The sequence below is a fragment of the Theobroma cacao genome, chromosome 9 (assembly GCF_053813885.1).
Source record: "Theobroma cacao isolate CCN51 chromosome 9, ASM5381388v1, whole genome shotgun sequence".
Classification (NCBI taxonomy): Eukaryota; Viridiplantae; Streptophyta; class Magnoliopsida; order Malvales; family Malvaceae; genus Theobroma; species Theobroma cacao.
The window spans coordinates 35667200-35739288 of record NC_142647.1 but is presented as its reverse complement, the minus strand read 5'-3'; the positions used below and the strand labels follow the sequence as shown (position 1 = coordinate 35739288).

At 34.0% G+C, this 72089-nt stretch overlaps 1 protein-coding gene across 3 annotated transcripts; it reads left to right on the top strand.

Annotated features, from left to right (window-relative positions):
* Positions 1–50573: 50573 nt before the first annotated feature.
* Positions 50574–67910, top strand: LOC18589613 (DUF538 family protein, putative (Protein of unknown function, DUF538)). 3 transcript variants are annotated; one of them, XM_007014660.3, is made up of 2 exons: positions 50574–51167; positions 67893–67910. In XM_007014660.3, the coding sequence occupies exon 1, from the start codon at positions 50661–50663 to the stop codon at positions 51159–51161; it is 501 nt and encodes a 166-aa protein (XP_007014722.3). In that variant the 5' UTR covers positions 50574–50660; the 3' UTR covers positions 51162–51167; positions 67893–67910. The 3 variants fall into 3 exon arrangements, with proteins under 3 accessions (XP_007014722.3, XP_017983617.2, XP_007014721.3); XM_018128128.2 differs by lacking the exon at positions 67893–67910 and adding an exon at positions 55571–55875; XM_007014659.3 differs by lacking the exon at positions 67893–67910 and adding an exon at positions 55916–56307 and having other exon boundaries at positions 50576–51167.
* The last annotated feature ends 4179 nt before the right edge of the window (positions 67911–72089 follow it).

The window sequence follows — 72089 nt, the reverse complement described above, 5'->3', positions numbered from 1 at the left end:
GGTAAAAATATATGAAAGTGCATGTAAAATATGTTTATACATTAGATTGTAAGAATATGTTTAGTGAATGAGCATAAACAAGGAAGAAACATTTTATGTTAAATAAAAGATAATAATAAGTTGAGTTAGTCAAATAATCATAATAGGATAGGTATTAGAATCGACTTTAGAAAATCGAATTTTAAGATGCCACGATATTAATTATAGGAGTAATATATAAATATCGATGATGGGATGATTGGTCGGGATGCGAGGAGTCGCAATCCCGGGCTAATTTTCCCTAGGTTCGGAATCCGAATCAAGGCCCCACCAGTATGATGGGAGGGCTTCGATTTTGAGATTCCGAGATTTTTATTTTAAATAAATAAAAATTTTACTACATAAAAATTAATTAAAAATAATAAATTAAAAAGTAAAAAAAATTAAAATATATCAAAATAAATGCTATATTTAATTTGTTCAAAAAAATATAATAACAAATAATAATAAAATAAGAATAAATTTCAAAAAGCATATCATATGTTTCCATCGCATCATGCACATCATGGTATTATGATATTTTTGTTCACAAGTATAAGTCCCGATGATGGGATCTTCCGAGGATCTTGCGAAGGTGGGTATTTCTCGAAAAGTTTCCTAAGTGAAAAGATATCCTCGGGTCCCACCAGTATGATGGGAGGGCTCTAGAAACATCTTTAATAAAAGGCTTTCGCTCGTATTAGGTTCATATTCACGAAAACATTATTTTTAAAGAAAAACGTACGATAACTCCGATGATGGGAATTATTCGTTGAATTTGCGAAGGCGAGTTTCTCGGATAATTCCCTAGGTGAGAGAATACCCCGAGTCCCACCAGTATGATGGACGGATTCGGTAAAATATCCTCGATAAAAAGGTTATTCGTCCGATATTTTTATCTCACGCCATACATTTCATCTTACCTCACATTTACATTTCATTTTAGAACCAAATAAAATAATTTTATAAATAGGAGATAAAATAAGTGAATAATAGCTAAGGAAATGTAATGAACTTAAAGATTAAAGCCCCATAGGATAATCTAAAAATGGTACCGTTCATGGAACGGGTGTCTCGGGGGTATTAATCCTTCCCCGGGTGTAACGGTACTCCTGAACCTAGATCTAAAAAAAATGTAGGCCAATTTAAGGTTCTTTCAACGGGTTTAAAATTAATTTAAGACTTCGTCAATTAGAATCGAGTCAATAGGTGGCCAATCACACCTAGTAAAAAAGATTGGTGGCGACTCCTAATTTGAGAGTTTTCATCGCGTCTGGCTGTCTGGTTCTCGAACCCGCACGTTACGACAATGCTCTCTAGGGGAGCGCAGTCGATCGATGCAAGTGACGTTGTCGACCAGCTTGAAAGAAAAAAATAATGTAAAAAAGAAAAAGGTATTTTAAACATTTCATATTTAACATTGACGTCATTTAGGTGTTTGAGACAAAGTGTCCATTTTGAAAACTAATGGACCTCCATGTAATTTCGATCAAAATTTGGAGAGTTAGGGGTATTTTACCCTAATATTATTGTCCACAATATGATATGAAGTGAGTTAGACTCCAATATTATAAATGAATTTAAATATTATTAACTTACGTACAAAATCTTAAATCTTATGATGAGTGGAGTTAAGGATTCTGTCACGACCCGGAACTCCCCATCGAGCCCGTGACAACCGCCACGAGGCCTCGACAAACATTCTTCACCCCGAATGTCGATCGAAACCTCGCAAGGCTCTCGTATCAGCTTTCGTACTTCCCCGGTGAGCAATAGTTATTAAATATCAAAATTCGAAGGATTACAAATTATTTCCAAATCAGAACATAATATATTGTTTTCTGGCTCACAAGGGCATTTTCGCCATTTTTGTCGAAAATCTCGAAACTTGCTAAAAATGTAGTAGGTAAGCAGAAAATATATACTTAATGATTTAAAAACAGATTAAGTATCTAAAACGTTCATTTGAAGTGAAATTTGACCATTTGAATATAATAAAAATATTAAATAAAATAAACTATTTTCTTGTAAAATAATTTTCATAAAATTATCGGTACATAATTCTTATAGCGTAAAAGTTAATTATATTCCTATATACTATAAAGCAAATAACCAAAGCATAAAATTTCTTTTACAGTGACACGTGGGCCCACATCTAACCAAGATACATCAGAAGCTGGAAACCTACAGCTTTTACCGATTCGAATCCAAATGAAGGTCCTTGTCAAAGTCAGCTAACTATGGAATTCCCCAAGCCTGAAATGTGAGGAAATGAGGGTGGTGAGATTATAAAATCTCAGTGAGTAAACGGATACCATCTAAACTATCTAAAGTCGAGTAAATGGAGACAATTAAAATAAGCCATCATACTATAATTTCATTACTTTTCAACTCATTTCAACCAAATAAAATCAATCCATATAAATCGAAAAATCAACTTGGCTTATGAATTCCTTAAAACTTTGGCTCGTGCCAAAACTCATACTCAGTGATACCTTACGCAGGGCATCCAACCGAGTCCGCCAAGCCTGTTAAAATTTCTGTAGACACTTAAAATATATTTTTAGTTTGAGAAAAATACAGTCGTTCCTTGGCATTGGCTGAGTTCCCCTTTACGTGGTGGTTTGGCGTGAAGTGAACCCTAAGCATTATCCCAAGAGATACCCTACGTGCCTCTCCATTTGAGATAAGAATATAATGGAGTTTACCGTGCCACTCTAATAGGCTGGTCCACGAAACCCCCTCTACAGTGAATAATTAATATATACTCCACCAATCAATAAAATTCATTCTAGCATGACATGACAATTTATTGCAACCTAGCCTCTCAAGGCTGAATACTCAGTACAAATAATTCTAACACCAAAATCAGTTTAGCCAGTCATGCTCATACATTGTCATAAACCATTCAATTTAAAACCATAAATTTACAACACAAGCAGGCAGTCTCCAATTACTCTATTTTCAAAACCAGTATTCAATTTTCCATAAAATTTATAAAATCATTTTATAAAATCGCAATTTCTCCTAAAACATAGCAATTTACCATTTAAACCCATTTTCCATAAAATCACACAATTGTATAAAACTACTCTAGATAATTAAGGCGATAATAAGTTCACTCACAGTTCTAAGAGTCGATATACTCCTAACCCCAGTCTTCAAGCATAATCTTCGTACTTTTACCAGTGTAATTTACTCACCACCTATCCACAATGTACAATACATAATTCAACACATCAATGCTTGACCATTATAAAATCAATTCAGGCTCGGTATATATGCATGATATGATATACAACTTATCCGACTACCGCTTAAATGTGGTGCTGACCTAATTCGGCCTATTATCTCCAATTTAACTCCAAATCAATTCTTCTCACTTTCTACACTCCAACTATACTTAAATTACCTTAGTGACTGTGAATGAGATTCAATTTATCAGTTTTGGTAGCAAATAATGAAAATACCCCTAGTGGGAAAATGTCCTGGTGATGAAAAATTACTGTTTTGCCCCTAGGATGGTAAAATTACCATTTTACCCCTATACTCCAAATTATACCGGAATTAAAATTTTTTTCACTTCTAAACCTTAAATCATACTCCAATAAGTCAAATGGGGCCAAAAAATAGTTTCTAAAAATTCCTATTTTATCCCCAGGTGGTAAATGACCATTTTGCCCCTAGATAGCGAAAATTTCGGTTTGACTCTAAATTGATCATCGAACTCCGAATCACCATATTAAACCATTCTGGGACTTTAAAATTCTTAATTTCATCGTAAATTTTCTATTTGATCTAGTTTGAGGCTTAAATCATCTTTATTGTACCTCTAGGTACAATACCGACTTTTGTAAATTTTTCAGGACTCTCTTAGCATGCAAACATGCTATCCATCACATGTATGTCATGACAAATATTTTTATAGAGTCGGGCTTGTCATCTTCTCCCCCACTTGGATCAACCATATGATCTTTATTCATGACTGATTTCGATATCCGGCTAAATATTAATATTTTAATATTATTTTATTAATAAAATATTATTTTATTCTAAAAATTTTATCTTGTCTCCTTGGTACCCAAAATACCTTATTATGCCTCACTTGACTTCCGAATAGCCTTTTATCTCATAAATTCTCCTCCGATAAAATTATTATTATTTTATTATTATTTTTTCACTTGCGGAATAGTTTATCTTAAACTACTCCTTTCGTCTTTTATCATTTTTAAACATTTTAATTGACCTCAATTTGCATTCGATCAACTTTATTTATCACCATATCAAAATATAAGGTATTTCAATCTCCCCCACTTAAATAGAATTCGTCCTTAAAATCCCGTCGATGTTGTGTGATCAATCTCCTTGTATGATCCTACTCCTTGTTCCTTCTATGGGGACATTCAATTTATTTACATCGTTTACCTTCAGTTCAATTAAATGCTTTATTTATGGCAATTATCATCCTTTGGAACCGGATCAGTAATACTTTTTACAACCATGATCTCTTATATCGAGACACTAAGCATGCCTTTATCACCCTTATTAAATTTGAACCATAACTTCATCTCAATTATACCGATTTCGATCACATATCATACTTACTTATGTATACCTATTCATCATTTTATTAATTTGCTCCATACCAAATTTCTCAACCTTAATTCATTCATCTTATACTGGTCCATACCCTTCCTTTAATAGAGTTCCATTAAGAACTTAAACAATCCAAGGTTTACCTTCAAAGTCACTCATAACTTTAATCGTTCATTGCATGTCCGTTAACACTTTAGCCCACTGACCTCCTCTAGCATTATTTCAAAATCTCCCAATTACTGAGAACAATTTTTCACCTTAGTTAGTCAAATTATCAATTTCATATATATATATGTGTACATGTATTTTCAAATGTCAACCTCTCTCTTTATGTATAGGAATCCATGTGTTCACATGCCTTGGTCTACATTCCCCCTTTATTCATCCGTATTCCAATCCTAGTTTCAATATAATAATTCTTATAGTGCATGTCAACCTTTTTATTATACTTGCATATAACTTCATATCATTCATATCATTTCCAACCATATGTTTGAGTTTCCTTGTACTATATATCATTGCATCACAATGTCATCTCCATTGAATTATAATCTATTATGCGTGTATGCTTTATAATCCTATTGATGCCTCAAAGATTTATCTTAACTTGATCATTGCATCTCATGCAATACCACAATTCCTAAGAGTCATCCTTTTGTCCTTAATCATTTTTCATGCCTCTATATTACCTTGTATCTTTCTTACATTACGATATTGATTTGTCACTTAAGACTCAAACTCATTTGAATCATGTATGCCTCAAGCATTTTCGAATTCCAATTTCCATAATATATTAGGAAAGTTTCATTATTTGACGTCATTTTCAGGGTCAACTTCTATCATCCTTTGTTCCACTCCTTCATATAAACATAACATCATTCTTCCTTAACCAATTTATAAATTGTACTTGAAATTGTAAAACTTAAAACTAAATTCTCCTCAAGTATTTTTCAATATTAATACTAATATCACTCTCAGCTTACAACTTCCTTTTTATAATCAGATAACTTAGTGCTTGCTTTAACGAGATCCAGAGTAAAACTTCTCTTGAGTATTTCCTTGGAAATATCTATCTTAAACTTATGTCTCACAACATGTGATCCTTTAACTTGTGATTTAGCCGTTAGGCTTCTCAACAAGTTTTAAAAATTTTACGTTTCATACTTGCTGTGTATGATTAGAATCTCTTCTCAAAGATGTTTATGTATTCCTAAAACACTTAATCTTAAAGATATATAAATACTTACTCATCTATTCAATCCCTAACTCATCTTCATAGGTTTCTAGGGTGTCACACAATTAGCCTCATGTTGTTACTAACCCTTGTCATTTTACTGTATTAAAATAGATATTACAAATTCTCGTAATGATATTCTATATAAACTGATTTTCTATACCAGTCTCGTAATTCTTCCTTTACACTTTCATTACTTGGTATCTCATCTCTATATAGTCATCTCAAGAATCTTTCAATTTTTCTTTTAATTATATGCCCATATACAAGGCAATAAAGAAGTTTTTTATTCATTTGGGTAAACATTCTCTAGAATATTTAAAACTCCCAGATAACAAAACACAATGACTAATAGCCAGAATTCAATTTGTAAGCTAATTATCGTGTCACTCCCATCTTACTCATGTATCATAGGTGTGAGGTATTCGGAGCAGTATAGTGTTGAACAATCAATGCTGAAGTACTGTAGCTATTAGAAATTTTCTTCATCAAAACTATTTGTCTGCATTCATAGTCACCACATCAATTATTCTCAACCAGTGGTTTCCCTTCTAGATATATATCATGAGTTCCATAAGTATAGGTACCTTTTATTTTCTTGTCATACACACTAAGCAAGATTAATACTTTCATCTCATGTCATCTTTTGACTTTTATCAACATTCATAAAATTTCACCTCAAAACATCATTTCCATACAGTGTAATAAATTCATGATACATATACCACTCCACACATAAGTTGCTTACTATCTACAATTTTCCTCAAATTTATCGTCATCTCTATCTAATTATCTTCTTTGTCTTATACTCCAATAATCTTATTGACTTTCGGTATAATTAACTACGAAAATAGCCCAACTTCCTCCTCACTTTATTCTCGTAATCCTTACTGAATCAAAATTTTATATTCCCCATATTCCATAATTTAACTTTATTGGGTTATATTTGTGCCCAACTATTACCTCATAGTGTCATGACATCACTGAATAATCCCCTTCATGCTTAAATTACAATCATTAACGTAATCACATTATCCATTCCGAATGTCATTTATAACCTTACTGCTTCCTTCTATAACCTTCCTCAATAATTATATTACCAATTTATCCCTATCATACTAAAGATTCCCATATACCTTCAGTTACTTAAACAACCATTTTATAATACATTCTAGTCATATACTTTTAAAAGCCAAACTATTTACTTCTTTGTACAGATAACTATTATCTCTTTTACACTACATCTACTTAGAGTTAAAGTAGCATAAAAATTCTACAAAAATATTACATGTCATTAGGATCCTCATCCTAATCTGATCTTATCGAAAAATTCTACTCAGAGTCCTTCTTAAGATCCTCTTTCGGGTTCTCCTCCTTTTATGATTTTCTCCTTTGCTCCTCAATCCAGGCTTGTTGTATTCTCCTACATTCTTTATCACTCACCGGTGCAACATTTTTTTCACAACTGGGAGGAAAATGTCGTACACTTGACACTTTTCTAAGGGGTTTACTTGCCACTGTTACTTTCTCCTTATTCTTTTCTGGTTGTCTCCTTACATTTCTCCCACAGCCTGGTGGAAAGTGTCGAATTACTATCATGCTCTTCCTAGAACGAATATATCCCCTTGCAATTTCTTCCCTCGTCCATTCTCTAGGGTGCTCTCCAGGTTGTTCCAAAAGGAAATCTTGTTCAATTTTCGATGTATTGGAGCTACTCTCACTTTCAAAATTCTCGCTACTCTCGAAGCTCCCCTTATTATGAACCCATTCTGATAAGTTCTTAGGAATTCTATTATCAGGAATTTGAGATGAACCACCTTCCGAATCACCTAGATCAAGGTGCCATTTGCTTCTAGCCGTAGAATCTAGAGATCCCTCGCTAGCACTATGAGAGGTATCGGGACTACCACCTCTTTTAGACATAGTGTGTATATCACTAGTGCACCTCAAAACCTATATGCAATCAAATAGTAATTGTTTAATTATTTATGCATCTCAAAAGTAGGTAGATTTCTATATGTAGATGCATACATTCTATTCAATCCAACCTAACTTAACTTATCTTAACTGAACTGGACTTGGGGCCACGCAATGTCAGTGTGGATTTCTTAAAACAACCTTAAAATCAAAAACTTTAAAATCCAAAGCTTTAAAACCAAAATCTTTGATCTTTAAATCATGATCTAATACCAATCTAAATTGTCACGACCCGAAACTCCCCATCGAGCCAGTGACAACCGCCGCGAGGCCTTGACAAACATTCTTCACCCCGAATGTCGATCGAAACCTCGCAAGACTCTCGTATCAGCTTTCGAACTTCCCCGGTGAGCAATAGTTATCAAATATCAAAATTCGAAAGATTACAAATCATTTCCAAATTAGAACATAACATATTGTTTTTTGGCTCACAGGGGCATTTTCGTCATTTTTGTCAAAAATCTTGAAACTTGCTAAAAATATAATAGGTAAGCAGAAAATATATACTTAATGATTTAAAAACAAATTAAGTATCTAAAACGTTCATTTGAAGTGAAAATATGACCATTTTAATATAACAAAAATATTTAATAAAATAAACTATTTTCTTGTAAAATAATTTTCATAAAACTATCGGTACATAATTCTTATAGCGTAAAAGTTAATTATATTCATATATACTATAAAGCAAATTACCAAAGCATAAAATTTTTTTTACAGTGACACGTGGGCCCACATCTAACCAAGATGCATCGGAAGCTGGAAACCTACAGCTTTTACCGATTCGAGTCCAAATGAAGGTCCTTGTCAAAGTCAGCTAACTATGGAATTCCTCGAGCCTGAAATGTGAAGAAATGAGGATGGTGAGTGTCAAGCCCGACCTTATAAAATACTTTCCATGTCATTCATATGATTGACAATATGCTTGCATACTTGGAAAGCCTTGAAAGAAAAATCGTTAAAAGACGACAATGTACCAAATGGTACAATTAAGTTAATTTAAGTCTCGAACTAGATCAAATAGAGAATTTAAAATGAAATTAAGAATATTAAAGTCCCAGAATGGTTTAATATGGTGATTTGGAGTTCGAGGATCAATTTGGAGTCAAACCGAAATTTTTACTATCTAGGGGCAAAATGGTCATTTGCCACCCAAGGACACAATGGGAATTTTTAGAAAAGAAATTTTTTAGCCCCATTTGACTTATTGGAGTATGATTTGAGTATTGGAGTATAATTTGAGGGTTTGGCAGTGAAAAAGTTTAATTCCAGTGATTTCTAGAGTGTAGGGGCAAAATCGTAATTTTGCCACTCGCGAACAAAATTTGAGATTTTGAGAGAATTTAGATCAAATTTGACAAATTGGAGAATGGTATGAGTATAAGGGATGAAAAATATGTCTATGGGCAATTTTTCAATTTTTGGGGCAAAAATGTAATTTTTGACTTTTACGGGGGTAAAAGTGTAAATTTCAAAAATTACTCCACCAAGACTTTGGATAAGTCTGAGAATTTTACCTAAGCTATGGATATGTGGGACAAGTGTATGGTGAAAATTTGGAAACAAATGGATGGCTAGAATTTAAGGAATTAATAAAACATTAAAAAAATGAATAAAATAATATTATATTATTTTAGCCTTGAAAAAGGTAAAAATTCCGGAATTCTCATCTTCTTCAGCTGTCCAAACCAGGGGAGAAAAGGGAAAAAAAAAAACAAGAATCCTACCTGAAAAATTTGGGGAAAATCAAGAGAAATCAAGAAATCAAGCATTAAAAAGGTAAATTTCATTGATTTTCCTTGTGATTTTCAATACCCATGCATTTTTTTCTCATTTCTATGCAAAATTAGAAAGTGGGTATGGACACCCATGCTGGCCAAACCTCCATGGATGAGTTTGAGCTTGATTTTTGGTTGATTTTAATTGAATTAAGTGATTTTAGTTAAGTTATATTGAAATATAGCAAAAATAAGCTAGAAATATAATTTTCTCCCATTGAAACCCATTATGCTGAATTTTCTAGGGGAATATTGGCTGCTGATCTTGATGGTTATTTGAGGAATTATGATGAATAATGATGAATTATGAGCCTAGAAAAATAATGGATATTTTCGGAGCAAAAATACAAATTTTTACCCACTAGGGGTATTTTCGTAATTTATTATCGGGACTGATAATTTGCACCACACTGAGGGACATTAAGTCAATTTGGGTGCAATTGAGGTATAGAAACTAAAAAAAATTAATTTGGAGTTTAAACGGACGCGTATATCAATTTATCGAGTAAAAGACCGAAATAGGCTAACACCGCATTTAGGCAAAAATTTAGACATTTTTGCATTCCATATCAAGCATTAGTAGTCTAAATTAGTTTAATTTCAATTTAGTACCAATGTGGTGAATTTCTCGATTTTGTACTGTGTCAAGGTGGTGAGTCCTCTAATAAAGGCAAGGGAATTGCACCCGAGGACCAATAGTCTGAGTATTTCGAAAATCCTCACTCTAGACACGGTGAGTAACCTTACCATCATTTTAATTATCTAAAGTATGTTTTTATTCGGTTTTGGTGAATTTTATGAAAATGAGTTCAAATGGTAAATTTTTATGTTTTGTAAACAAAATGAGTTTAAATGAAAATATTTTATAAATTGTCTTGAAACGAAATAACGATTTTGAAAATAGAGTAATTGGAGACCACTGATATGTTGTAAATTTAAAATTGAATTAATGGCTTATGTTATTGTATTGGCATGACTGGCTGGGCTGTGTTTTTATGAATTATATGAATCGCTTTATTTTACCCTTGCAGGCTGGGTAGTAATATATTAGCCCTGTCATGCTGTCAAAATTTTATTGTATGGTGGGTTTGACCTGCTGCAGTGGGCTGGATTCTGTGGACTAGCCTATTAGAGGGGCACGGAATCCTGTTATATTTTTACCTCGGTTGGAGAGGCGAGTAGGGTAACTCCTGAGGTATAACTTTTAGAGTTCACTTCACGCCAAACCACCTCGTGAAGGGGAACTCGGCCAACGTCAAGGAATGGCTATGTTTTCAAAATAAAAACATGACTTTCTAATAGCCTTGGCGGACTCAGTTGGGATAGCCCTCGGCCAAGGTATCCCAAATAACTGAGTATGATAATAATTTTTGGCATGAGCCAAGCTTTTTAAGAAATTCATAAGCCATACTGATTACTTGCTTTAAATAAATTGATTTCATTTGGTTGAAATAAGTTGAAAGATGATAAATTACAGTTTGATGAAATGTTTTAATAGTCTCCTTTTACTCGACTTTAGATATTTTGAGTGATGTTTGTTTACTCACTGGGATTTTATAATCTCACCACCCTCATTTCCACCCATTTCAGGTTCAGAATAGATTGTAGATAACTGATATCGGCAAGGATTACAGTTGAACTTGCCACATCCAAAGACTGTAGGTTCATTTCTTTTTATACTTTTGGTCATTCGTGGGCCCACGTGTCACTGTAAATTAAATTCTATACTTTGGTTATCTGTATTACGGTATGTAAGAATTTATTTTGCTTTTACGCTATAAAAATTATTTATGCAGTGTTCTTAAAATATCGTTTTATGTGAAAATTGAATATTTTATTGAATATTTTTATTTTATTATAACAGTCATAATTCCATTTTAAACGAATGTTTTAGACATCCAAAATTATTTTTGATTAAGAAATATGTGTTTTCCACTTACATACTATATTTTTAGATGATTTTTGAGATTTTTGGGATAAATGACAAAAATACCCCTGTGAGACGGAAATTATTATTTCATTTGTTTAAGTTGGAAACAGTTTAAAATCTTTTAAAATGTGGTATTTGGAAACAGTTACCCACAGGGGAAATGAGAAGCTGATATTAAAGCCTTGCGGGGTCTCGGTTGACATTCCGGGTAATGAATGTAAATTGAGACGTCGCGGCGGTTGTCACGGGCTCGATGGGAGTTCCGGGTCGTGATAGTGAGATTATAAAATCCCAATGAGTAAACAGATACCATCTAAACTATCTAAAGTCGAGTAAATGGAGACAATTAAAATAAGTCATCATACTGTAATTTCATTACCTTTCAACTCATTTCAACCAAATAAAATCAATCCATATAAATCGAAAAATCAACTTGGCTTATGAATTCCTTAAAACTTTGCCTCGTGCCAAAACTCATACTCGGTGATACCTTGCGTAAGGCATTCAACCGAGTCCGCCAAGGCTGTTAAAATTTTTGTATACACTTAAAATATATTTTTAGTTTGAGAAAAATATAGCTATTCCTTAGCGTTGGCTGAGTTCCCTTTCATGTGGTAGTTTGGCGTGAAGTGAACCCTAAACTTTACCCCAGGAGATACCCTACGCGCCTCTCCGTTCGAGGTAAGAATATAATGGAGTTTACCATGCCCCTCTAATAGGCTAGTTTACGGAACCCCTTCTGTAGTGAATAATTAATATATACTCCACCAATCAATAAAATTCATTCTAGCATGAAATGGCAATTTATTGCAACCTAACCTCTCAAGGCTGAATACTCAGTACAAATAATTCTAACACCAAAATCAGTTTAGCCAGTCATGCTCATACATTGTCATAAGCCATTCAATTTAAAACCATAAATTTACAACACAAGCAGGCAGTCTCTAATTACTCTATTTTCAAAACCAGTATTCGATTTTCCAGAAAATTTATAAAATCATTTTATAAAATCGCAATTTCTCCTAAAACATAGCAATTTACCATTTAAACCCATTTTCCATAAAATCACACAATTGTATAAAACTACTCTAGATAATTAAGACGATAATAAGTTCACTCACAGTTCTAGGAGTCGATATACTCCTAACCCCAGTCTTCAAGCACAATCTCCGTACTTTTACCAGTGTAATTTACTCACCACCTATCCACAATGTACAATACATAATTCACCACATCAATGCTTGACCATTATAAAATCAATTCAAACTCGGTATATATGCATGATATGATATACAACTTATCCAACTACCGCTTAAATGCGATGCTGACCTAATTCGGCCTATTATCTCCAATTTAACTCCAAATCAATTCTTCTCACTTTCTACACTCCAATTATACTTAAATTACCTTAGTGACTGTGAATGAGATTCAATTTATCAATCTCGATAGTAAATTACGAAAATACCCCAGTAGGTAAAAATTCGTATTTTTGCTCCGAAAATTTTCATTATTTTTCTAGGCTCATAATTCATCATTATTCATCATAATTCTTCAAATAAACATCAAGATCAGTAGCCAATATTTTCCTAGAAAATTCGGCCAATAATGGTAATGGAGGAAAATGAATTCTTTTTTTATTGTTTTGTTCCTAAATATGCTAAACTAACTAAAAACACTAACATAACTTAAAATCAAATTAATCTAACAAATTTCTCTCTCCTAACCCATTTTGATCAGCCATCAATTCATCATGAAAACATGTAATTTAAGCATGGAAACTAAGGAGAAATGCTTAAGGAAAATAGATTTCAAGCTTAAGTTGAAAAATCTTACCTTTTTCACTTGTTTTCCTTGATTTTCCACACTTTTTCTCTTGAAATTCCTCACCTAGGGTTTGTTCTTCCTCTCTTTCTCTCTCTTCCTTTCTTGGCTGAATATTTGGAGAGTAATGGGCTGATTTATGCTATTTGTTTAGTTAAATAATAAAATATCCTAAGCTTGACACATGGCATTTTCTTATTGGTCCATTTTTAAAACTTTTAAAATTTTAATCCTTTTTATCTCCACCACACAATTAGTCAATGGTCAAAATGAGGATAAGGGATGACCATGTGCTGGGAAAATGTCCTAGTGATGAAAAATTACTATTTTGCCCCTAAGATGGTAAAATTATCATTTTACCCCTATACTCCAAATTATACCAGAATTAAAATTTTTTTCACTTCTAAACCTCAAATCATACTCCAATAAGTCAAATGGGGCCAAAACATCTTTTCTAAAAATTCTCATTTTGTCCCCAGGTGGCAAATGACCATTTTGCCCCTAGATAGCGAAAATTTCGGTTTAACTCCAAATTGATCCTCAAACTCCGAATCACTATATTAAACCATTTTGGTACTTCAAAATTCTTAATTTTATTGTAAATTTTCTATTTGATCTAGTTCGAGGCTTAAATCAAATTTGTTGTACCTCTAGGTACAATACCAACTTTTGTAAATTTTTCGAGACTCTCCTAGCATGCAAACATGCTATCCATCACATGTATGTCATGACAAATATTTTTATAAAGTAGGGCTTGTCATCTTCTCCCCCACTTGGATCAACCATATGATCTTTCTTCATGACTGATTTCGACAAACTGCTAAATATTAATATTTTAATATTATTTTATTCTAAAATATTTATCTTGTCTCCTTGGTACCCAAAATATCTTATTATGCCTCACTTGACTTCCGAATCGCCTTTTATCTCACAAATTCTCTTCCGATAAAATTATTATTATTTTATTGTTATTTTCTCACTTGCGGAATATTTTATCCTAAACTACTCCTTTCATCTTTTATCACTTTTAAATATTTTAATTGACCTCAATTTGCATTCGATCAACTTTATTTATCACCATATCAAAGTATAAGGTATTTCAGATTCAATGCTTAAAGGTAAAATTAGATTTCATTTCTTGTTTAGAATATATTAAAATCCTATCCGTAAGAGAGTTGTAGATTAAAGAGAAAAAAGAATTTGGGCACCTTTGGTTGGGAGGAATAATTAAGCTATTTTTCCCTTATTCCTAGGTCTCATTATTACCTTGTTTGGTTTATTTTTGAATCAAGAAATAACCATTTTTACGAATGGTCATTCATTAAAAATACGGACCATTATTACCTTGTTTGGTATTAGTTATTTCAAGCTTCATGGAATAAAATTTAAATAATTATCGATAAGAATAACCATGCTTATCATGTGAAATTACTAATCCTACCATATAAATATTACATTAATATTTTAATAGTAAATTATTAAATTATTAATATTTTAATAAAAATAAATTAAAAGAGACAAAAGGCAAAATGAAAATAGAGAAAAAAAAGAAATTAAAGTAAAAATATATTATTAATTTAATAATATATTGTTAAATTAAATATAGTTTTAATATTTTTAAAAAATTGAAAGATAAAAAAGTAATAATAAATTATTAATATTTATCAATAAATTGTTAAATTAAATATACTTGCAATACTTTAAAAAAGAAATTGAAAGAGAAAAAAAGTAAAAATATGTTATAAATATTTATTATTAAATTATTAAAATTTTAAAATTATTTTAATAAAAAGGAAATTAAAGGAGAATATTTGAAACAAATGAAAATAGAGAAAAAATAAAAAATAAAATCAAAATCATAGTAATATACTTTAAGGCTAAACCTTAATATTTTAATATTAAATTATTAATATTTAATAGTAAATTATTAATCTTTTCAAAATAAAATATTAAATTATTAATATTTTAATAATAAATTACTAAATTAAATAAATTTTCAACATTTAAAAAAATTGAAAGAGAAAAGAAGGAAAACAAAGTGTTAATATTTTAATAATAAATTATTAATATTTTAATGATAGCATATTAAATTATTATTTACTAATAAGATTACCAAAAATAATGAGTTTCAAGAATGTAAAAAATCAATTATAATAAAGGACATTTTTGTATTTTATCACTTATTTCTTTATTATTCTAAAACTATTTTTACTAACCAAACATTGGACTAATGTTAGAATTAAAATGCCATTCTACGAACTAAGTTACATAATATCTTAAGTGTAAACAAAGTCCATTTTATAGTGGCAGAAACACTGATGTCTTGCACTCGAGCACTCAGTTTATTGGTTGATGTATTATCCTCCTGCCTAAATAGCAAGGTTCAAATCCCCCTTCCCCCTACTATAAAACCAAAAAGAAAAAACACTAATGTCTAAACTTTCTTTCTGCAAAAACCCTTCCCTGGCAATGTTAGACTATTAATCAAGGAAAAAGGTCCGAAAATGCGATTTGACCTAGGTCTAAATTCAAATGAGATCACGGTCCATACAAGCCTTTCCTTTAATGAACCGTTACTCAACTTTAAAGGCAAAGATTTGTTTTCTAAGATAGGATAACAATGACGTAGATATGGGACGTGAATTTGATGAATCTGATATAGATGACTATCAATTTGGTTCACTTGATGGTATTCCTTCAATATTCATTTCGAAAAAGAAGTAGGGTGAATTGGCTTCGTGATGGCTGAGGTTGGTCATTGTGCGACTTCTTGGACGTCCAATTTCCTATAAGTTTCTCTGTGACAGAATAACTGTATTATGGAAACCACGTTAGAGGTATAACATTGTTGACTTAGAGGAAAATAGTCATTGTGCGGCTTGAAGATGAAGATGATTTTCTTAGGGCACTGTTAGATGGGTCGTGGGTCATGCAAGGGCACTACTTGATTGTATGTCCATGGACTCCATCATATTCAAAAGAAACTTAGGATCTCACCGCAATTGCTACTTGGATACGATTCCCGATATGCCACTACATTTGTATCACAAATCAGTGCTACGAAAAATCTCTTCTCTTGTTAATCTGTTGTTGAAAATTAAATATAATACTGATTCAGAAAACAGAGGTAAATTTGCAAGAGTTACGGTAGAACTAGATTTGTCTAAACCCCTTCTGCCAAGTTCTTCTTGAATGAAAAATTACAAAAAGTGGAATATGAAGGTTTCCTTAGGGTAAGCTTTGCATGTGGGAGATATGGACATACAAAAGAAATTTGCCCTAGTTAGAATGCTAACTCAAAGCTAGTGGAACAAGTTAGTACACCAGTTACAATAGATGAATCGGACAAACCTCCCTACGATCTATGGATGTTGGTGTCCCGCAATATGTCAAGAGGAAAAGATACATAATAAAACTCTTGCAGGAAGCGGGTGGGTGAAAACAGATCTCAATTAGGATCTCGTTTTTCAATATTAGAAATGAATGAGGACGAAGAACATACCCTTTCAGAAGCTGTAGTGATTGAAAACAACACTATAAAAGGAGAATCCACCCATACAAAACAAACAATGAAAGGCATGGAGAAGAAGGTGATGAGCATTGAGGGCAAAACTATGACACGGGAACCTCCCAAGAATCCTTTTGACAAAACCCATACAGATGGCAATGTTATATCATTGCAAGAGGATGTAATTTCAAGAAGAAACGTTGCAGATGGAGAAACAGGAAATAATGGAATAACAAAAATTCACTGAATTCTATAGATCAAACCTGAGATGCTATAAAATCTGTGGAGAAGAATGAAGTGAGATGTGGGAAAGAGGAAATTAATCTCCAGAGGATTGATAAGGAAGGTAAATCTTTACTGAGTATGGATAATAGTGAGACCATGGTGTCACATGTAAACACACAGAGTATCCTTCAGGAAGGAATCATACCACAAACGGTCTTTTTAAATCTGGCAAAACATGCAGCTGTGCCAATACTAAAGAATTTTGAATTGAATGGAAATGGTTCTAGCTCCCTTATACAAAATAAATTCGCTAGAGTGAATATTGAATGGGTGGGTGGTATTATTTTGCATGGAAAAGATGGCAGACCCCTTGATAAAAAAGATTCAATTAAAGTAAACAAAACCTTCCTTAAGAAGAAAGCTTGCAATCGACTAATGGGATGTAGTTTCAAGTCCAAAACGAATAATTCTGGACTTGAGTTAATTTTGGAGAATTCGAGTATTGGAAATTTTGCTCATGATACCTCTATGCTGGTGGATGTTCCACATTTAGATGAGTAAGTTAATCCTTTATTCTTTGGGAAAAATTTTTTTTTAGCCCTTAAAAATAAAGTGTTTTTGGAAATAACCCTCCAAAATAATTTTAACTGTTTTTAGCAAAGGGAAGAGATTTTGGGACAAAAATGCCTTTAATGAGACATCATCGTTGATGCGCACTCTCAAACACGTGGAAAATGGGAAAATAATTATACGAAGAATTTACGAACATCTAATTTTGTGCAAAACATCCATTTTTTTTTAAGAAGCTTGTACAAAACAAAATAATGTTGCATGAGAGGGTTTTTTAGATATTTCGGACATGGCATTCAGAAAACACGAGAAGGTTAATATTAAACCAAATGAGAAACCAATCATGATGAATCGAAAGATTCAAGAATGATATGAAACCAGAAATCCCTGATACGATCGTGAATCGAAAGGAGAAAGATGTGAATCCAAAGTAGGAAATGGTCGTGCTATAGTAGGCCATATGTGACACGGCTATGTCACGGTAGGGTTTAGAGTTTGTGACACGGCATGGTGGGAATGTGTGACACGGCATGGTGGGAATGTGTGACACGGCAGGGTTTAGAGTTTGTAACACGCTATGGAAGGAATATGTGACACGGTAGGGTGAGAATATGTGACACGACTCAGAGGGAATATGTGACACATCATGGTGAGAATATATGACACACCAGTGTGAGAATGTGGCACGCCATGGTGAGAATATGTGAGACGATATGGTGAGCATATGTAACATGACATTGTTCAGAATTTGTGACATGCCATGAAGGGAATCTGTGGCACGGCAAGGTTGAGAGTTTGTGACACGCTATGGAGGGAATTTGTGACACGACAAGGTGATAATGTGTGAAACGGCACGGTGAGAATATGTGACATGGTTGTGACAGGACAGGGTTTAGAGTATGTGACACGCCATGGAGGGAATCTGTGACACGCCATGGAGGGAATTTGTGACACTGCAGGGTTCAGAGTTTATGACATGCCATGAAGGAAATCTTTGACATGGCAGGGTGATAATGTGTGAAATGGCACGTTGAGAATATGTGACACGGGTGTGACACGATAGAGTTTAGAGTGTGTGACACGCCATAGTGAAAACGTGTGACATGGCATGGCTTGAACATGTGACATGCCATGGGTTGAGCATGCAACACTCCATGTTCTGAATAGGAAAAAAAAAGCAAGCAAATAACGAGAAAATTGTTTGGACTTCCACTGAATGAATAAAATGAATATTATAAGGCCATTTCATTTTAATTAAATATTTTTCAGAATTTGCAAACGTCTATGTGAAGAAACTAAGAGAGTTTGATTCATTCCTCATTCCCAAAGGTCCCAAAGTGTTCGACTTTGTTTTTTGCAAGCTTAACGACATCACAGCAATAATGTCGATTATCAGTGAAGATTTCAGTCAGTCTTAAATTAAAACTTTCTTCTGTTTGTTCATTTTTTGTTGGGTTGGTTTGATATGTTTGTGTTCTTTGTAATTGTTATGTTTAAACTGTTTTCTTCCTGGTTTTATGGTCGTACCAAAGTGTTGAAGGGGGTTTGTGTCTGCATATCGTGTAACATGAGCTATAACATTTGATATGGCGTGTAGTGGGTTAACTGGTTTTTGGGGTTTTTAGCAACATGACATTGATTATTTTAGGGCAGTTCGTGTAACGAGTTAGTAATTACAGTGATTGGCGTGTCACCATGACGTGTCCCCACATTACGTATTTTAGGCCAGTTCATGTAAGGAGATGGTAATTATAATGATTGGTATGGCGTGTCATGACACTATTCAGCGTTGGCATGTAACAACATTTGACTTGATATGCATGGCGTGTAACAACATTTGACTTGTGACTTGATGTGCATGGCGTGTAACAATATTTTACTTGATATGCATGGCGTGTAAAAACATTTTATTTGATATGCATAGCATGTAACAACATTTATTTCTTTCTTCAGTATACCTTGTTGCACATTATGGGTTAACTCACTCGTGCATGTGTGCCATGTTTTGCAGATGCAGTCTAGACAGTATGAGAATCTTGTTAGTTTGCTTTTTGTGCTGAGGGAGAAGTGGGCATTCAATGTCTCTATTAACACCCATTGTAAGTGGTCACAACTGCATTACATCAACAAAACTCTCCAAGAGAAAATGGAGTATGATGCAGTCAAGCGTACGTGCTTCGAAATGTTGTTGGACATATATCCACAAGGCTACTTTGGCACTGGTCTCCTGCATAACATCATGATTCGTCGAATCACTGAGATGGAGTCAATGGACCATGAGCTATGGTTTACCATTGGCAAGAGCAAGACGTGTATATCAAAGCAGGAGTTCTGCCTTATCATTGGACTGAAGTTTGGTTGAATGCCCGATGTGTTCACAAGACCGTACGAGGTTGTTCCCAATGGAATTCATACGAGATATTGGAACGAACAGTAGAGCGTTAAGCTGCAAGTGTTGCTTGATACTTTCCGTAGAGGCAACTTTCAGCGACCAGGAGACGCAACCAATATGGCACTCATCTTGATCGCGAATAACATTTTTTTTATCAAGACTACTTTAAACGGGTGACGCTTTGACTCTTGTCATTGATGGAGGACATCGACGCTTGGAATGTTTTCCCCTGGGGTCACTACGTTTGGAGGCTGGCCGAGGACTACCTATTGAAGGGGTTCGAAGTGCCTACCCCAAACTTGCAGAAGGACAATCGTTTACGCTACAACATTTACGAATTCACATGGGTGATACAGGTACTGTCACATAACATTTTTTAGTTTCCTTTTGACATGATAATTTAAGGTTGCACTCGTTTATCATTTATGGTCTGATAATGGTTACATTTGACTTGCAATTCTGGGCAATGGAGGCAATTCCAGTATTCTAAAAATAGTTGCCCCCTCTGCTCCGAAGGACAACGTTTACCCACATATGTGCAAATGGCAATGTAATTAAAAGCTGAAAGACTTCTACAAGGCGGTTGAAAAGTTGGAGTCATATGAGCAAGTGAGTGAACAGCTATTAATTTGTGTTGTGAATTTGCATAATAATTTTTCCTAAAATTTAATCATAATACCTATTTTACAATTGTGGGCACTCGAGACCTTAAAGCCCACTCCAGATGAGGCTAGATAGGAGTATTTTGTAGACATTGATGTCTCCTTATCTAAGAGCCACCAGTACGTGCCAATAGGGCATATGGAGGATCGAGTGAATTGGGGTTTAGGTTTGAGGGGAAATAGGAGAAACTTGAAGGACAAAAAAGCTGTTGGTTCCATGAAATGGAGGCGCACCGCTGCTACTGGAGACAATGAGCTGTCGGGCATTGAGTTGATGGAGAAAAGGGACAACCATGGCAATGGCAGTGAACAACTGGTAAGGAAGGCTTTAACGGTTTATGTTCAACAATTCCATATGTGATTATCAAATAACATATCTATGTTTGCAGTTGGACCATGAGACGATAGCTCCTCAACCACCGAGAGGTCCTCCTCAGACGCACAATGCTAACCAGCCATTGGTAAAATCGATTCTAACGATTTGTGTTCAACATTTCCACATATGTTTATCGAGTAACACAGTAATTTCTGTTATTACAATTGAGGGACGTGACGATAGCTCCTCAATCGTCAATCGGTCCTACTCAACCGCACAGTGATAACGAGTCATTGGTTAGGATATTAAAGTTCTAACAGTTAATGTTCAACAATTCCATATATGATTATTGAATAACATAGTAATATACGTTATTGCAATTGACCCATTTGACAAAAGTCAATGACGGAGTAGTCACGAAGCGTTAGCTGGGACAGATCATGCGCCGGCATAAAAAAGACATGTTGGAGCTGAAGGCTTCAATTCAATGATGGACTCTCACAATGCAGACGTTTAAGGATCGTATCGTTGGTCGGATTCTAGATGGCCTAAAATCACAAGTACGTTATTCTATCTTTGTTTATATATTGGTCGTTTACGTTTAGCAGGTGTAGTCCTATTTTTTGTTCTTGGTTTATGGTTTGTGGTATTGTATGAGCTAATGGATTTTCCTATTTTGTCTTGTTTTGTAGGGCAGTCCTTCATCTCACGATGATGGTGGGGACCACAATGATGCTAATGATGGGTAGCATGATGATCTTGGTGTTCACATTCACCATGACGTTGTTGGTGCTGACAAAAAGAATGTAATTCATGTTGATAACGTTCTCGATGATGCTGTGGCAGGGGATGTGACCCTTCAATCAGATGATGCTGTGGCAGGGGATGTGACCCTTCAACCAGAGTGTCGTCACCAGAGTCGTCTGATGTCCATCATCATGCAGTACTCATTTCAGACCCAACTAAGTGAGCACGAGTCAAAATGGCCAACAAATACATGGCAAGCCCAAACGTCAACCAGTCATTAAGCCACCAGGATCCGAAGAACTCAATGGTAGAAGCGTATGAAGCTTTCAAGAAAGATAAGTGTGTGAGGTAAGCTCATAAATAACATTGCAAATATTTTTTTTAATGAAACATTAATCCACCAAGGCTTTTGAAATTCATTCTGTTACATATGCAGGCGTAACACCAGGATCTTAGGGGATCAAAGGGTTGACTTTTTCACAACATTAGAGGATCCCAAAGAAGAAATGACAAGTGAACAAATAGATGCATACCTCAACGTACTATGTAAGCGGATGACAGGGCTGAAGTTGAAGTTGTACAACACCCATGCATGCGTAGTTGATACGATATTCTTCGTAAGTTTATTTGCGAATTTTTCAATTTTGAAAATACTAAAGTTTTTTATTGCATTAAATGTAAGCTAATGTATACATGTTTCACAGGACACCATCCATATGCTATACACCATATTCCCAACTGAAGATGGCTATCCACTATGGAAATTCCAGATGAGTTGCAAGGGTACGTGGAGGGTGAGAGGCCGACATACGACAAAAAATGGAAAGATGTCGATTTTATCGTCGTGCCTTGCAATGTGGGTGGGCATTGGGTGGTTGCGAAGATCGAAATGGTGAGGTGGACGACCAAGGTGGTGGACTCTGCAAGAACTTCAGATGCTAAGGACAACGGAGTGCGTGCGGCTCAAATGACACCTCTTACGACAATAATGCCAATCATCTGCCACCAAGCCGATTATTTCAACAAAACACGTCGAAAGACATGGGATTTGACGTCGATGCCATTGAAAATTCATCTGCCAAAAGCTAAAGTGCATCGTCAGAATGATAGTGTCAGTTGTTGGCTCCATTAGTTTTTGATGATAATAAAACATTCCTATTTATTTGTGTCTAATATTTCTACTTGAGTGTGCAGGACAAAAATTGCATGTAAATAATTAATCAATCATTCAAATGCACATATCAAAGAGCATAAGAATAAGGAAGTCACAATTGAGCAACAAGATAGAAGCCCCTTAGTCGATTAATGAAAAGTTAGTCAGTTAAGATTTAAACCAGAAGTTGGCGAGCTGAAGAGATTGAGAGACAAAAAAGACTTAGTCGACCAAAGAATAAGTTAGTCAATCAAGAAATTACTGCTAGAAATATGGACTTCAAGACAAAACCAACTTAGTTGACCAAGAAATAAGTTAGTCGACTAAGTGCTTACTGTCAGAAACTGGAAACAAAAAACAAAGACAACTTAGTCGACTAAGACATAAGTTAGTCGACTAAGAGCATTCTGCTAGAAAATTTGAATTGTGCACTAGAAGACAGATTAACGGCCAGAACTGCAACAAAATTGTTTTTAACGGTCAAAAACTATCTAACTCACATCAGAGCTGATCTTTCAAGTATAAAAGGGACTTCCAACGGCTAGAAAAATAGAATGAAGGCTTCCAAGAACACAAAAAAGCTTCAAAACCAAAAAATACTTGTTGCTCATTGACTGCACTCAACTCCTATCTTTGTAATTGTGATCTGCACTTCATTTGTACCACTTAGATCAACATTATGATCATAGGTACACTCTTATCACTTCTCTCCTTGTATTCTTAGAGTGAGCGAGTTACTCTAAGGGATTTATTCAAGCTTGGATTGCTTAATTGAGTGTATAGGTTCTAACTTAACCTTGAAAAGTTTGTTGTTGGGTTTTGGTTGATCCCGTGAAAAACCATTGTTGTAGGTTGTAGTTGAGCCTTTGAAAAATGACTTTGGGTTTTGGTTTAGCCCTTGAAAAATCATTGTCAAAGGTTTTGGCTAAGCCTAGTAAAAGCTATTGTAAAGCTTGATGAAAGCTTGTAAATTTCACTAGTTCATAATAGATTAATTTGGAAAATCCTTGGTTGAATAATCAAGGTAGTGGATGTAGGTCTTGAACGGAACCACTCTAAATTCCTGCACATTGTCTACTTTATTTTTATTTTCATTACTTTTCAAATTGGTTCCTCATCTTGCCAAAAGCCAAAAAGTGCTATTCACCCCCCCTCTAGCACATTTACCTAAGACCAACAAGTGGTATTAGAGCCTAACCCCTGTTATTAAGGTCTAACACCCTTGGGAAGATCCAAATGGCTCTTCAGAAATCAATAGTTGCTAAGGGCAGTCCAAAAACAAACCACCTCTGTTTGATGGTTCAAATTACCCATATTGGAGTATAAAGATGTCAATATACATTAGAGCTATAGATTATGAGATGTGGGATGTCATAACCAATGGTCCATCCATTCCTTCAACATTAAATGTTGTAACCAATGTGCTAATTTCAAAGCCAAGGTCCGAGTGGACAGAAGCTGAAATAAGGAGAGTACAAATCAACTCTAAGGCCATGCATTCTCTCATTTGTGCAATTGATTATAGAGAATATGATAAAGTGTTCATGTGCAAAAGTGCTAAGGAAATTTGGTAAAAATTAGAAGAGTTATATGGAGAAACAAATATGGAAAAGGAATTGGAAGACAACTCTTGCGAGAATCAATGCTCAACAAGCAACATGGCAAATAGAGACAAGGAATCAAGTGAAGATGAATCCTTAAATCGAATTGAATTATGCTTCATGGCTCTTGAAAAGTTAAAGATAAAATTTGAAGACATTTTAAATGAGAAAGACGAAGAAAGAGCAAACTTGTGTTTGATGGCCAGAAATGATAAATCTAAGGTATCTTCTGCCCTTTGTGATATTTCATTTGATGAATTGCAAGAAGAGTATGAATATCTCTATGATGAGTTTGAAAAACTTGTATCAAAATACAAAACTTTGAAAAGAAAAACTGCATCTCTTGAGATTGAGTTGCAAAAGATAAGACATGATTTCAACTCTGTTTTTGAGCAAAGAAATTTTCTGTAAATTGAACTGGAACTATCAAGAACAAATTTTGAAGTTATGAAATTGGAGTTGGACAATAGAACTGAAGCTTTACAAAAGGCAATAGATGAAAATGTTGCTCTTAAGAATTTAAGTAAAGAATCATAAAAAAAGAGCACAAATTTTAGAAGAAATGCAAATGACTTTTCCTCTAGATGCTATGTTTGTGATAAACTTGGTCATTTATCTTACAATTGATATAGAAGAAGAAACACACAGAAAACAAAAATGATTTGGGTTCCAAAAGGATCTTACATTGCTACTAACCTTCAAGGACCCATCAAAGTATGGGTACCTATTAAGAAAACTGAAAATTTGTTTTGTAGGTTGAGCCGAATCTAAAAGACACATATTCAAGAGCTCAATTAAAGGAAAAACAGCCTTGCTATATGGACAGTGGATGCTCAAGGCACATGACAGGAGATGAAATGTTATTTGCTCAGCTGGACAAAAGAAAGGGAGGTACCATATCCTTTGGTGATGATTCAAAAGGTAGAATTCATGGCATAGCTACGATTGGTAAAAACTCCCAAACTTAAATTAGTCATGTGTTGTTAGTTAAAGGCTTGAAATATAATTTATTAAGTATTAGTCAATTGTGTGATAAAGGATTTAAGGTATGTTTTGACTCAATCAAATGTGAAGTGCTAGACATAAGCACTAATAAAGTCTCATTTATAGGAAGAAGATTAAAAAATATGTATGCTGTATTTCTTGAGGATCTTGAAATGGATTCTGAAATATGTCTTGTAGCAAATGCTGAAAATGATAGTTGGTTATGGCATAGGAGATTAGGACATGTAAGCATGCATACCATGTCAAAGTTGATTAGAAAAAATTTAATTGTTGGACTGTCGGATCTTAAGTTTGAAAATGATAAGATATGTGATGCTTGCCAACTAGGAAAACAAGTTAGAACATCCTTTAAGACCAAGAAGATTGTGTCAACATCTAAACCTCTCGAATTATTGCACATTGATCTATTTGGTTTAATAAGTACAACTAGTCTAGGAGGAAAATCTTATGGCTTTGTAATAGTTGACGACTACTCTAGGAACACTTGGGTATATTTCCTTGCTCATAAAAATGATACTCTACCAGCATTCATAAGTCATTGTAGGAAGGTTAAAAATGAAAAAGGACTAGTTATAGTTAGTATTAGGAGTGATCATGGAGGTAAGTTTGAAGGAGATGAATTTGAGAATTTTTGTAATGAAAAGGGATTGGATCATAATTTTTTTGCACCTAGAACACCCTAGCAAAATGGAGTTGTAGAGAGAAAAAATTGAACCTTAAAAGAAATGGCTCAAACTATGCTATGTGAGAATAATCTATCTAAATACTTTTGGGCAGAAGCTGTTAATACAGTAGCTTATATCCTTAATAGAGTGTCTATAAGAGCCATGATATCAAAGACTCCATGTAAACTTTACAAGGGTAGGAAACCAAATATCTCTCACCTTAGGAGCTTTGGCTCTAAGTGTTTTGTATTGAACAATGGTAAACAACCTTGAGGAAAGTTTGATGCAAAGAGTGATGAAGCTATATTTTTAGGATATGCATTAAACTCAAAAGCCTATAGAGTCTTCAACAAAAGATCCTTAATGGTTGAAGAATCCATCCATGTAGGTTTTGATGAATCCAATACCTTGCAAAAGGAAATCTCAGATGATGAACATGATATGGATGATCTTGAAAAACAAATGGAAGAAATGAGTTTAGATGATAAGAAAAACAGTGAAGAAAATTCCCTAAGAAGAGAAATAGGACCTCCACCCATAGAAACCCTACAAAGAACTGAAAATCAACATAATGACCTTCCAAGGAGTTGGAGATATGCAAAAGATCACCCACAAGAACTAATCATAGGTGATATTTCACAAGGTGTTAAAACTAGGAGAGCAACAAGAGAGAGTTGTGAGTTTTTAGTTTTCATATCTCAAATTGAGCCTAAAACATTTAAGGAAACAGAAAAAGAAGAAAGCTGGATATTAGCCATGCAAGAGGAACTTGATCAATTCAAAAGAAACCATGTATGGTCATTAGTCTCTAGGCCTATAAACCACCCTATTGTTGGAACAAAATGGGTGTTTAGAAATAAGGTAGATGAGCAAGGGAATGTAGTTAGAAATACAGCTAGGTTGGTAGCCCAAGGATATAACCAAGAGCAAGGAATAGACTATGATAAAACCTTTGCACCAGTTGCTAGGATAGAAGCTAAAAGAATACTACTTGCATTTGCTTGCTTTATGAACTTTAAGTTATTTCAAATGGATGTGAAGAGGCATTCTTAAATGGTTTCATCCAAGAAGAAGTTTATGTTGAGTAACCCCCTGATTTTAAGGACTTTGAAAAACCAGATCATGTTTTTAAACTTCACAAAGCCTTGTATGGATTGAAACAAGCTCCTAAAGCTTGGTATGAGAGGTTTTCAAAATTTTTGGTTGAAAAAGGCTATGTTAAAGGTAGTATTGATACGACATTATATATCAAAAGATGTTTAAATGATTTAATTATTGTTCAAATTTATGTGGATGACATTGTGTTTGGTGCAACTAATGAGGCTTTATGCAAGAATTTTGCTAAAGAGATGCAGGGGGAATTTGAGATGAGCATGATGGGTGGGTTGAAGTACTTTCTTGGCCTTTAAACCAAACAAAGTGAAAAAGGAATCTTCATCAACTAAGAAAGATAAATTCAAGACATGCTCAAAAGATTTGATATGTTGAAGCTGAAATCAATTTGCACACCAATGAGTCCATCCACCAGACTTAATGTAGATGAAAAAGAAAAAGATGTTGATTAAAAGCTTTATAGAGGTATGATCAGATCACTACTCTATTTAATAGCCAGTAGGCCTGATATCCAATTCAGTGTGTGTTTGTGTGCTCGTTTTCAATCTCAACCCAAAGAATCACACATGACTGCTGTTAAAAGAGTTTTTAGATACCTCTTAGATACATAAACTTTAGGAATATGGTATCCTAGGGAATCATCCTTTAGTTAAGTTAGATATTCTGATGCAAATTTTGTTGGCAGCAAAATAGATAGAAATAGCACTAGTGAAACCTGCCAGTTTCTAGGTAGTATTCTTGTGTTATGGTCAAGCAAAAAGCAACATTCAATTGCTCTCTCTACAGTTGAAGCTGAATATGTATCTCTAGGCAGCTATTGTGCTCAAATATTGTGGATTAAACAACAACTAAAAGATTATGGAATTTCAATGCATAACATACCAATATATTGTGACAATACAAGTGCAATCAACATTTCAAAAAATCCTATGCAGCATTCTAGGACTAAGCATATTGAGATTAGGCACCATTTTGTTAGAGATCACATAGTGAAAGGTGACATTAAAATTAAGTTTGTAAATACTTTACATCAATTAGCTGACATCTTCACAAAACCCTTAAATGAGGATAGATTCTATGAGATTAGAAGAAATTTAGGAATGGTTAGTATGCAAGGGCTTTAGGAAAAATTTTGAAATTTTCTCAAAAGACAGTAGGCACTTAGTCAACTAAGAGAGGCGCTTTGTCAACTAAGAGCATTCTGTCTCTTTAAATAATAAGACTCAGTTAGTTAGAGGAGAATGAATAAAATAGTAAAAAAGAAATAGTATATCGGGTGAAGGAAATGGGCACAAAATACTGCCTAGCTGAAAAATAAAAATGAAAGGCAATTTTCAAATTTTGAACAGAAGAAAAACTGACAATATTTAAGGGGAGACAGACGATTTTTGGAGAGATTAAACTGCCATTAACTCATTTCCTCTACATTTTCTCTCTTCTAAAATTAACCAACCTAAAACTGAAGCCCTCTCCTCTCAAATTCTCGAAACCCTCAATTAGAAAATCCCTCAAATCAAATGGCAAAATCAGGGCAATCTAAAGAAACCCTGAAAAAGAAAAAGAAGAAAAGGCCATTGGAGGAAAGCTCACAAATTGAAATGCATAAGAAGAAGAAAAAGATTTTACATGCATCTGGAATCGAAAAATCTGGAAAAACGCTGATCATGAAGGGTCACAAAATAGAGAAGAAGAAAGAGAGGGGAAAATCATCTAAAAAAGGTAACTCCTCATCCTTCAAGTTTAAGAATAAGGCCCATGAGGATAGATACAAGAAATAGAAAATGCCCCAATTTCTTGTGGTAAATTCATAGATTGGGATAGTTTCAATGAAACCCTAGAAATTCAAACAAGTTTATCTAATTATTTTGAGGAATTAAAACTGAAGAAGTATAGTACCTTTAAGAATCGATCTTACAGTGCTTGTTTGGGTAAAGAGTTTTATGCAAGTATTGCATTAGGAAATGAGGAACTTGAAGATTATGATGATTATATTGATCATGGTCTGAATGTGTTTTTGAATGGTAAGGAATTTGTTGTAACGGCTGTTGATCTAAGAAGTTTACTTAAAATCGAATGTGAGGAAGGTGAGTTTGAATTCCCTAAAAATTATGACCCATCCTCCCTGTGGGAAATAATTACAGGGAAGAAAGAAAAATACTCTTCCAAAAGTAATGCCGATCTAATTACAAGTCCTTAAATCAGAATTTTGCATTACTTTATAGCAGCGAACATTCATGGCAGAAGTGGCAGTTTTAGATACATTAGCCTTCAAGACTTATGGCTAATAGAGCATGCATTCAATGGTACACCCCTCAACCTAGGTTGATTTATGGTTGAAAGGATGAGAATAGCCTATATAGGGGACAAGATAAATCTGCCATATAGAAATATCATTACTTCACTGGTACAGAAGAAAGGTATTTGGTGCTTCAAGTATGAAACAAACAAGGTGAAGAGTAGAGACCAAGCCATTTACCTTGGAAGTTTTCCTAAAATGGGGTATAAACTATATGGAGAAACCTATGTTAAAACCCCCAAGGTCACTTCTGGAAAAGAGTCTTCACTCTTAGCACAATCTGAACCAACCTCTTCTCAATTCTCAAATGAGATGTTCCTAAATTTGCTTATGATGATAGATGGGAAGCTGACTAACTAGGTTGTGAGGATAGAGAAAATTGAAGGAAGATTAGCAGAGCTGGAAAAAGAGTTAAAGGTAAAAGAAAAAATGCCTTCTGAACCTGCTACTACAGACACATCTGCAACTCCAAGTCTTGCAGAAAGGCAAAGTGCTGAAGGTTTTGCTTTCCAGAGGGAGGGTTATGAACCTGAAGTGGATCAGCCAAGAAAAACTCCCTCACTTGAGCCTCAAAAGGAAGCTGAGTCAGAACAAGGGACTGAACTTATTGGTTCACTTGATGAAAATCCCTCATCTCATACAGAGCTTGAGAAAGAGCAGCCTTCTCCTCCAAATTCAGAGGAAGTATCGATTATGGATGTCTTCCATCAGATGGTCAGGGAAAAGCAAGCAGAAAAGAAAGCAGCCAAAGCACAAGTTCAGAAATTAGCATCTATTGAACCAGCACACACAACAGAGAAGCAGTTTGGGAAAGGAAAAGAGAAAGATACTGCAACTCCATAGGCCAAATCAAAACCACTTGGTAAACGCATTAAGAGAATGGCAACCAAATTTCTCAAAAGAAGAAAATCCTCCAGAATTGCTGAAAAAAGCTAGACCAGTAACTATTTCCTCTCTTCAAGACCCCTTGGAAATTTCTGACAAATCATCCCCTGAACAATCACCATAAAAATCACCACTAGAACCCTCTCCCAAACCTCTAAATGTTTTTTATGGCACTGATGAATCTACTCATTCTGCCTCTTCAGAGGATTGAAACCCTTTCATATTTGATGATGACAAAAAGGGGGGAGAATTAGGAGATAGGAAATTGGGGAGATAAAAAAAGGTTAGAAAAGAACTAGGGGTAATTTAGGAATATTGACTGCTATTTTTATTTTCCTGCTATTTTTTACTTTGACAGTTGAACAATTAAATTTAACTTTGATGTTAGATGTTTTTGAATGCTGAAAAACATTGTGGTTTATTGTTGTTTATGTTTACAAGTTGATAGTTGAATATTTAAATCTATTATTGGAGTATTTGCCATTGAGTTTATGCTGCTGCTTTGGTGCTGATATTGAGCTGTTGTGCTGATCATTAATAGTTGATATGATATTGTGAGTGAAATTTGAATGAAAATAAATATGAATGCTGATATTTTTGACTAGATGGTTTATGGCATTTATCTTTGGAATGAATTAAGTCTGGTAACAATATGACAAGCAGCAAGCTGAAATAGTAAGAATTTTCTATCACCCTATCACTTACTGCTTATTACTCCATAAGCCTGTATAAATATATTTTGTCATCAATTTGAACCTTACATGTCATTTTTTATATGACAAGAATAAAAACATGTTGAAATGAATAATAAAACTATGCACACACTAAGGGGGAGTACACATTTAAGGGGAGGAAAACCTCCATTTCGTGAAGAATTGAAAAAGAATAAAAGAACAATGTGCTGTTAATCAAGGAAAGTTTTATCATCATCAAGGGGGAGATTGTTGGCTCCATTAGTTTTTAATGATAATCTGTTACCACTTAACATGTCACGCCATCAATTTGCTACCACTCAACATGTCACCCCATAAATTTGCTACCACTAAGCGTGTCACGCCATCAATTTCTACCACTCAACGTGTCACGCCATAAATTTGCTTCCACTCAGCGTGTCACCCCATGAATCTGCTACCACTCAACATGTGACGCCATAAATCTGTAACAAATTTGCATGTCACGTCATAAATTTGCTTCCACTCAGAATGTCACGTGAAATACCCCATACTTTGATATGGTGATAAATAAAGTTGATCGAATGCAAATTGAGGTCAATTAAAATGTTTAGAAGTGATAAAAGATGAAAGGAGTAGTTTAGGATAAAATATTTCGCAAGTGAGAAAATAATAATAAAATAATAATAATTTTATCGGAGGAGAATTTGTGAGATAAAAGGCGATTTGGAAGTCAAGTGAGGCATAATAAGGTATTTTAGGCACCAAGGAGACAAGATAAAATTTTTAGAATAAAATAATATTTTGTTAATAAAATAATATTAAAATATTAATATTTAGCCGGATGTCGAAGTCAATCAAGAAGAAGGATCATATGGTTGATCCAAGTGGGGGAGAAGATGACAAGCTCGACTCTATAAAAATATTTATCATGACATACATGTGATGGATAGCATGTTTGCATGCTAGGAGAGTCCCGAAAAATTTACAAAAGTCGGTATTGTACCTAGAGGTACAATAAAGTTGATTTAAGCCTCGAACTAGATCAAATAGAGAATTTACGATGAAATTAAGAATTTTAAAGTCCCAGAATGGTTTAATATAGTGATTCGGAGTTCGAGAATCAATTTGGAGTCAAATCAGAATTTTCACTATCCAAGGGCAAAATGGTCATTTGCTACCTAGGGACAAAATGAGAATTTTAGAAAAGATATTTTTGGCCCCATTTGACTTATTGGAGTATAATTTGACTTATTGGAGTAAGATTTGAGGTTTAGAAGTGAAAAATTTTAATTTCGGTATAATTTGGAGTAAAAGGGTAAAATGATAATTTTACCGCTCCAGGGGCAAAATTGTAATTTTCCACCACCAGGACATTTTTCCAGCACATGGTCTTCCTTTATCCTCATTTTGACCATTGACTAATTGTGTGGTGGAGATAAAAAGGATTAAAATTTTTAAAGTTTTAAAAATGGGCCAATGACATGATGCCACGTGTCATGCCTTTATTAATTTATTATTTTCCTTTTTAAAAGGAACAAAAATCAGCTCATCTTCCACCCCATGGCCGGCCAAACCAGCAAGAAGAGAGAGAAAACAAAAACAAAACCCTAGAGAGAGAAAATCAAAGAAAAAGTGTGAATTTTCAGGGAAATTAAGTGAAAAAGGTGAGATTTTTCTATTAAGCTTGAGTTTTCTTATTCCCAAGCATTTCTCTTTATTTTCCATGATTAAATTACATGTTTTCATGATGAATTCAATTCTGAAAAAAAAGGGTTAGGAGAGAGAAACTTGTTAGATTAATTTGATTTTAAGTTATGTTAGTGTTTTAAGTTAGTTTAGCATATTTAGAAACAAAACAACAAGAAAAGAACTTATTTTCTCCCACAATCATTAATGGCCGAATTTATCATGTGTTGAGTGAGGATAAATTTGATTTTCATTTTAGGAGAATTGGTTAAGAAATGATGAATTATGAGCCTAGAAAAATAATGGAAATTTTCGGAGCAAAAATACGATTTTTACCCACTAGGGGTATTTTCGTAATTTACTATCGAGACTGATAAATTGAATCTCATTCACAGTCATGGAGGTAATTTAGTTATAATTGGAGCGTAGAAAGTGAGAAGAATTGATTTGGAGTTAAATTGGAGATAATAGGCCGAATTAGGTCAACGCTGCATTTAAGCGGTAGTCGGATAAGTTGTATATCATATCACGCATATATACCGAGCCTGAATTGATTTTATAATGGTCAAGCATTGATGTGGTGAATTATGTATTGTACATTGTGGATAGGTGGTGAGCAAAGTACACTAGTAAAAGAACAGAAATTGTGCTTGGAGATTAGGATTATGAGTACATCGACTCCTAGAACTGTGAGTAAACTTATTATCGTCTTAATTATCTAGAGTAGTTTTATACAACTGTGTGATTTTATGGAAAATGGGTTTAAATGGTAAATTGCTATGTTTTAAGAGAAATTGTAATTTTATAAAATGATTTTATAAATTTTTTGGAAAATCGAATATTGGTTTTGAAAATAGAGTAATTGGAGACTGCTAGTTTGTGTTGCAAATTTATGGTTTTGAATTGAATGGCTTATGATAATAAATGAGCATGAATGGCTAAACTGATTTTGGTGTTAGAATTATTTATACTTTGTATTCAGCCTTGATAGGCTAGGTTGCAATAAATTACCATGTCATGCTAGAATGAATTTTATTGATTGGTGGATTATATATTAATTATTTGCTGCAGAGGGGGTTCCGTGGACCAGCCTATTAGAGGGACACGGTAAACTCCATTATATTATTACCTCGATCGGAGAGGCGCGTAGGGTATCTCCTAGGGTAAAGCTTAGGGTTCACTTCACACCAAACCACCACGTGAAGGGAAACTCAGCCAACGCCAAGGAACGGCTGTATTTTTCTCAAACAAAAATATATTTTAAGTGTATACAAAATTTTAACAGCCTTGACGGACTCGGTTAGATGCCCTGCGCAAGGTATCACCGAGTATGAGTTTTGGCATGAGCCAAAGTTTTAAGAAATTCATAAGCCAAATTGATTACTCGATTTATATGGATTGATTTTATTTGGTTGAAATGAACTGAAAGGTAATGAAATTACAATATGATGACTTATTTTAATTGTCTCCATTTACTCAACTTTAGATAGTTTAGATGGTATCTGTTTACTCACTAGGATTTTATAATCTCACCACCCTCATTTCCTCACATTTCAGGCTCAGGAAATTCCATAGTTAGCTGACTTTGACAAGGACCTTCATTTGGACTCGAATCGGTAAAAGCTGTAGGTTTCCAGCTTCCGATGCATTTTGGATAGATGTGGGCCCACGTGTCACTATAAAAGAAATTTTATACTTTGGTTATTTGCTTTATAGTATATATAAATATAATTAACTTTTACGTTATAAGAATTATGTACCGATAGTTTTATGAAAATTATTTTATAAGAAAATAGTTTATTTTATTGAATATTTTTATTATATTCAAATGGTCAAATTTTCACTTCAAATGAATGTTTTAGATATTTAATTTGTTTTTAAATCATTAAATATATATTTTCTGCTTACCTACTATATTTTTAGCAAGTTTCGAGATTTTCGACAAAAATGACGAAAATGCCCTTGTGAGCCAGAAAATAATATGTTATGTTCTGATTTGAAAATGATTTGTAATCCCTTGAATTTTGATATTTGATAACTATTGCTCATTGGGGAAGTGCGAAAGTTGATACAAGAGCCTTGCGAGGTTTTGATCGACATTTGGGGTGAGAATGTTTGTCGAGGCCTCGCGGCGGTTGTCACGGGCCCGATGGGGAGTTCCGGGTTGTGACATCATGTCATCACCTTAGGTCATGTGGCACTGCCACATCATCATATGCGATGACGTGGCACCATCGCATCATTCAACCAGTTACACATACATTGCCATGTCACTTGATTTGCCACGTCACCACCACGTCCAAGTCCGCTGTTTGGGGGAGGGACTAAATTAGAGAAATTCTCAAAATCAAGAAACTAAATTGCTTCAATTTTGAGTCGGAGGACTAGATTGAATGAAATGGGCGAGTACAGGGACTTCTCAAGTCTTTTGACCGTTTAGTTACAGCCTTCACAATTTACAAATACACATTCGTTTAAAATTATTCAACTTTTACCGAATTTACCTTTTATTTTAATTTATTCAAAATTTCTTATAAAATGATTTTATTTAAACCCTACTACCACAATCAAATTTTGCTAAATTTAAATTTAAATTATTAATTCAAAACCCTTAAAAGTTAGAGGAAATTAATACAATAAGATGGAACAAATATTTAAAGTTATATTTAACTTTAACATGAGAAAGAGAATTTAAACTTAATTTTTGTCAAAATGATGCATTAATTTATATATTCTAGAATCAAATAATCAAGTAAAAAATATTTATATATATTTTCAATACCTTATATCTTTTACAGTTAAATATTTAGCTTATTAATAAGCATATAATAATACTCTACTCGAACAGTACCGTGACTTCGCAAGTCTATTCACTGCTCAAAACTACGAACAAAATGAAATGAATAATTAAAAAATATATCTACAAAATCAATAAAAAATAAAGACTCATCTACAAAAAGAAACTAACAAGCACAAAATATGAATGAATGTAAGAAGCTACAAGAGGAAATTGTGAGAATGGTATTGAACATGGGTCACACATTTAGTTAGGCCAACAAGTTGTCTTCATCCACAACATACCCTACATTTTCAGACATTGTCCTTCGTAATGGACAATTGTTGCGTGTGTGACTGGTTTATCTGCAACTTGAACATGTTTTCGGTTGTCACACTCATGGAGGTGCCGATTGACTTGAAGATGGTGTCGGATTTATGGACAAAATTGCAAATGGGGATCGACAATTCTGCTTGTTATGCCCGTACCTCTTGCATTGCGAACATCTCCATACTCGACTACTTTCACCAGTCGATGGAATCCTTCTCTTCCTAGGTCTTCTTGCTTAGCCGAGCCAAGGTGGTGGCAAGATGACAATTTGTTTCACATGAAGGGGGATGTCCCACTCACTAGAATGCCCTACCAGGCGAATCGACCCCGCATAACCCTCCACCAAAATGGTTGTCTTGTAGTAGTCAATGCATAATTCAATGATTTCACATTTGTATTTACTGAAAAATACAATGAACTCAATGTTCAAGCACAATGTAAATGTTATGTCAATTTGGGTTCAAATAAGAAATAAAGATATTATGACTTTATTGCTGCAATGGCATGGCTACATGACAGTAAATCTATTTGGAACTCACAACATGAATACGTCTTCCTGGATAGGTTTACAAGTTCATCCATCTTCTCCCCTTTAACTTCGAACTCCACTCGTTTGATAGGTATAACTACAAAGCGGTGTGTATCATTAAACAGTTTGCTCAATTGTCTAGTAACCCAAGGGCTGAGGGGCATGGTCATCTTGACGACCTCCTCGTACTAGTCATGGAACCAATGCTGGAACATGTCTCTGATGAACTCGATCAAAATAGTGATTGGCATTTGTCTTGCATGCTTCAAGCATGAGTTAACAGATTCCGCAATGTTGGATGTCATGAGTTGGTATCACCTTGTCGGTGAACATGCACGTGCCCAATCTCTCAGGACCTATTCTCATAAGGTCAACGTGGGCTCTGACGTGAATTTGCTTGAGCTAGTTCATATGTTTGTTAAAATCGAAAACCTTATAGCAATATCAAGCAAGGGTGAAAGTCGTCGAAACATCGTGGTGCGCATAAACCGTGGTGTGCTTCTGGGTATGCATTTTGGATTGCTTTCTTAATGCCAATATGCTGATTAGAAATGAACATAGTGTTTCAAGACAACCAACCGCAGCACATAGCTTGCTAAGAAACCACATCCACGAGTCTTTGTCCTTAACATGGCTGATGCCAAACGTAACTGGATATACGCACTCGTTCGTATCTTTGCATACAGCGACAAACAGAACACCCTTGAACTTGCCTTTTAGATATGTCGCATCAATTGCAACTGTAGGACGTATTACATCCCTAAACCCCCCGAATACAAGCCCCGTATGACCAAAAACAATATTTCAATCTTTGTGCCTCATCAGTAGCCACTGTAACGACTGTGCCGGGGTTTTCTTGTTCCAACATATAAAAATATGAGGGTAGTAGTTGAAATGACTTTTCAAGGGGGATAAAAAATAAGCCTCTCTATATACTCCTTCGCTTGCCAGGCCTTACCATACAAGCATTCCAATCCCCATTGAACCTTCATCTCACCAATTATGTCCTTAGGTCTCAATGCTACTCTATTAGCCTGAAGCTTGTGTGACATAAGTTCACTAATTATCTTCGCACTAGCGGTTGGAAATCGCCCTTGCAAACCATAGACAGTACACGTGTGTACTTTGTGCAACGTTCAAACTTGCCAATATTCTCCTTCAGGTAACTTCGTTGCATGCACACTGAACTCGCATGCCTTGTCCTTGAAACCAACCTCATAGTGACATTTACATGACCTTTTTACTCTTATCCCAAACTGCTCTTTTAGAGCCAACATGTTCAAAGCTCATTTCAACTCGACCTTCAAGGAAAACATTCTTCATCTGTATAAATGATCATCGGCACATGTCAACTCCTCAGTAGTAATTGTTTGGAAGGAGAACCTTTCTGCACTTGAAATTAGCCACGTATGAGATATCCCTGCATTTCCCCTTTCCTGATAACTGTCATCAAGCAATGTATTAGGGGAATGAATCTTGTTCTCACCAGCGATGGGGTTATTGTATATGGGTTCATCACACTGAACATTTCCTACATCAACACCTCTAACAGGTTCGATTTCGCCTTCAACATTATTGCAAATTGAAATGTCACTATCATAAAGCTAGTCATCGTTTGAACTGTCAGCATGCCATTCTCAAGCCCATCATTTGAATTGTCATCAAATTTATCCTCCACCAGCAGGGAACAAATCCTCATTTCCCTCATCAGATGCAGTATTATCCTCGAGCGTCGCAGTGCTGTCCTCAAGTGTCGTATTCTCATTCAAAAATGGCATTACACCCTCTACAGTTTTACTCGATCATTGCATTTGTTGGACAGAAGCAAGTAATTGGTTTTGATGCACATCCTGATCAAATTGTGCAGCAAATTATTCTATGAATGTCATGTGTCTACCGGGCTGCACAAACTCTTGTGCATACGTCAATTGCCACTATTGTGGGTTACAGACCGAATGTTGTGGTATATGTGAAGCATTGTAAATCTCATTTTGGTTTAGCTTATTACCATGTTCAGCTTCTTCATGTGACATGACATTTGTTTGGTGTCCCTTAATGCTGACATACATAGCCAAAACATTCTTCTGTTCTAGCATAATTAATGCAACATCCTCATCATCCTTGATAATTAGACGTGATAGCTCTCCGGGTGTACTGATCAATGCATGTAACTCAATCTCGTCGATCTTCTGAGTTTACCCCAACAACATCTTCAACCAGTTTTATCAAGCCCGTAAATGACAAATCACTCCTAACCCCCCGCATTTGTGACTCACCACCCTTGTAAATGCCATCCACCCATTGACCACCATGTCTTATCACAAGTTGCACAATTGGAACCCCACTGAAATTTTGAAAACAAAAAATTTGTCAATCTTTTTACACATTACATGTCGTGTTCTAAAATTTGTTACTCATGTTATTACACGCCATGTTTAAAAAATGTTACACACCATGTTCAAAAATATTACACGCAAGTTCAAAAAATGTTACACGCCATGTTCAAAAATGTTACATGCCATGTTCCCAACGTGTTACACGCCATGTTAAATAAAAATGTTACACGCCATGTGCTAACACATGTAATTTTAGTATATTTTTTACAGGCCATGTGCATTATAGATCATGGCGTGTAACAACTCTGGGCAATGTTTCTAATCCATGTTCTAATTTACACAAAAAGTTTCAAAAATTTATGTGTTGCAGCAATAAACCCAAAAACATACCTTGATGTCATCTTCGTTATAGGGTCTATTTATCGATTACAATATGGCCAGATGCTGAGAGATAGACCACAGCACGATGACGATCGTGCTCAACGGAGAGTTGACTGAGCTCATATAGTTCAGAGAGCTGAGAGTGCTGAAGACGATGGTGCTTAACAGAGAGTTGACAGAGTTGATACAATTCAGAGAGCTTAGAGATAACGAGCTCAAATAGCTGAGCATTTATTTCTATCTTCTCTATGGCAAGAGGGAGATATCGGGAGCTTAACTTGCCATGATGTCTTTAAGGGCATTTTGGTCTATTCATGCTTATTTTTTGTTAGAAATAGATAATTTTATATAGATGCTTATTTCTGAAATCACCTTATGATGAGGGCTATTTATCACAATATCCTCTTATTCTTTTTTAAGTTTTTAATGGATTATCGACTTCTTATGTGGAATTATCATGGTACAAGCTATAGTAGTTTTGTCAGAATAATTTTTGACTATGTGAAGCAATACCATTTGAAAATGGTTGCATTATTAGAACCTCGTATAAATGGCATTTCTGCAGATAGAGTTATTGGAAAATTAAGTTTTGACAGGTCCCATCGTATAGAAGCAGAAGGTTTTTCAAGTGGAATATGGGTTTTATGGAAAGCGAAACTATGGGTTTCAATTGTGCGGCAACATTCATAATGCCTTTTTCTATCTATTCAGCATTCGGTTGATACTTATTAGTTGTTATCTATAATTTAAGGGCATTCTGCAGCTTTTCGAAGACAACTTTTATGGGAAGAATTAGCTTTTTTCGCTTCTTCAATTACACAACCATGGTAATTGGTGGGGGACTTCAATGCGTTTTTATTTTCACATGAGAAAGTTGAGGGCTTTATGAGATATGAGAAATAGTTGGCCATGCAATCTTTTTCAAAGATTAGTAAATAATGTTGAGTTATTGGATTTAAGGTTCTTTGGGCCTAAATTCACTTGGTCATGGAGATTAGTCTCTGAACGTCTAGATAGAGCTCTATGCAACATGAGCTGGTGTTTCTTATTTAATTCAGCTTCAGTTAACCACTTCCCTTGAATTGGCTTGGATCATAGGCCAGTTTTTATTAATTTGGGTGACAGTCATACAATTCATAATAATAAAAGGTTCTTTTTTCAGGTTGTTTGGTTAATACATGCAAATTTTGGAAAGCTAGTATAGAATTCTTATGATGGCTCTAAAGGAATACAAGAAGTTCTTTCGATTTTTGTAGAACAGGCTAAACATTGGAACAAAAATTTGTTCCGTAACATTTTTTATAGAAAGAAACATTTGCTAGCAATAAGTAGTGGTGTAGAGAAAGCATTGGAAAGAAGGATTCCGGACAGTTAAGGGACCTTGAATATGCTCTTCAGCTTAAATACGAGATAGTACTTCGACAAGAAGAGATCTTTTGGATGTAGAAGGTAAAAGTAGATTGGTTAAAATTTAGTGATCACAATACGAAGTACTTCCATCTTAGAGTGGCTCGTAGAAGAAATAAAAATAAAATTATACGACTTCAAACACTAGACGGACAGTGGTGTGCTAATCAAACTACTTTCAAATCACAAGCAGTTGATTTCTTTAGGAAATTTTATTCTAAGGAAGGGAGTTCTATTCCACCAAACCCAATAAGAGGTTGGTTCCCTAAACTTAGTCATTCGACATTGAAGTGTATCCAAAAACCAACAAAAGACAATGAAGTTTATAAGGTGCTTAATGAGATGAAACCACTAACAGTTCTAGGGATTGATGGTTTTCTAGGTTCTTTTTATTAGTCACTTTGGAATATAGTATGGCAAGATGTCATCAGATATGTTAGGGAAGTCTTTGCTGCTGGAGAGTTTGGAACTAAATTTGGTTAGTCCATGATTAGACTAATTCTTAAGAATAACTTTCTTGAAGCTTTTTCACAATTCAGACTAATTTGTTTACTGCTCGTAATTTTTAAAATGGTGATGAAGTGTTAACAAATAGATTGAAACTGGTTATGAGTGATTTAATCTGGGAGAATCAGTCTAGCTTCATTCTTGGAAAGCACATCGTGGATAATATCATTGTTGCACAAAAGGTCATGCATTTCTTTAGAAGAAAACAAGGACGAACGGGGTGGATGGTGATTAAGATTGACCTTGAAAAAGCATATGATCGTCTTAGTTGGGAGTTATCAATGACATTTTGCTTAATGCAAAAATACCACAAAGTGCTATTGACATAATTGTTCGCAATTGCAGATATTGTAGCTCTCAAGTAATTTGGAATGACACTTTATCAGATAGTTTTATTCCATTTTGAGGTCTTCATCAAGGAGCTCTGTTATTACCTGACCTTTTTGTATTATGCATGGAGAGATTAGCAGTTAATCAAAGATTGTGGAAGCTCATAAAGCTTAGCAAAAATGGTCCTCTACTTACTCACCTTTTCTTTTTTTGGTAGATGATCATATTTCATTTGCTAAAGCCACAACTGACCAACTAGAAGTTATTAAAGGGGTTCTAAATGATTTTTGTAGTTGTCCAAAAAAAAAGTTAACATATAGAAGTCTTCTTTCTTTTGTTCTAGAAATGTGAATTGAAGTATTATTAATGCATTAACTGAATTTTCTTGTTTTACCTATACAAAAAATATTGGAAAATACTTGGGTATTTGTTGAGAATCCAATGATTCCAAATGGTGCTGCAAAAGAAGATGAAATTGAGCACTAAATCAACTACTTGTTGAAAGAAGGAAGAAAATGGAAAATGATATCACTTTAGCTGTTGAGTTAGTGTTTAGTGAAACTCAATAAGTATTGTCATTTTATTCTTAGTTATTTGTTTGCTTAAAACATTTTTACTGGTGTCATTTTATTTAGCTACTACTAAGGCTGAAAAGCCACATTTTATTTTGCATGTTTGTTCACTTTCCTCTTTACCGTTGAAGGCTGTTGTAATGCACAGAAATCCAAGTTTGGATTCCTGTGCTTAGCTGGTTTTACTCTTTTCATTTTATTCCCCGATTTCCTTGGCTTGGTTTGTTGCTACTCATATATATTTTAGAGAATGAAAATGGCTATGGAGTTTTTTTCTCTAATTATTGGTTTTTTCAATTTTCTTCTCTATTCCTAAAATCATTTTTAACTCCTTTGCTCTGTAGCTTAAGTTTCATTAGAAATTTTACATGGTATCAGAGCTCATAAGGGTCTTAAGCGGTCATTTTTCTTTGGCTTTTCTCTTTTATTTGATTTCTAGCTTTGTTATTTAGTTTGTGATTCATGGCTACCTCTGGTTTTAGCACTACTGCTCCTCTAGTGTTTACTAGAGAAAACTATATTTTCTGGTCCGTGAAGATGCAATCTTACCTCATAGCTTTTTCTCTTTGGGTGGTGGTGTAGACCGAAGCAGAACCTGTTCAAAGGCATGCCAACCCAACACTAGCACAGATAAGGCAGTTTGAAAAAGATAAGGTAAAAAGGTATAAAGCCTTGTACTGTTTACAATTCGCTATTTCTGATGATATTTTTAGTAGAATCATGCATTTAGATAGTCCAAAAAAGGTCTAGGATCATTTAAAAGAGGAATTTCGTGGTAGTGATAGAACTATAAAGATTCAGGCTCTCAATTTATCTAGGTAGCTTGAAATGTTGACTATGGATGATAACGAGACTATCAGGGAGTTTTCTAGAAAAATGATGGGTATTGTAAATCAACTTAGGCTACTTGGTAAAGAGATGGATGAGGAAAGACTTGTTAGTAAAATGCTGGGTAGTTTACCTGAAAAGTATGAGTCAAAAATCTCCTCACTAGAGGACTTTAGAGATCTCAATCAGATGACTTTGAAAGAGCTGGTGAATACTTTGGAGGGTTTAGAGCAGAAGAGATCTTTTAAGCAAAAGGGCATTCCTAAAAGTGCCTTGGCTGCTAAAACTAAGAATTTGAAGCCTAGCAATGGTAGTTCTATGAGAAATGAAGTAAGAAAAAAGGATAAGAGTAAGAAGATTGATGAAAAGGGACATGGGGAACAAAAGAAAAAGTTTCCACCATGCTCTCATTGTAAAAATGCAAATCATACAGAAAAGTTTTGCTGGTTCAAACCAAATGTCAAGTGCAGGAGGTGTCAACAACAAGGACATATGGAGAAGGTTTGCAAAAGCAAAGATAAAACTACTGATGAGAAAGTTGCTGTAGTTGAAGAACTTCAAGCTAATGAAAAGATTCTTTTCATGGTATAACATGTGGATAATAAAGAAAGAAAGGATGTGTGGCTGCTTGATAGTGGTTGCTCCAATCATTTCACTATATGCAAGGATAATTTTGTTGATTAGGACTCTAGCTTTAGGACAAGAATGGAGGTTGGAAATGTAGAATTTCTACTGATTTTTGGAGTGGGAATTGTTGGTGTCTAGACTCCTACAAGTAGAAAATTGATATATCATGTTTACTTCGCTCCTAATGTTAGCCAAAATTTGTTAATTGTAGGGCAATTAGTTGATGATAACTATATGCTTGTTTTCAAAGATAAGACCTGTATTGTTAGTGATTCTGCTGGTAAATAGTTATTTACAGTAGGCATGAGAAATATATGCTTTCTTGTGAATTGGATAAAGCTTAAACAGACTGCTTATAAAGCTATTATTGTGGACGCTGACCTCTGGCATTGAAAGTATGGTCATATCAATCATACTTACTTGAAGCAAATGGCAGTGCATAACCTTGTTGAAGGACTTCCTAGAATTGGTGAACCAGACAGAGTTTACAGAATCTATCAATTTGGAAAACAAAAGAGAGTTGTATTTCCTAAAACCAGAACCTGAAAAATAACTTGGAAATTGGAGTTGGTGCATATTGATATAGGAGGTCCAATGAAGACTGAGTCTTTAAATGGGAGCATATTTTATTTGTTGTTCATTGATGATGTGACAAAGTTCAACTGGATTTACTTCCTAAAAAGAAAATTTGAAGCTTCTAATGTTTTTGCTAAGTTAAAAGCTCTAGTGGAGAATCAGCCAAGCCAAACCATTAAAAAGGTTAGAAGTCAAAATGGCACTGAATTCACTATAACAAAATTTGAGCAGTATCTCTGTTAGTTTGGCATAGTGCATCAGCTCACAATAACATATAGTCCTCAACAGAATAGAACTTCTGAGAGGAAAAACAGAACAATTATGGAGATGGCTAGATGTTTGTTATTTGAAATGAGCCTACTAAAGTACATGTGGGCAGAAGCAGCTAATACTGCAAACTGTCTTCTTAGCATTGCTCAAACCATAGCTCTCCCAAACAAGACTCCATATGAAGCTTGGTTTAATGTCAAGCCTTCGGTTAACCATCTCAAAGTGTTTGGTTGCATTTGTTACTCTAAAATTCCTGATGCTAAAAGAGGCAAACTAGATGAAAAGTCTCTTGTAGTAGTCCATCTTGGTTATAACCAAGTATCCAAAGGTTATAGGGTGTTTGATGTTAAGACAAGAAGGGTATTTGTTAATAGGGATATGAGATTTGATGAGGCAACAAAGTGAAACTAGGAGACACAAAAGATTGAAAGCAACTGGGTTAGAGGTAGTACTGATGATGTTCTGGATGATTATGAAGTAGTAAATGAAGATGATGAGAACATTGATGAGGTTCTTGTTAGAGGAACATGATCACTTCTGGACATGTATAAGAGATGTCATGTAGCCATCACTAAGCCAAGCTTTTATATGGAAGCTGTTGTGGATGTGAATTGGAAGCAAGCAATGGATGCTGAGATGATGATGATCAAGAAGAATAACACCTGGGTTTTGGTTGATAGGCCAGAGAACCAGAAGGTTATTAGTGTTAAGTGGGTTTATAGAACTAAGCTGAACTCTGATAGTACAATTAGCAAGCACAAAGCTAAATTAGTAGTTAAAGGCTTCTCACAAGTCTATGGAGTTGATTTCTTTGAAACCTTTGCACTAACAGCCAGACATGATACTATAAGGCCATTGGTTGCACTTGCTGTAAATGAAGGGTGGTTAATCTGGCATTTGGACATCAAGTCAACATTTCTGAATGTTACTATTGGAGAAGAGATCTTCGTTGAGCAGCCTGAAGGCTATGTTGAACCTAGAATGGAGAACAAAGTCTGCAAACTCGTCAAAGCCCTTTATGGACTCAAACAGGCTCCAAGGGCATGGTATGAGAGAATGGACGCCTACTTACAAAGCCTAAGGTTTACTAGAAGTAGCAGTGAGCATACACTGTATGTGAAGGGAACAAGTAATAAAATTCAACTTATTATTTCTCTTTATGTGGATGATATGCCTATCATAGGTCCTAGTGGTAAATTTGTGGATGATTTTAAGGCCAAAATGCAAACTGAATTTGAAATAAGTGATTTGGTAAGGATGTTTTACTTTCCTGGTATGGAGATTGATCAAGGTTCTGATTTCATTTTACTGCATCAGAAGAAATATACATCTAAATTGTTGAAAAGGTTTAAATGGAAAATTGTAAGGCAGTAGCAACCCCTTTGGCTGTTGGTACTAAATTGAGCAAGGATGATGGTGGAGCTGAAGCAATGAAACTTATTATAGAAAGTTGATAAGGAGCTTATTGTATTTATCTTCCACAAGGCCAAATATCATGTATGCTACCAACTTGCTTTCAAGGTTCATGCACAAGCCCTCTGAAATTCATTTGTGTGCTGTTAAAAGAATTCTCAGGTATGTGAAAGGAACTTTAAGCTTTGGCTTGCAATTCTCTAAGAATGGAAATTAGAAGCTTCAAGGCTTTTGTGACAGCGATTGGGGTGGAAGTTTGGAAGACTCAAAAAGCACTTTTAGGTACTGTTTCTCACTTGGTAGTGCTGTGTTTTCTTAGAACTCCAAGAAACAAGATATAGTGGCACAATCCTCTGATGAAACAGAGTATGTTGTAACAGCCTCAACTGCAAACCAGGCTATTTGGCTAAGAAAGATTCTTCAAGATTTAATGTTTAGCTGTGAACTACCAACAACACTTTGGATTGACAGTAAATCTACAATCTTAATGGCTAAAAATCTAGTTGATCATGGCAGAACTAAGCACATAAGGATCAAGTTTCATGCCATTAGAGAAGTTGTCAGAAATGGTGAAGTGTCAGTAGAATATTGTCCCCATAAAGGAGCAACTGGTAGATTTTTTCACTAAGGGATTGAGTATTGATTAGTTCAAGTTCTTGAGAGACAAACTTGGAGTTTGCTCATCTAGAATCAAGGAGGTGTGTTGAGAATCCAGTGATTCCAGATGGTGTTGCAGAAGAAGATGAAATTGAGCACTAAATCAACTACTTGTTGAAGGAAGGAAGAAAATGGAAAACAGTATCACTTTAGCTGTTGAGTTAGTGTTTAGTAAAACTCATTAAGTATTGTCGTTTTGATTCTTATTATTTGTCTGTTTAAAACATTTTTGCTGGTGTCATTTTATTTGGCTGCTTGTAAGGCTGAAAAGCCATGTTTTATTTTACCTGTTTATTCACTTCCTCTTAACCGTTGAAGGCTGTTGTAATGCAAAGAAATCCAAGTCTGGATTCCTGTGCTTAGCTGGTTTTACTCTTTTCATTTTATTCCTCGATTTCCTTGGCTTGGTCTGTTACGACTAATGTATATTCTAGAGAATGAAAATGGCTGTAGAGTTCTTTTCTCCAATTATTGGTTTTTTCAATTTTCTTCTCTATTCCTAAAATTATTTTTAGCTCCTCTGTTCTTCAGCTTAAGTTTCATCAGAAAATTTACAGTATTCCTTTAAATTCTAGTAGGAAAACGAAGTTGTTATTTCAATACTTGGAGGATAAAAAATGAAGCAGATTGAGCTCGTGGAAGGCTTTTACACTTTTTTCTACAAGCAAGCTTACCTTAATGAAATCTATACCGTCTACGATCCCTTATTACATGATGCAGACAATGGCTATCCTAATAGAAATATGTAATAGATTAGAAGCTCTTTGCCAAAATTTCTTATGGTGAGGTGATGGAAATTCTCAAAAGTTCATCTTTAGCGGTGGCGAGAGGTTTGTAAACCTAAGGATGAGGGAGGTTATGGTATCTGAAATTTGAGATTGATGAATAAGGCATTCTTGTTGAAAGCATGCTAGCAGTTAGTGCCAAACCGCAAGCTTTATGGGTTAAATTAATCTGCGCAAAATATAATAATGGTAGGCATGCTTGTCCTGATACTCTTCAGAATTCGGGTTTGTCTTCCTTTTAGCGTTCTTTGTATAAGGTATGAGACATATTTAAAAAGAATGTTCGATGGGCTATTGGGGATGGGTTCGCAGTTCGATTCTGGATGGATACTTGGGTGGGTGACAAACCATTGGTTGAAGTGGCAAAGTCCAGAGGCATAATTTTCGATGATCAAAGTTGTGTAAGAGATTTTGTAATGCCAGATGGGGAATGGGATTTTAAAAATTTACAGCATTACCTCTTTACAGATGAGATAATGTTACTTTCAGAGACTATAGCCCTTAAACTATGTCTGTATTGGATAAGCCATACTAGGCTTTGTCTTCATCTAGGAACTTCTCTGTTTCCTTGGCTTATGACCATTTACGTGAACTGGAACAGGGTTACTTGAAAAATAATTCGAGCATGTGGCAATAGGCATGGAAATGGCGTGGATTGAAGAGAATCAGAATGTTTTTAATATAATGCTTACATGATCGAACATTGATTAATAAGGAGAGATATCGAAGACATTTGTTCAACGGTCTAAATTGTCAATAGTGTTGCTTGGAAAATGAGTCAATGCTTCATATCCTTCGAGATTGTCCTGTGACCAGTTCAATTTGGACTCGAGTTTTACCTCCAGGTATGGTTGTTTCATTCTTTAATCAATCTAATTTAGACTGGCTTCTGTCAAATTTGAATAATTCCAAGATGGAGAATAATGTAGTTCCATGGGCAATGGTTTTTGGAACAACTTGTTGGTTACTCTAGAAATGGAGAAATGTATTTGTTTTCTAGAATACCTCATATAATGTTGTAAGGAAATTGTCACAAATCTACAGTCTAGTGGCAGATATTCACACTGTTGAGTTGTCAAACTTTGATAATGGTCGTATTACTCCTAATACGAAGGAAGAAATTCTTATAGCTTGGAAAGCACCACAAGTAGATTGGATTTCTTTAAATAGTAATAGTGTAATTCGCATTTCCATTAGCCAGGGAACAGTAGGGGGAGTTCTGAGGGATTGGACTGGACAATGACGTGTTGGGTTTGCCATGAGACTTCAAAAGTGCTTTGCTTGTCGTGCATAAATTTGAGGTGTGTATAGAGCATGGCCGGCCCTTGGGTGAACCCATCCAAGTAAGGGTTTTAGGTTTCAATTCGGAGAGATTCGTAATTTAAAAAAAAAATTATAATTTTATAATAATTATAATATAATTAATTATATTAAAAATATATAATAATTAAAAAATATAAAAGTAAAAAATAATTAATAAAATTATTTATTTTTTTACTTTTTAATTATATATTTAATAAATTTTAATTTTTTATTACTTCTTTATTTTTAGAATACTATTAATTCTCAATTATATTATCTTATTTCTAATAAACTAACAGTTATATGTATTTAATCATTTTCAATAGCTATTTTTTTTCACTTATTTTTCTTATTTCCAATCAACGTATTTAATGATTTTCAATAGTTATTTTTTTTCTATATGTAAAACCAATTATTTTTTTCAATGTATAATATCTACTTTTAAAATCTTCCTTTCTTATTTGCTCTTTCTTCCTTTAACTTCAATTTTTCTCCAAAAAATACATAAAAAGTATGTTCTTTTATTATTTTTATAAAGCTGTGAACCTCATTTGCGGTTTGCAATAAGTATTCAACAATTAGGTACTATTGTTCTAATCTTTACATATTTTTTTACTTTAATTTACAAATTTTTGCTTTTAAAATAATATTAACAATTTCAATAAGTGTTGTTTTAGGAGAAAGAAGTTTTTCAAAACTAAAATTAATAAAATCGTATTTAAAATCAACAATGTCTCAAGAAAGATTAAATATATTAGTTTTATTATTAATTGAAAAAAAATATTAAAAGAACTTGATTATAAAAGTTTAATAAAAAATTTTATATCTCAAAAAGCTAAAAGAATAAATTTTAATATATTTTTTTAATTTCAATAAAAAAAGCCTCATTTAAATATTTCGTTTTAAATCTTTGAACTTGATGCAGGTTATTGATATACTGCTCAAGAGACAATGGGTAATATAAATTCCTTACGTTTACAAGAAAGGCAATATTGCTGCTAATCATACGGCTAACGAGGATTTTTCTATTGAAGAACATTTTGTAACCTATAATAGCCCACCGTCTACCTTGAGACATATACAAGCAAATGATGTAATGGGAATTTCTTTCTCACGTTTAATTAAATAATAAAGTCATTTTTTTTTTAAAAAATTACATAATATCTATTGTATTCCATTCATATCTTATTTTATTTTTACATAATAATTATTTCATTTTTCATTATTTCATTATGTGATTCGTTATTTCATTATGTGACTCGTCTGATTTGATCTTTTGTTCATAACTTTTATGCATAATATCTAAAAAAGTTCCTAAGTTATTTAGAAAAATTTAGATAAGTCTTTATACTTTTATTACGTTTAATCTAGTTTTTATATTTTTATTTTAAGTCAAATAAGCTGTTATAACTAATAAATAAGTTAAAATGGCATTTGTCATTTTATATCACATGACGCTGATGTCGTATATTAACATATCATAAATAATGATGATGCAATATTTTGAAATATCATAATTGATGATAAGTTAACATATTAATTTGATATAATAATATAATCATATGACATTTTTCAGATTTCACATCAACGTTATATTAATGCCATGTGGATATAAAATGATAAATAGTATTTTGATTAAAGACAAATAGTCTATCATGAATCACAAAAGTTTATTTGACTCAAAAGAAAAATACATGAACTCGATTGAATGAAATCAAAAAATAAGGACTTATTTAAATCTCTTAAACAGTTTAGAAATTTTTTTGAGAATTATGTCTATCTTTCATAGTTTTAATGCTTAAAATTTGAATTTATTTTTTTAAAAAATTATATTTAAATAAAAAATAAATAGAAAAGCTCACATTAATTCTGAACCCCGAGTCTGAAGGGGCTTTTGCTAGAATGTAAAAAACTTGTAACAAAAATTAAAAAGTGGAGAATTAAAGATGATAAGAATTTCAGGAAAAGGGAAAGGAAGTCAGCACCTGCTGCCAACGACCATGAAGTTGCCAAAATTCCCAAAAAGTATCTCAAGAATTTTAGGACTCAGACCAAACAAGTTTGCTTCCCATTTGACCCTTCAATCATCCCTCAAATTACGTCTCTCTCCTTTTCAAAAGCCATCTCTTCTTGTTCTACCCAACAAGTTTCAACTCTCTCAAAGTCTCCTATCCTCTCAAAAATGGCTGCCCCAATCTCCCTCTACCTTCTCCTGCTGGCTCTCTTCTGCCAAACCCATCTCTCCTTTTCCACTACCGGCCCAGCAATCGATCACAGCCGTCCATTGAGCATCTCAACCTCGGATGTTCATGATCTGCTCCCAACGTACGGTCTCCCAAAGGGTATCCTTCCAAACAATGTAAAGTCGTACACTCTGTCAACCACTGGGGACTTCACCATAGAGTTGGAAAGCACGTGTTATGTTCAATTTGATCAATTGGTTTACTATGAGAAGAAGATCAAAGGGAAGCTAAGTTATGGAGCTGTGCATGATGTGTCTGGGATTCAGGCAAAGAAGCTCTTCCTGTGGTTGCCTGTTACTGGGATTGAGGTTGATGAGAATTCTGGTATGGTTCAGTTCTTTGTTGGAGCTTTGTCTGAGAAGCTGCCCGCCAAGCAGTTTGAAGATATTCCGGTTTGTAAGGGCAACGCTTTTCTGAGGGCTGACCTTGCTTCCATGTGAATTCGGGTAGTATTATCCTTCCCTTTCTTCAATGTTTGGAATTTTCATGCTTTTTTTGGGCTCATTTCTTCTTTGTGAAGTTACATACTTGTAGACTTCGTCCTGGAAATTGAGTGTTAGTAGAATGGTATAATGCAGAGATGTTGGTGTTGCTGGTTTGGTTATTGAGATCGAATTTGGTTAGGTTCTGCTGTTGTAGGTATTGGGTGAGCTATATTGTAAGGGATACTCTGATTGGCAAATAATTTAAGGCAGGATTGATATTTGATAGTACATAATACGGATAAGATTAATGTTAATCACAGCCATAAATACAATGGAAACATAAATTTCACCCTCGAGACCATGTATCAATTAAGAATTTGATTGGCAATATGCTCTTTGAATCTATGGTAACTAAATCCTTATATAATTGCTCTTGCTCCTTCTGTAGATTTCAGGACTAGTATAGGGAAGCTAGTTTGCTAAGGTCGGGATGTTGTGAAGATCCCAAGGCATTGTGAAAAACACTAATTGTAATAACGTTTGAAGTCCTATTAAGGTGAATCACAAATCTTGATAAAGTTGAAAACTCCACTAAGATAAAAAATAGTCAAAATTCTACTTTGGTGGGTTAGGTTAAAGATTCTAAAACATCTTGCTCTTTAGAAAATTTAAAAAAGAGTAACTAAAATCTTTTGCTTTTTAGAAAATTTAAAAAATAGTCTAGAAAAATAAGCACTCCTGCTTAAAAAATTTTTTTTTTATTAATTTTCAACTTCAATGTCTCATAACTAAGCCTAAGGGTTCTATTTATAGTGTTATAGGCCCACATCTTAATAACACTCTACTTCAGGTTGTCTCATACAACTATAGTAGTTAACAAGAGATTCAAATAAAATACAACAAGACTGGCCTAATCAAATAATAATCCTTAAAAGTATTAAAATCCTATAAAAATTAGAAAAGAATTTCAATCTAAATAGATTAAAGAAAATAAATCCTAAATCAACTAAAATTAGAAAAAACTAAATTAAATAAAATCGAATCTTAAACGCTCCAACGTCATTCTCTTCGGGCAGAAAAAAAACTTGACTCCGATGAGTAAGCCTCGACATACTCCTAATATATGTTTGGATCCACATAGTATGATGGTCTACACCAACCATTCGAATAATTCATTCATTGTTTTAAAGGTTGTTTTCCATTCATCTCAACTCTTCATTCTAATTTGATGATATCCATTGTTCAAATCCATCTTCGAAAACACTCTATAACCAACTAGTTGATCAAGCATCTAATCTAATTAAGGAATAGGAAAATGATACTTAACTATTGTCTTATTTATGTTACTATTGTCCACACATATCCTCCATGAATCAACTTTCTCTAACAACGTTGGCCAAGTACAAGGACTTTTACTTTCAAGTAATAAACTTTCTCCAACACCTCATCGACTTGTCTTTGTACCACCAAAGACTCACCTTATGTATGATGAACATTAATTTCCTCTATCTCTTCATCATATTCATCATAAACCGGCTCTAATTCTTCCCAATCCAAATAATCATCTTCGTCACTTAATTCATCATTAAAATTGCTATTGTTGATTTGAGTAGCATCACGTCTTGGAAGTTACTCCTATAATTCTTGAATTTGGTGATGTAGTTTATGAATCTTGATCTCGTGATCATTTATTTGACGATTGTGATGTTTTGACGACATTTTGTTGGCTCAACAAGAAGAATCAAAACCAATAACAACAAGAACCCAAATTACGCAACGAACAATGATCCTCCTATTCTGATACCAAACTAACGACAGGGTCTTGTAAAGACACCTAGGCATTGTGAAGACACCTAGGCGTTGTGAAAGATACCATCATAGGGAGTTTAGAAACCCCACTAAGGTGAATCACTAATCTCGGCAAAGTTGAAAGTCCCACTAAGATGAAAAATAGCCATAATTCCATTTTGGTTGGCTAGGCCAAAGATACTAAGACCTCTTGCTCTTTAGAAAAGAGTATAGAGAAATAAACACTCCCGCTTAAGAAAATATTCTTTATTAATTCTTAACTTCAGTGTCTTATAACTAAGTCTAAGGATCCTATTTATAGTGCTATAAGCCTACATCCTAATAAAACTCTATTTTAGATTGTCTAATACAACTAGAATAGTTAACAAGAGATTTAAATAAAATACAATATGACTAGGCTAATCAAATAATAATCCTTTAAAGTATTAAAATCCTATAAAAATAAGAAAATAATTTCAATCTAAATAGAATAAAGAAAATAAATCCTAAATCAACTAAAATTAAAAAAAACAAAATAAAATAAAATAAAATCTTAAACGCTCTTGTGTCACTTGCATTGACATTTAACGTCATGAATAAAGTTTAAATCTGTACTCCAACTCTGTGGAAGCACAACTTGACTCTTCATTTGACTATTTTAGTTTAGACTATACTTCTATGTAGAAGCTAATGTGAATATAAGTTCATGGAAACTTGTGTATAATCATGTCTAGACATTTTGCAACCAATTCAGGCCCTAACATAATTGTAGGCTATCCCCTTATTCATTTGAAAAAAAAAATCTATGCCTCTCTTCTAGTACCCCGAAGTAGGGGTGAGCAAATGAGTGAATTGGATAATTTGATCTACCATACTTAAGGATCAAATGAATTAATCATTTTTAAAAAATCGACCAAAATCGATCAAATATAAAGGAAGATGAAACCGACCAAACATATAATTGGTTTGATTGGTTCGATTTTGGACAAATGGATCAAAATTTTATCATTTTTTTTTGTAAATTATAATATTAAAACTTATAAACTTCATCCATAATTATATATATATATATATATATATATATATATGAAATTAATGATATAACTTATATGTTATAATGTTTTATATCAAAATTTGTATAAATAATAACTAATTATAAACAATATGTTATAAAGTCTACGGTGATAGCTAATAAACTTATTAAATGCAATCATATAAATAAAGTTTATTAGAAGTTATAGCAATGTTTATGTATAAATTAAATATATATAATATATTTCTTTGTTATATATTTATATATATTTAATGATACAAATTATATGTTAAAATGTTTTATATCAAAGTTCGTATAAATAATAACTAATTATAAACAATATGTTATAAAATTTAAGGTGATAACTAATAAAGTTATTAAATGTATATAATCATATAAACAAAGTCTATTGTAAGTTATAGTATTGCTTATGTATAAATTAAATATATGTATTTATAATATATGACTTTATTATATATATATATGAAATTAATAATATAACTTATATGTTATAATGTTTTATGTCAAAGTTTGTATAAATAATAACTAATTATAAACAATATATTATAAAATCTAAAGTGATAACTGATAAAGTTATTAAATGTGATCATATAAATAAAGTTTATTGTAAATTATAGTAATATTTATATACAAATTAAATATATGTATATGTAATATATTTATACCATTATATATATTCATAATATTTTATATTACGAAACATTAATAAAGTGTAATAATTATAACATATTAATATGTAGGATATTTACTATCATATGTTATAATATTAACGTATAAGTTATATCATTTAAAATATATAACATATAATTTTATATTAATATAGATTTATAAATAAATACATATAACTAATATTAAATTACTATGATTATGATTTGTATATGTATATATAATATCTTAATATATTTTAAGTATATTATTAATTAAGTTTATAATCAATTCTTCTTAATATATATAAAAAATATTATATTATATATATATATATAACTAGTTTGGGTTTTTGGATGGATTGGTTTAAAAATTTTAAAACCAAGAACGATCAAAAAACCAATTTGATCAAACATTTTGGACCAATTAATCCAATAAACCAATTGGACTAAACCGTTTTACCCAATCGCATTTGGTTTGGATTAATAATTGATCTAAATTGATTTTGCTCACCCGTACTTCAAAGTAGCTCAGTCTAAACCATCCTCACATTCTAATTAATGGAGCTATCTAAATACGATACTTTTGCTCCTATCTAAGGCTGCGAAATGTACAAATTCAAGTTAGCTAAAAAATGCTCTACCTGGATCATTGTACTAATGGGTTAGCCAAAACTTTAAGAAATTAAAAGCAGTTTCACTAACTGAAGCTCAGATTGATGGGTTGCGACTATATGAAGGTTTTTTTAGAGGTATCTACTGTAGGCATCTCTAACGTCAGGTATCATGCCTGTTTCTGATGGCGATTCTCCCTGTTAATACCCACATATTGATGAGCTGTGGCATCTGGAATCTTGCTATTATGTTCACAATTTCTCAAGAAGTGTTCAGTGGCCACCCCAATTGAACTCTGTTAAAACTTTTGCAATATTGCATAGCTGGAGGATACAGAAGAAGTTTGAATGCAGTTTATCAATCAAGAAAAAGAAAAAGTTTGAAAGCAGTCTAGGCGGTTACTCTTTAAGAAGCACGTGCAATTGAGCAAGTTGAATAAAGACACGTAATAGTTCCAAAGATGAGGATAGAGCCAACTTTGTCTGCATTTTATGCACCTTTACAGTGGAGGTGTATTGCAAAATTCCAGTAATCACTTTTGGTTAAATAGATGCCTAATTGAATTCAGTTTTTTTCAAGCCCGTTATTGGAGTGTTCTATTGTACAAAATCTGATTGCTGTGTTGGTATTCTTTGTGGGTAAAGATTTCTTTTTTTCCTTTTTGGCAGAATCGATGCCTTGGTTCTATTGCAGGTGGGAGCAACCTTGCATTTTCTGTTTTACTTCATACTCCCATTTAAGCATTCTAGTTATGTGATCTGCGGAAGCAACTCAAATAATATCTTTGAATATCCAATTATATTTGGTGGTACATAAAACTGTATGTTTGTTTCCACAACACAGAACAATTGATATGAGAAATAGTAAAATTTGTCCTGTAGATGTAAGATTTTCCATCATTGATATAATAATGAAGGAAAATTACTGTGAATAGCTTCTGCTTCTCTAGTCTGTCGGCTATTCTGTCCCTTCTCAGGTTCTTGAATTAATGGAACGGGAAGGAAAAAAAATCATGTAACCTAGTTTAGTATTTAAACTTAAGTTGAGATGGAATTATGTTTCTTTAGTTGCAAGGTTGATATTGCAGAAACATGGTTACAAGCAGAAATGCATAAACATGAGCCGAAGGAACTGAGTAGAGCATGGGATGCAGATTTTAATCTACCATGCTTAAGATGGTTAGAGCTTTTGTCTGACATTCTGCCCAAATGTCTTGTCATTCAAAGCATTCTCTAAATGGAAGTTTCCCAAGACATTCATTCTGAACAAAGCTAATGTGAATTACTTGGAAACTTCTGAAGATATGATAAGATGCTACAGCATAGTTGCAAGGTAACATGAAAGGTTTAATTAAGCATCTGTTGGGAACCAAACAGTTCAGGAGTTTTACATTAGCACTAAGGATAGGAAGTACTAGTACATTTCTAAAGACACTCTGCTATTTCCTTTGCTTTTACTCACACCAAAGTCATACCTCTTAATCGAGATAGCTACAACTCTAAAAGGTTGATTCTGATATTTCCCTTAACCATCACATGGTAATTCTTTATTGATGCAGGCGCATATGAAAATTTATTTAATATTTTAGTTAGTTTAGGATTTTATTTTATTTATTTAGTTTGAGATTCTTTTTCCTATCTTTATTAGAATTTTAGTACTTTAAGTCTTTATTTAGGATTAGAATTACTATTTGATTAGGATTTATCTTAACTATTATAAATAAGTATCTTAGGTAGAAGATTATTATTATCATCTTTTATTATTTTGAATATTTATTCAAGAGGTTTTTTTGAAAACCCAATTATCTTTTTATTGTTCCAACACAATCAACCCTATTCTAGCCATAATTGTTGAGTTCTAATTGCCCTAAACCTTTCGGCTACATCAAGTGGTATCAGAGCAAACGATCTTACTATCCTATAAGGATTTGAGTTAGGAGATTATGGTTGGTCGAGCTAGAGGTTGAGGTAGAGGCAATCAGCCCCAACAAGCTGAGTTGGCAGAGATGCGGAGAATGATTGATGACTTGACCCGGGCTGTGCAAGCCTTGCAGCGTCAGGAACCAGTGGAAGCCCGAATGGAGAATCCGGAAGGTGACCACAACCCCCTTGAGATTCACGATCTCGAGGATGATAACGAATTTGAGAACGAGAACCCCTTTCATGAAAATGGACCCACAAATCAAGCGGCAAGAGTTGGATTGGAGGATCGATTATTACATGCTCTTGATTTAAACAGTGGAGGAATCAGGATCGAAGTAACTGATTTTCATGAAAAATTTCATACGGAAGAATATTTGGATTGGGAAGCTAGTTTGGAAAATTACTTTGAATGGAAACCCATGGCAGAAAATCGGAAAGTGTTATTTGTAAAGTTGAAATTAAAGGGTATTGCACTTCAATGGTGGAAGAGAGTTGAAGAGCAACGTGCACGACAAGGTAAGCTTAAAATTAGCACTTGGAAGCACATGAAAAGCAAATTACGAAAGCAATTTTTACCTGCTAATTATACTATGGAATTATATGAAAAGTTTCATTGTTTGAAGCAAAATAACACGACCGTTGAGGAGTATACATCGAAATTCAATAACTTATCAATTCGGGTTGGGTTAGTTGAGAGTAACGAACAAATTACTTCTCGTTATCTTGCTGGTTTAAATCATTCTATTAGAGACGAAATGGGAGTAGTTCGTTTATACAACATTGAAGATGCTCGTCAATATGCTCTATCAGCAGAAAAATGAGTTTTACGCTATGGTGCTAGAAAGCCCTTATATGGCACCCATTGGCAAGATAATTCTGAAGCAAGAAGAGGTTATCCAACATCCCAACAAAATTATCAAGGGGCTGCCACAATCAATAAAACTAATAGAGGTGCAACCAATATTGAAAAGAATGATAAAGGCAAGGGTATAATGCCTTATGGAGGACAAAACAGTTCTGGTTCTTTTACAAATAAAAGAGGCAACAATTCCCATATTCGATGTTTTACTTGTGGGGAAAAGGGGCACACTTCTTTTGCTTGCCCACAACGAAGGGTGAACTTAGTAGAATTAGGGGAAGAGTTAGAGCCTGTTTATGATGAGTATGAGGAGGAGGTAGAGGAAATCAATGTTTATCCTGCACAAGGTGAGTCATTAGTGGTACGAAGAGTAATGACAACAGTAAATGAGGAAGCAGAAGATTGGAAGAGGCGAAGTATTTTTCGCACACGAGTTATTTGTGAAGGTAAAGTGTGTGATCTTGTCATTGATGGAGGAAGCATGGAAAATATTATTTCAAAAGAGGCAGTGAACAAATTAAAGCTTCCTACAAACAAACATCTTTATCCTTACAAGATTAGGTGGCTAAAGAAGGGACACGAAGTACCAGTAACTACTCAATGTTTGGTGAAAGTTACTATGGGAGATAACTTGGATGATGAGGCCCTATGTGATGTTGTGCTAATGGATGTTGGTCATATTCTTGTGGGTAGACCTTGGTTGTATGATCACGATATGGTTCATAAGACGAAGCCAAATACCTATTCTTTCTACAAGGATAACAAGAGGTACACTTTATATCCTCTTAAAGAAGAGACTAAGAAATCAGCAAACAGCAAGATCAGCAAGATCATTAGGTATTTATTTGCTGAAAATTTTGAAGCTGAAGGTAGTGAGATGGGTAATATGTATGCTTTGGTAACTAAGCATTTAAAAAGTGATCAGATGGGTAAATCTCCTCAATATCCAACAGAAATTCAACAGTTATTGAAGGAGTTTGGAGAATTGTTCAATGAGGATTTGCCGAAAAGTCTACCACCTTTACGAAGCATCCAACATGCAATTGATTTGGTACCAGGAGCAGCATTACTAAATCTGCCAGCATATAGAATGCCACCTATGCAGCGAGCTGAGGTACAAAGACAGGTTGAGGAGTTGTTGGAGAAAGGTTTAGTGCGTGAAAGTAAAAGTCCTTGTGCTTTCCTAGCTTTGTTAGCTCCTAAGAAAGATGGTTCATGGAGGATGTGTGTGGACAGCTGTGCCATAAATAAAATTATAATCAAGTATCGTTTTCCCATTTCTCGATTAGATGAGATGCTCGATCAATTAGTTGGTTCAAAAGTGTTTTCAAAGATCGATTTGAAGAGCGGATACCATCATATTAGAATGAGGGATGGAGACGAATGGAAAACAGCTTTCAAAACTCTGGATGGATTATTTGAATGGTTGGTGATGCCATTTGGCCTTTCAAATGCACCAAGCACATTCATGAGAGTCATGGCAGAGGTACTCAAGCCCTTTTTGAATTCATTTGTGGTGGTTTACTTTGATGATATTTTGATCTATAGCCACAATAAGGAAAAGCACTTAAAACATTTACAACAAGTTTTAGAAGTACTTCAAAAGGAGCAGCTTTATATAAACTTGAAAAAATGCAGTTTTATGCAACCAGAAGTGGTATTTCTTGGTTTCATTGTGTCTGCAGAGGGTTTGAAACCAGATTTAGAGAAGATTCGTGCAATTTCAGAGTGGCCAGCACCTACATCTATCAAAGAAGTAAGGCGTTTTCATGGTTTGGCATCTTTTTATAGGAGATTCATTCGAAATTTTAGTTCTATTATGAGTCCTATAACTGAATCTTTGAAGAAAGATGGATTTGAATGGTCACATTCTGCACAAAAAGCCTTTGAAATAGTGAAAGCTTTGATGACTGAAGCCCCAGTTCTCGCACTACCAGATTTTGAGAAGTTATTTGTTGTTGAGTGTGATGCTTCACATGTAGGAATTGGAGCAGTTCTTAGTCAAGATGGAAGGCCTATAGAGTTTTTTAGTGAAAAGTTGACAGACTCTAGACGACGTTATTCAACTTATGACTTAGAGTTTTATGCTTTGGTAAGGGCCATTCGTCATTGGCAGCACTACTTGGCTTATCGTGAGTTTGCTGTTTATTCTGACCATCAAGCTTTAAGGTATTTGCATTCGCAGAAAAAGCTTAGTAATCAACATGCTAAGTGGAGTTCTTTTCTCAATGAATTTAATTTCTCTTTAAAATATAAATCTGGGCAGTCTAATACTGTGGCTGATGCTTTGAGTAGGCGATGTAAAATGTTATCAGTTATGAGCACTCAAGTCACAGGATTTGAAGAACTTAAAAATCAATATAGTTTTGATTCTTATTTCAGCAAGATAATAGCTGATTTGCAGGGTTCATTACAAGCTGGAAATTTACCTTATAGGTTGCACGAAGATTATTTATTCAAAGGTAACCAGTTGTGCATCCCAGAAGGATCTTTAAGGGAGCAAATCATTAGAGAACTTCATGGGAATGGTTTTAGAGGACATTTTGGCAGAGACAAGACTTTGGCAATGGTGGCTGATCGTTATTATTGGCCAAAAATACGCCGAGATGTGGAGAGGTTGGTGAAAAGATGTCCAGCTTGTTTATTTGGTAAAGGCAGTGCTCAAAACACTGGTTTATATGTTCCTTTACCTAAGCCAGATGCACCTTGGATTCATTGGAGTATGGATTTTGTTTTGGGACTTCCAAAGACAGCAAAAGGATTTGATTCTATCTTTGTGGTGGTGGATCGGTTTTCAAAAATGGCACATTTTATTCCATGTTTTAGGACTTCTGATGCAACTCATATTGCTGAATTATTCTTTCGTGAGGTTGTAAGATTACATGGAATTCCAACTTCCATTGTTTCTGATAGAGATGTGAAGTTTATGGGACATTTTTAGAGAACTTTGTGGAGGAAATTTGGGACAGAATTGAAATATTCTAGTACTTGCCATCCGCAAACAGATGGTCAAACTGAAGTTGTGAATCGAAGTTTGGGTAACATGTTAAGATGTCTTATTCAAAATAACCCAAAGACTTGGGATTTAGTCATACCCCAAGCTGAATTTGCTTACAACAATTCTGTCAATCGAAGCATAAAGAAGACACCATTTGAGGCTGCATATGGGTTAAAACCTCAACATGTGCTAGATTTAGTACCCCTACCACAAGAAGCTAAAGTGAGTAATGAAGGAGAGTTATTTGCTGATCATATTCGGAAAATTCATGAAGAGGTAAAGGCTGCTTTAAAGGCCAGCAATGCAGAATATTCTTTTACAGCAAATCAACATCGTCGCAAGCAGGAATTTGAGGAAGGTGATCAAGTACTTGTGCACTTGAGGCAAGAAAGATTTCTTAAGGGTACGTATCACAAACTCAAGTCTAGAAAGTTTGGACCTTGTAAGGTGCTAAAGAAAATCAGTTCAAATGCCTATTTAATTGAGTTACCACCTGAGTTACAAATCAGTCCTATTTTTAATGTTTTGGACTTGTATCCATTTGATGGATGTGATGGAACTGCATCTACCATAGACGCTCAAATTCAACACCTTCCAATTGCTAAGGTTGAAGTTATTGAGGATGTGCTAGATGTAAAAGAGGTTCGATCTAGACGAGGGAACCCGTATAGACGATTTTTAGTGAAATGGCTTGGTAAACCTGCTAATGAAAGCACTTGGATTGCAGAAGAAGAATTGAAACGAGTGGATCTCGAAATTTTATGAGGAGTATGTCAAGGCCTACTAGTCGGAGTCGAGTTTTTTCTGACCCGAGGGGACTGATGCAGGCTCATATGAAAATTTATTTAGTATTTTAGTTAGTTTAGGATTTTATTTTATTTATTTAGTTTGAGATTCTTTTTCCTATCTTTATTAGAATTTTTGTACTTTAAGTCTTTATTTAGGATTAGAATTACTATTTGATTAGGATTTATCTTAACTATTATAAATAAGTATCTTAGGTAGAAGATTATTATTATCATCTTTTGTTATTTTGAATATTTATTCAAGAGGTTTTTTTTGAAAACCCAATTATCTTTTTATTGTTCCAACACAATCAACCCTATTCTAGCCATAATTGTTGAGTTCTAATTACCCTAAACCTTTCGGCTACATCATTTACCCTTTTGCTACTTTGAGAAGTATTGCATTCACCTTCTTGTAAATGATCAGTGTATAAACAATACATGGCAGAGAGAAGTCAGAATAGAAAGTAACCTCAGCATTAATCCTCCGAGAAGCATGTCTTACTTAGAATAATGAGTTCCTTTTAGAGCTCGAAAGATAAGGACAGTGCCAAACAAACATACTAGAGCAATGTTTATTCTTCTTTTGAGTATTTCAATAAATCTTGTTGGAATATGGATTTGGTTAAATGGATCTAAATCCATTAATATATCTATATAGACAAAAGTTGCTTGTTTGTTGGTCATTAGAATTACGAATAACTTATGAGATAACTTTATCTTTAATTTATAATTTTTTTGGTATATCTTTTATTTTTCTTCTTAAATAACAATTCTTGTTATTAACTTGAAAAATTATTTTTGCAGAAACTTTCAATGTTTAAAGCTTTTCATCTAAAATCTTCTTCAATTCTAGCATGACTGCAAAAATGTTAATTTCATTGGCAATAAAAGGGTTACGGTGGTCAATCCAAGTTAAACATAAATTTTCATGTCATAAACGGGTTGACATGATTATGACACAAATACGACTATACAAAATCTAAACTCATGTAATTGTGAATCATATTTGCATCCAAAATTACGAGGATTAGTTCACAAAGTTTCTTTATCTTATTCATTATTCAATTTATCAAAATTAAGTAAACAATTTTGTCTTCTTTCCAATGCTTGTACTCTGATTCTTTATATTTACTTCGGTAGGATGATAAAACAATTAGTCACATTTTGCACATGGCATGTCAAGCATGATTAATGTGGTTATCACCACAAAATAAAAAAAGAAAAAAAAAAGAACTTAACAATCCAAATTTATAAATCTTTTCTCTTTTACCAAAGTTGTTGACAAAAGTTAGGTATTCTTTGACTTATTAGCTGATAGTGTTGAAGCATATATGCATTCGACGGAATAAGAACCGTCGGAGTTTTTGTTAATAAATTAAATCCAACCCTTTTCACCTCATCTTTCATCTACTTTTTGCTTTAATTTGTTCCTAGCTAGTTTCTTTCATTAACTTTCTTCAATTTTTGGTCTTACATTTTCGATCTTTTAGTAATTGTGATGTCATGTTTCTTCATGTTACACAACAACCAGTGAAGAAATGTGATCACATGAATATCGGTGAAATTTAATAATGACCAGGCTTAGTGATTATCAAATGAACACGCAGTGTAAAACTTTTGAATTGTTTATATTGCAGTCTGACGAATCTGATCATACATAAGATGCTAGCAAATTGGATCACCATCGACGTCCTTATCATCTCTTTTGGAATCAAAATTGTACACTAAATGCTCTAGGAAACATGGCCAATGAAATTAAAAAATTAAATTAAAAGAATGTCCTCTAACAAGTTGCCAATAAAATAAGGGTATTCTTCAGTGTTGCTTTGTCGCCCGCCGTGCTAGCGAAATGTTGCTTTTAAGATCTAAGCAAGCATAATTCAAGCACTTGAATAACTTCTCTGATGATTCCTCTACTCTTATCCACGTTAAACTCGTGTTTCTTAGTTTGGATTGATTGTACCTATAAATGCAAGATTCTTCTCTGTAGCAACAATCACAGAAGAATTACGTGAATTAGTTCTCAATCACCTTCTCCTTCCTTCGAGCTCCAAGTTCAACGTCTAATTAAGATCTGTCGAGGCCAATATACGTTGATCAAGCAAGCTGCTTAAATGGAGCGTTGCTGTGAGGTTTCGTTGCATGACAGAAATGAAAGGAAAGACAAGAACACCAATACAAATAAAAAGGAAAGGATGAGCAGGAGATTGATTGTGGAGGAAGAGAGGGGAGACGTCAATGAACTGGCTGATGCTTTCATCAAGAATTTCCGCAACCAACTGAAGATTCAGCGCGAAGAATCTTTTAAATGTTTCCAAGAGATGATTAACCGAGGAGTTTGAAGTTAATGTACTGCAAGTGCAAAGTGAAAAGTATTGATATTTCTCAGTAATGTTGTATTATGAAATTGTTTTATATTCATAGTAGTTAAAGTACTTTCTGATTCCATCCAGTCTCTGTTAATGAATATTGAGTATAATTAAACGTATAAGCAAAATCATTAAACCACCAGCTGAAGTACCAAATATTGGTACTTGGTATTTGATGCACGATGGAAGTTGACCATGTTGAGAAATTTTCCGAAAATGATGAAGGAAAGGTAAGATTTATCAATAAATTTGATAAGTTAATTGATTAAGTAGCAAGATTAGTCAATTAATATTCAATGATAATCGACTAATGTAAAACAAAGGTCAAAACTGAAAATTTGAAGCTCGTTTAATCGATTAATGTTTGATACACATATATGCAACAACAATCTTTTAGGCTTATTTTGGGATTATGTACTTCCTTCAACAGAATGGCTACAAAGTTCCACAGTTTGGAACAGTTTTATGGAAGCAATTTTTTGAGATGACAGAATGATTCTTAATGAAAGGAACACAATGGAAAGAAACTTGGAGATAACTGGCTTTGAAAGAGAAGTTGACACAGAAAATGGCAAAATAGTTTTCACCAGATTATCAGATAAGTTTTTTTCATTTCTCGAATTTATTTGCATGATTGCCTGAATTTTAGTTGTTACATATTTAAAAGGAGTTATGATGTTACAATTATGTTTCTATTAATCGTTTTATAATCAACTTGTATTGAATCAATTAGTTGAAATTGAACGTCCTTAATAACTTTATAAAATGAATGTGCATAAATCTATCCATAGTCCTTGAAAATTGAAAAATTGCTATTGCTAGGGAAACGCTTCAAAGAGAAGCTTAAAACATAAAAAAGAAGATTTGTCTCTTGAAGAGCTTGCGAGTCATTTTTAAATTGAAGAACAATATTGCAAGGAACATGAGAAATGAGAAAAGAACAAAAGACTCACGTATCAAAATGTACATGAGATGGGGGAAGGATAGTTTAACCACCCCATAATGTTAGTTTCACCCTGATTTTGAAATGACAAAATTAATTGATCTAAATATTCTTTGGAAATGTTAGAAAATGTTCTTAAAATTGAAGAAAATCCTCAAGAGTTTTGAAGTTGATTATGCAAAGAAAAATGCTTTTAGACAAATTCAAAAACTAAACTACCAACCTTAAGAATCGACCTTTTGAAATTACAGAATCGATTCTCAGCTATACAGAAAGCAAAAATTATTTTCTTCTTATAGGAGGAATCAATTCTAAAAAGAAAAAGTTAGTTCTAGAAAATATAAAAGCTATTGGAATGGGAAAGAATCGACAACTCAAAAGGGAAGAATCGATACTAGGAAAATAGAAGACAGAAAGAAGAAATCCAAGCATGAAAGAATTGATTCTCCATGAAGCAATCATCGATTCTAAGTAGGAAAGAGTCAACAAGCACAAGCTTGAAGATAGGATCGATTCCTGAAGAAGAAGATTGTGAGACCCCAACTTTTATAGGCTTGTAACTAAGCATAGATGTAATAACACGAGCTAGGGGTAATTTCGTCATTTCTTCTAATAGCTCCCAGAAGAAAGTTTTATGATATTTTAAGATCTAAATAGGCATAAGACCGCATAAATGATGTGTAATGATAAAAACACGAAGAAAACTAGAAGTGACAATAATTTTCACAACAGGGGCAAAATGGTCATTTTTCACCTTGAGTCAAAAATTTAAGTTTTCGTGAACCTGAGTATATTTAGCCCATTATGGACTTGGCCTCAATGTTGAAAGAGTAAAAGGATTTCATAGAGGGGTGGAGAAGGACAAGCTAACTTACTAAGGGCATTTTCATAATTTCTAAGGGAGTGGATAAGCTTGGGCTATAAATATCTTCTCTTTCCAGCAGCTTCTTGAATTTCCAACAGCTTCTTCTTCTTGTTCTCTTCCCATCTCACGTTGCTTCCATTCTCCATGGAAGCTTGATGTGAAGCTTTCATAACTTTCTTTCTCTAGCTCTAATTTTCATACCTTTGTGCCTTTTTGACTAGATTCCTTGTATTTTTCTCACTCTCTCACTTTAAAACCCTTGAAAATTCCCACTTCCATACTTTCTCTCACTAACTAGGTGTTTAGAAAGAGAAAAAAAGAAAAAAAACCCTATAATAGCTTGGGAATTGTTGGAAAGAAGTTCAAAGTTACAAAGCTATCAAGGTGAGTAGTAAATTAGCATTGGGTTTTAAGTATTGATAATGTCTAGTGATTGGTTTGTGAGTTTTATTGTTGAGATTGTGTATTAACTCTAATGTGACTAGAATAGTGGGAATAGATAGCCATTTAAAAATGGCAATTTAAAAGCTAGCTAAGAGATAGCTTTTAGAGTTTATAGTGTGAATTAACATAATAGTGATGTTAATGTAATGGTAGGTTCCAACGAAGTTCCATCCTTCCAATTGGACCATTAGGGAAGTAAGAGTCAGCTAAAGGCTTAACGAATACTGGTGAGTGAACTGCATTTCAAAATCGTTTTGGGAATGTGACTGTTTGTACAAAGAAATTGAAGGATTTTATACAACTTTTTCTTATAACAAGTGCCTTGGGAACAAGCTTTTTCTAAATGGTTTTATGTTGTGATATGTGGTTGTTATGGAATCATGCACCATTGCATTATGATGGTATATATATATATATATATGTTGTGCATGATAGTTGATATTGTGTATGATGATTATAGCCGTGTGTGTGCACGATGTGGGGGGATGCACATGCCGGTGATGATGGTGGTGTGGGAGATGGATGATGATAGTGCCCATGTGCACGATGTGGGGGGGGGGGGGGGGATGCACACGATGGTGCCGACTATGTGCACGATGTGGGGGGATGTACATGAGTCAGGTGTGATTATTATAATATTGATGTTTATCTATGTATTTATGCATATCTATGCTTATGAAATGAAAGCTCATGAATATGATATATGATTGAAATGCATGTGAAATCTGATTTGTTGCATTTTAGGAATTTTCATGTGTTTCATGTTGATTTTGTTGGTTTAGCAGGATGGCCTTTTATTGAGTGAAGGGAAACCTTTTTCTTGGTGATTTGTTTCTTGCTGTAGCGAGATTCATTTTCGCTGCAGCGAGAAACTGTTGGGTTTTGAAAGGGTTTGCTGGCTAGAAACTCGATGTAGCGAGAAAGGTATTATAGCATTTCACTGCAGTGAGAAACTTTTTTGTTTTGTGACCAAAATTTTGCTGCAGCGAAAAACTTTCTGTTTGCTCCTCCTTTGGTTCGGTTGCTGCCCCGTTTTCCACTTCTTTGATACCATAGTTAAGCATGGACTTCCAACATTACGGAATCGATGATTTAAGTTTAAAATAAAGAGGTTTGGTGAGAAACACTCATTTGGTTAATAACTTAAATCCCAACGTCGCTGCAAGCTGCAGCGAAAATGCCTTTTCGCTGCAGCGAAGATTCGTTGTCGCATTTGACTTGTTTGTGTAGCACTGAAGCCTTCATGTTTTTCAAATTATTTGTTATGTATGGGTTCATCATTACCAAGTGATTAATCATTTAAGGGTTTAATGAGGGATTTTTAATATGAATGAAATTAAATTGCATTATTTTAAAACAAGTGCATCATGATTTTAAATTCTTCCTTATTGTTACTTGTTCCTTTCCTTATTCACTCACTGGGTTTATACTCACCGTTTTCAACTTCATGTTTTCAGATCACGAGGCAGTTGGTAATTAGGTCGAGGTGCCCTTGTAGACTCGACTATTGGTAAGTGTCTCGGCATTTAGTAGCTGTACATTCGTCGAGTTTCTCCGCTGGACATCTAGTCTCCTTTTGATATGTATAGACAAACTTAATGTAAATTATTAGAATACATGTTGTAAACAATGTATGTATATTTTAAATGAGTAATGCCAGTACGAGTTGGCAATGCCTATCACTATTTTGATTCAAAGTTATGAAATGTGACTTAGCAATATTTGATGGAATGATGAGTAGGATAAATATATAGGCTTGCTTGGGCTTAATGGACTACGTCCATTGGGCCCTTGGACCGGTGATGGCCCGAAATTTGGGTCATGACAAAGATATCGGTTCTTGAAGCATCAAAGACAAAAATTAAAAACCTTGGAGAAGAAGAAAAGATGGAACAAATGGATAAGAGTAGAGCATCAAAGAACAAGTTAAAATTCAAATTTTGATGCCTGACCACAGTGAAGAATCAACACTTGGCGAAAGAAGAATTGATTCTTGAAAAATTGTAAAGGCATCACCTTTGAACCAATTTGAGAAAGAATCAACATCTTAAAAAGAAAGAATTGATTCTCAGGATATAGAAAGTTCCAGACTTTGGGAATGATATGAAGAATCGATACCTCATGGATAAAGAATCAATTCTACCAAGTTCCAGACTAAGGCAGATATCGATTCTCAGTATGGACGAATTGATTTTTCAAGTACGATAGACTTGATCCAGTTGGACTGAACATTCAGAAAATCATTTCAAATTTACCATAATGGGTAAATTCTCTCAAGACCTATAAATACGTGCACCAGAGAAGATAAGTAGAGAAAGAAAAAAAGCAAAAATAATAAAAAAGAGAATACAAGCTAAGCAGAGATTAGAAAGCTAGAAAAACTAAAATATTCTTCCTTTGATTCAGAAAAGAGCAAAAATCACAACAAGATCATTCCTTTCTTAATCATCACAAATTTTTGAGGTGAAACATTCCTTTATTAGTCCTTATCTAGCAAAATTCTCTCATATTTTTGTACCCAAATTGCTTATCAGCCTTGTTAGACCTCTTAAGCTTTGTACACTCTCTATAGTCTATTGTTGTTGGTTATACCTCCAAACAAAAGGTAGTGTTAAAGGTTATACCTCATTTTGAAAAGGTAAAGTTTGGTTATACCTCTATTAAAAAGGCAAACAGGTTGTACTTGATCCTTGAAAGGAAATTGGTTGTAACAGTTGTGCTTGATCCTAAAAAGGTACTAACTTTTCTAGAGGTTGTGCTTGATTCTTGAAAGGCAGTTACTTGTACAAGTTGTGCTTTAACCTATGTTGAAAAGACAATTGATAGTGGATTCAAACTCCTTGTGCTATCAAGGGAGAGGACGTAGGCATCGAAAGGCCAAACTTCTATAAAACTTGGCAAGTACTCTTTACTTTCTACATTTTCTTTGCTTAGCTCATAATCCACTTTTAAGACTCTATTTTTTAAATATTCATACTATCTTGCTTTAAAAGTGGGATTTTTATTTGATAACCAATTCACCTTCCTCGTAGTTACTTTACTTTAAGCTTATTTATCTAACACACAAAAAAGAAAAGAATTTTCTGCTAATGTTAAAAAATTCAAGATAAAAAAGAGTGCGTGTGTTTTTATTATAGAAAACCAGTTCTTTTCAAGAAAAATTGTTATTTCTTGAAGAAGAAGAAAAATGGACCAACAATAAAAAAAAAGAAATTTTTTGTTGTGATAATATCTCAATTTAATGTGTTGTAAAAAAATGAGGTTTGTAGGGGTGTTCTTTGGCCCCTTAGGCTACCAAGATCCTAACTTACTGAGTTAATGGCCATCCTTTATGCTTTATGTCTCTTTGCCTCATCTCCTTCCATCGCATCTAACGTGACCATAGAGTTTGACTATAAGAATGCACTAGCATGGGTGACAAATGAAATTCAGAGACTTTTGGGCAAATGGCAAATATTGTTGTTGGTCTAATACATGCAAGTGCACATGGTCGTACAAGCAATATAAAGGTAAGTTAAGTATCATTTCCCATAGAGATTTGCACTTATTCTTACTAAGTATTAAATTTATAACAACCTCTGTCTTATCCAAGCACTTGATTGTGAATGATCAATTAAGCTAAAAATGATTATTAACTAAGTAAATAAAGAAGAATAGAATTTCACTAAGACAAATATTAATTCAAAAATTAAGATTATAGTATCTCTCAAAATTTCATCTGAATTTAATCATTCGCTTTAACTTAAACTAATGGGATTCATGGCTAACCTAGAATTCATATTATGTAAAAGTCTTTGTCGAGATCTTACACACATACCTTTTTAAAACTAACTCCATACATTTGTATAAATTAATTAGAAAAAGTTTATTACGTTTGTGTTCTAATTTGAATGCCTAAGGTATTTAGGTATATGTCTATCCTAAATCTGAAACTATCACCTAACTCCGAAGTGAATCGAACATAAGCTATTCAAAATAATAGTTTATTTTAAACTTTCTCCGTCGTGTTACATTTAGAGACCCAATACATTTTAATTGGTGATCATGCAATGAAAAGCAATAAGCACAAAATTAAATAAGCCATGCATCATCCATTAATACTAAGTAAAAAGAAATCATATATTCAAACTACATAATGAAATACTCCATAATCTTAGAAAATAAATTTAGTTCATGATTTTTTTATAGCAAACATAACCATTTCAATAGAAAAGATAATTTCTACAGCAAAAGAACAAGAAAGAAATGAAAACAAAAAGGAATAGCAAAGCCTTTTTCGATTCTCGATCTTCGGTTGCCTTCAATTTCTTCTTGTTTACCTCATTGGAGAGCCTTTTTCTTTTCTATGACAAGCTACCATTTGCTCATTCTCCATCCTCCTTCTTTAGCTACTAAAAATCACATATTAATAGCCTCTAACAAACCCTAAAAACTCAATTCTTAATTGGCGGGAATTACATAATCCATGTCAAAGCGTCGTGGTCTTACTCCATAGGCACTGTAATGCTCTAGCCTTATAAATTGTTTTCAATGTTCTTCAATCGGTGCGACGACCTTCCTCCTTAGCTACTGTAGAGCCGAGCTCTCAGATTTTTGTATGGAGATGCTGCTTTTTCTTTTGACATTGCGGCCTTGAGTACATCTTGGCCACGACATTGCTCCTTGTAGAAACTTGGTACAACACTACTTCAGTAATTATAATACCCCATAGTTTGATAAGGTGGCTAATAAAACTTATTAGATGCCAATTGAGGTTAATTAGAGTGTTTAAAAGTGATGAAATGCGAAAGGAATAGTTTGGAGAAAATATTCTGCACATGAAGAAATAATAATAAAATAATAATATTTTTATTGAGGGAGAATTAGGGAGATAAAAAGTGATTCGGAAGTGAATCGAGGTATAACAAGGTGTTTTGGGTGCCAAGGAGATAAGTGGAAAATTTTAGAATAAAATAATATTAAAATATTAATATTTTATTCAGTGTCGTAATTTTCCATGAAAAGGGAGTATATGGTCAATCTAAGTGGGGGAAAAGACAAACGAGGAAATTTTGGAGAAAATTGTTGTTAATGGGGGTCGCGTGTCTTTATTAAATAAAGGTAGCGCGAGTAGATAAATATTTTAAATATTATGGGGACACCGCGTTGGAGTTAAAACTTTATATTTTGTTTGTACATGTGTAAAAGAAGATAATGGAAAGAAATTAGAATTAAAAGATTGTGGAAGGATACAATTAAAAAGGATGAAAACCTTAGAGGGCAAAATGGTAATTTTGCCATTAAAGTGGCTAAAGCTTCCAAAGGAAGCTTTGACTCTTCATCCTTATCCTTGGCTGATCCTTATCTCTTCAAGATGGCATTTTTTCTTCTCCATCTCCTTCCTCCCACGCCATTTTCATACTTCCACCCCATTTTCACTTGACTCCCATGCAATTGAAGAGAAAAATAGAGAGAATTAGCTAAGGAAAGAGATGAGAGAAAGGTGGAAGGCTTGGGTAGTAAGTGATTCAAGAGTAATTGAAGAAATATCAAGTGGGTCTCAATATTCAAGAAACATAAGGTAAGGGTTTTTGTGTTTTAAGCTCCTGATTGGTTAAATCTTTGGAGGAATAATGTGTGAATCATTTTGTGGCAGCTATGGTGTTCATGGGTGT

Coding starts and splice junctions, on each gene's coding strand:
- LOC18589613 (XM_007014660.3), top strand. CDS start 50,661: ATGGCTGCCCCAATCTCCCTCTACCTTCTCCTGCTGGCTCTCTTCTGC.